Source organism: Ruditapes philippinarum, unplaced genomic scaffold (genome assembly GCF_026571515.1).
Source record: "Ruditapes philippinarum isolate M1 unplaced genomic scaffold, ASM2657151v2 ctg1896_1_1_1_1, whole genome shotgun sequence".
Taxonomy (NCBI): Eukaryota; Metazoa; Mollusca; class Bivalvia; order Venerida; family Veneridae; genus Ruditapes; species Ruditapes philippinarum.
Genome location: NW_026865882.1, coordinates 3,506 through 75,594, shown reverse-complemented (window position 1 = coordinate 75,594; position 72,089 = coordinate 3,506). Strand labels below are relative to the sequence as shown.

At 31.7% G+C, this 72,089-nt stretch overlaps 5 protein-coding genes and 1 long non-coding RNA gene across 6 annotated transcripts in view; 5 read left to right on the top strand and 1 right to left on the bottom strand.

Moving 5' to 3' along the window:
• Window positions 1-802, bottom strand: part of LOC132730644 (xanthine dehydrogenase-like) — a 4,885-nt gene extending 4,083 nt beyond the window's left edge. The window contains exon 1 of the mRNA XM_060716617.1: window positions 108-802. Coding sequence (XP_060572600.1) covers window positions 108-224 — 117 coding nt within the window. The 5' untranslated portion in view covers window positions 225-802. The remainder of the gene's footprint in view (window positions 1-107) is intronic.
• A 5,633-nt stretch (window positions 803-6,435) lies between these two features.
• LOC132730650 (xanthine dehydrogenase/oxidase-like) lies at window positions 6,436-17,054 on the top strand. The gene is made up of 13 exons (XM_060716624.1): window positions 6,436-6,474; window positions 6,712-6,756; window positions 7,240-7,431; window positions 7,829-7,974; window positions 8,585-8,666; window positions 9,352-9,447; window positions 13,115-13,243; window positions 14,345-14,419; window positions 14,895-14,947; window positions 15,343-15,439; window positions 15,859-15,945; window positions 16,082-16,249; window positions 16,516-17,054. Exons 1-13 carry the CDS (start codon window positions 6,436-6,438, stop codon window positions 16,681-16,683), a joined length of 1,377 nt encoding a protein of 458 aa, XP_060572607.1. The 3' UTR covers window positions 16,684-17,054.
• Window positions 17,055-22,020: 4,966 nt separating this feature from the next.
• LOC132730643 (uncharacterized) lies at window positions 22,021-31,103 on the top strand. The gene is made up of 3 exons (XR_009625784.1): window positions 22,021-22,112; window positions 29,551-29,608; window positions 31,007-31,103. It is a non-coding gene; the product is annotated as an uncharacterized LOC132730643 (long non-coding RNA).
• A 992-nt stretch (window positions 31,104-32,095) lies between these two features.
• LOC132730649 (xanthine dehydrogenase-like) lies at window positions 32,096-54,377 on the top strand (the record flags this gene model as incomplete). Its single annotated transcript, XM_060716623.1, has 19 exons — window positions 32,096-32,221; window positions 32,653-32,779; window positions 33,135-33,196; window positions 33,639-33,713; window positions 34,749-34,805; window positions 35,195-35,336; window positions 38,643-38,719; window positions 40,849-40,964; window positions 42,288-42,356; window positions 43,974-44,124; window positions 44,500-44,692; window positions 45,201-45,379; window positions 45,824-45,943; window positions 47,424-47,543; window positions 49,237-49,396; window positions 50,667-50,736; window positions 51,312-51,399; window positions 51,606-51,692; window positions 54,177-54,377. Coding segments are annotated over 19 exons (2,220 nt in total), but the record flags the coding sequence as incomplete, so codon positions are not given.
• A 1,253-nt stretch (window positions 54,378-55,630) lies between these two features.
• LOC132730647 (xanthine dehydrogenase-like) lies at window positions 55,631-58,586 on the top strand. Its single transcript, XM_060716622.1, has 5 exons — window positions 55,631-55,669; window positions 56,031-56,126; window positions 56,500-56,628; window positions 57,757-57,831; window positions 58,307-58,586. Exons 1-5 carry the CDS (start codon window positions 55,631-55,633, stop codon window positions 58,415-58,417), a joined length of 450 nt encoding a protein of 149 aa, XP_060572605.1. The 3' UTR covers window positions 58,418-58,586.
• Window positions 58,587-58,597: 11 nt separating this feature from the next.
• On the top strand, window positions 58,598-61,425 carry LOC132730642 (xanthine dehydrogenase/oxidase-like). The gene is made up of 4 exons (XM_060716616.1): window positions 58,598-58,885; window positions 60,354-60,440; window positions 60,602-60,769; window positions 61,074-61,425. Exons 1-4 carry the CDS (start codon window positions 58,766-58,768, stop codon window positions 61,239-61,241), a joined length of 543 nt encoding a protein of 180 aa, XP_060572599.1. The 5' UTR covers window positions 58,598-58,765; the 3' UTR covers window positions 61,242-61,425.
• The last annotated feature ends 10,664 nt before the right edge of the window (window positions 61,426-72,089 follow it).

The window sequence follows — 72,089 nt, the reverse complement described above, 5'->3', positions numbered from 1 at the left end:
ATTGTACCTGTTTTTGTACAGAAAGAAAAACAATATCATGACACTAAATTCTTTATTTGAATACTTAGAGCGAATTTTTTTCTGGTTTCCATTTCCAGTACATGTACCTGTATAAGTTTTGTATTAAGACCTTGTCCCATCTCTATACCTCCATGAGCCACCAACACAGATCCGTCAGAGTAAATATTCACAAGTGCGGCACCCTTTACATAAAAATATTGCATTGCATTTCAACATTGAATGTCTGCTTTATTATATTTATAATTAAAGCCAAGGCTTTTTCCCTTCTATAACAGAGGCCGATATAAGGACCCTTCACAATTTAAAATTGCATTTTTTTCACAAAGTGGCGGGAAAAAAATTCACAATTATCAAAAAGATTTCACGAATAATTGGGACTTTGTCTTCGGAATACATTGTTTACCTTCCGGTAAAACTAGATTTACGCAAATTGCAATAACACGGACATAGGTTTAATCAAGTTAAATGGTTTTAGCGCATGTAAACCGGGTTAAAGAACTTACTTGAAGCAGATTTTACAATGTCAGAAATTATAATCAAGCGTTTATAGCAAACTGATGTTGCGGAATGCCAAATAATTTGATTTTTTTTCACAATTTTATTACATATAGCGCTTTTTCACAAAATGAACAGGCCCAGGCTCCTTCTCAATTTTGACAAAAATGCCCTGAAAGCTTAAAGCTATATTTGGATTTGTAAAGAAGCTAAGTACACAGCAGAAAATCATGCGTACGGATAAAATCACGTGAGCGAGCAAACGCCATTGTCATAACAGTCAAATGACATTACACTATCACGTGAGAAGCATAACGAAATGGCTTCTTTAAACAAAAACAAAAACAGATAACGTACATAACACAGAATAACGAAATTAGATGTATTTTATGCAATAATAGCGCTAATGTACCTAATTTTTAATATCTGCAAACATTGCAAAAGCCCACGACTTATTAACTGTTCTAATTAAATCACTCGCAAAACGGTCTCGGCTTAAATTGTGCCATCGTGCTTCTTAGTATGTTAATGCACAAAAGCCAAGACAAAATGCATTTGACCCCTCTAAATGTTTTTCATTCCGATTGAAGGATATGCAAGAACACAATTTTGTACAAGAAGATGAGATACTTATAACATTAGCCATTATTTCTTTAGAACAATAGTAAAACTTGTTTTACAGTACAAATTAATTCCTATATAATAATCTATTACTCTTTGGTATAAATATCCATTACGTTATTTTTGTTCATGACATTGTACTTTGTATATTTGATATTTGATATTTTCTAATGCCCCTTATGAATTGATCTCATATTACAAGGATATCTTATATATCTACGGTTCATAAAGACACAGCAAAGCCAATTCCATATTTAGAAAGCCGTCATTGCAATGCCTCTTTATCTTCCATTTATTATCCCTATTTTGACAAAAATACAATTAAAGATACAATTAAAACATGTTCTAAGAAAGAGACAATGAAATTAATTTGGAATAGTAAACACTTATACCGTAAAACACAATTAATATATGTACCATGTCACGGTTTAGAACTGTTTGCTATTAAGGGGAGAAGGAGCTTGGATAACTAAGTCGGAAGTCGTGGAATAGTATGCGAGGTCCAGTCTTCGAGCTCGGTCGGCGCACATTTTTTTCACCCTGTGGCATTTGGCCCATGCGGCCGTGAATGTATGAGCTTAGAGTTTAATTTACATGCCTCATAAACTGATAAATTCAAGCCGATTTCAATAATTGCGGCGATTAAGTCACGGTTTAGGAACTTTTGTACTATTTAGGCAGACCTTTCGTAGAGCCGCAGAACAGTATTCGAGGTGGTCCCGGTTCGAGTCTCGTCAGCTGCCCACATTTGCTACCCTATGATATTTACCTTCCCGATCCAGTCTTTTTAGGTTTTTTATTAAAGCTTAATACCAATCACGGCTTAATGCGACCATTACAAAAATAGCGGACATCATTACTAAATAACCCTTTATCTAATTAGGAACTTAGAAATACATACTTGTTGAACTGTTCAATGTCTTAAGTCGATTTTCATAAGCACTACAGATTTAATTCTCCATCAGCTCAGTCATAGTGCATTTCACAAGTTTCATTCCATATGGTGTAAGTTTCCCTCTTGACATAGGCTTCTATTTCAGCGAACCTGTGACCATTAATGAAACCTCCTATAGTTACTACTTTATCAACACATTAATGCGATATACCAAAATCGGTAACACTCACTCATTTGAAAGATGTTTCCAATGTTAAGTGTTCAAATGTTAGTATTTTTATGGGCTTATCTACCACCTTAAAGTTGATTCGAAATCTTAATGGTGACAATTACTTTCCAGATGCGACACTTTAAATCTAATAAAATAATTTAATAAAAATGCTGATTAATTACATGTTTGAAGAACTTATAAAACAAAATATTAAGAGACACATATACATGAGACCACATGTTATCGCCCGACGTTTCATTATTTTTTATATTGAATTATGTTTTTTGAAAAAAAAACTGATTGTAAAGCAACTTTGATAAAACTATTATGTATATCAAATCACCTTTTTAACTATGTTTAACTATTTGCAATTTGAATACGAATCTTCCATGATGGCGACAGCTTGGAATGACCAAGCCCCTGAACGCTGTGTTTTAGAACAATAGTTTCTGCACACAAATACCCTTTTCTATTTTTAATATTTCTTAACTCATATAGCTGATTCAGTTAGACTTTATTGGCACATCCATAACCTGAAGAAGAAGATTATATACATTTAAAGCATTAAAATATTACCCGGCTGTATTATTACGTTACAAGATTGCACTCGTCTCCTTTGGACGTCTAAAGTCATTTAAAACGTTTACCTACATTATTTGTTTTCTAAATGGAATTAGTTCAGTTCTATTTTACAAAACTGTTTATTTATGTAAATTTTGGAGACAATAAACAAAAAGTAGAATCTGTCTGAGTTAGTCTGCATCTGATTCAATAGACTTAGATTATTTATACATGTATGCTACGTGGAATATATTTATTACACAGTTTTAATAATAAATAATAAAGGGACTACGTCAGAATTTAAACTGAATCCACTGTACGAGCACTAACGTTGAAATATCAACAGGCTTATATAACATGTTTATGCCTCATAATTTTCTCGATTTGAAATAACATGGCACTGAAAAATGAGCAAAATATGTCTTTATTTAAACTTGGAGGTACAAAATTCCTTACCAGGCTAGAAACATCTAAACTATACCCAGCATTGCTGTAAAACTTTATATCAATGCATTGATGATCCCTTCTTGCTAAGACCAACTATAATTATAGCAAATCCAAAAACACGTCGATTAAAAAATTACACTTTAAAGTTTCTGTAAATGATGTCGACCTTAAATATATAAAAATTGCATTCATATTGATCTATGATGCCGAAGATCAAATGAGAAAAAGTCACTCGGTCCGAGGATCCAGAACGACTCACTAAGCAATGCTCTCCCTATAAGTGAAGCGAATGGAGATGTATACCTCTATAGTCTCCTCGTAGGAATGGGTTCTTTTCCAGAACCATCATGTCTTGTCCCCAGGTAAGACACACCGACAGTCGTTTCTATTCGGGAAAATAAACAGAAAGGTGCAAAAGTAAAGACATATAGCAAATTATCATACTGCGTCTTATAAATTGCACGTTCAGGAAAATATAAAATTTTTCAAAGAAAATCAAAACTGTTTACATATACGTTTGCAGTTTGATTGTGTGTGTAAACACAAATACATGCGCAAATCGCGTATCAAAGTTCATGACGATTACACACTCTACGTGCTCAAATCTTACCATATTCTCAATATCATTCACTGTATTGAGGGCTGGTTACTCAGAGACACATGCGGAAAATACAAGAAAAGAAAAGAATAATTCGTGTAAAACCATAATATAGAATCCGCATAGTCCTATGATTCCAAGTGTGACGTAGTTCTAACGTTAAAGTGATACAGAACAATCTCATCAGAGCATGTTCTGTAGATCCATCAAGTGCCATCAACTAACTGACCAGACGCTGCTCTCGTACACCTTATCTATCTGAGAGCGCCATATCTAGTGAGCGAGATACACACGTCACCATCGCATTACCTTCTTCTTAAACCGTCGATTCTTCGCTTAGACTGATTTCTCAATCATGCAGAGTTTTTGTACTTGCACAATTCCGTGTCTTATCAATATTAAATATGATCTAAATGATATATAGCGATTCATATTCTTGTCATTTTAATGCAGTTTAAATTTAATGAATGATAAATATAGTTTCAGTTTCTTCTAATTAAAAGAGCTTTACAAGAAGCAAATAAATTATAGCCCGTATCTTACATATGCGCACCCACAGCTGCTGCACCTGCTGCCATCATAACTTGGGCTTCTTTACCTCCGAAAGCACCACCTGCAATGCAAATTGAAGGTTTTAGATTTTTCAAATAACGGGATAATCATGCGAGAGCAAAACTCGGTTTCATTATGTCTTTTCATATATAATTAAATAATGAAATGTAAAATCCCATACACGCTTCCCCACTAGCCATGTCTTAAGCAGTTTTCAATCTTTAAAACTAAAAATAGTTAATTAATGCATGATATAACGCAACTAAAACGAAGCACCGGCAACTTTGTAACATAGCATCGCGCACTTACTGGTGTAATTTATAAATCTGTACAAAGGGAGCTCAATCAGGTGTAACAAAAACAAAAGAAAGGTAACACTCGATCCAACTGAGAGTGTTCATAAGATACACTAACAATTGGTGGGAAGAACTCATGCTAAAATATCTTAAATAGATAACTATTTACGTACTGTTATACAAATCAGTTTCATTGATTGCTATAGTACAAGCTCCATATAGCAGAGTGAGTGAGTTTTTCTACTGGAGCTCTGACGCTGTAAAGGGTGATTAGCGATGAAAATCACCTTATACATCGCGTTATCTTGTTATAGGATATCTTAATCGGCCTTTTGTTACTAGACTTCTCCTTTACCAGCCACACACACTTTTATCAATAGCTTGACGGATATCTAAACCAGTTCGTCCGCGATACAATTTACAATCGTATTTATCCAGTCTATTTTCGCCCCTCAACGTATCGAAACTATATAGTCTTAAGTGGATGTCGATTCTCGCTTATCCTCTTTGGTAGTAATCACGTCCAATGAGTTTAACTATACTCTTGTGATTTAGCACCTCATAATTGAGTCATTCGTCCCACCCAATTGTTTAGTCTCTCTGTCTTCTCCATGAGACCAAGTTTGGATTCATAATACTTTGTTCCTAACTATTTCTACCTCACTCTCGATGACTCTGATGCTCCCTTCCGATCAGCCATTTATAAAATCAGTGTTCGCATTCACTTGTGTGTAACATGATGCGCGAGTGCTTCGTGAGATATCTAGACAATGAGTCCAACTACTTTTTAGATTTTAAAGATTCTGAATAAGCGTTGTGCTTATAATAGCTGGATGTCGTTGCAATCTTTACATTTCATTATTTAATTAATAGAAAGACATAAGAAACCGAGTTTGCTCTCGCATGATGGTATCCCGTTATTTGAAAAATCTAAAACCTGTCCAATTGTCATTGGCAGGTTTGCTTTCGGATATGGTAAAGTTAAGCCTCTAATTATTGATGGCATGCAGTGTGCATGCAGCTTGGTTCGCGCCATATTGTAAGATACGGCGTTATAAATTTTATTATGCCTCTTCCTTTTGTAAAGCCTCTTAGTTAAGATTCAGTTAGAGATTAAACCTAGTACGACTTGAGTAGCTTCCTTTTCTACTCATTCATAACTCAACTAATGACAGAACATGGTAATCATGACTATTTATGAATTACAAGACAGCGACATTCGCAACGATTTATTCAAAAACATCCTGCTGATGATTCTGAACAATACCATAACGCCTTGTCTCGTGCTAGTGAAAGTACTGGCCGCGTGCCGTTGATTTTCGTCCATTGAACATGCTCAAATATTTTGAAACATCAGCGTTTCTTAATTTTGTCTTGTCGACAAATCTGTAATGTTTTCATTATTAAATACGTTTCAATGTATATAAAAGCTTCGGTTTAGTTTTCGAATGTGTTCTTGGAGCTATATAACCACCGCTCACCTACTACTGCTCTATCCAGTTATCGTGGTCCTTGGTATGAAATTATTTTTCTGCGTCTTAAAAATACACAAGACAATCCGTACCTGATGTAAACAGATATATTTACTTTTCTTGAATTTTATATGTTTCCTGAAACGATGCCAATTTATAAGACGCCAGTATGATAATTGCTATAGTCTTTACTTTTGCGACCTTTCTGTTTATTTCCAGAATGAAACCGACCTGTCCGGTGTGTCTTACCTTAGGCGAAAGACATTATGGTTACTGGAAAGACACCATTCCTGAGGGAAGATAAGGTATAATTTCATTCGCTCACTTATAGTAAGAGCATTAGCCTTAGTGATCGTTTGATCTGACCGATGGACTTTGTTTCAATGATCTCGGTCATGAATTCAATATGAATCAATTTATACTATTTAAGTCGATCATCTTTAAGACTGTAAAGTGTGAATTTTTTAATCGACTGTTTTTTGAATTTGCTATAATTATAGTTGGTCTTCAGCAACAGAAGGGCATCATCAATGTGCATTTAGATATTCTACAGCAATGCTGGTTATAGTTTAGATGTTTCTAGCCTGGTAAGGAATTTTGTACTCCAAAGTTAACATAAAGACATATTTCTTTCATTTTTTCAGTGCCATGTTAATTTCAAAATGAGAAAATTATGAGGGCATAAAACATGTTATATAAGCCTGTTGATATTTCAACAGTTGCTCTACAGTGATTCATTTAAATTCTGACGTAGTGCCCAATTTTTATTATTTATTATTAAAACTGTGTAATAAAATATTCCACGTAGCATACATGTATAATAATCCCTAGTCTACTTGAATGCAGAGCAGACTAACTCAGACTAGATTCCTACTTTTTGGTTTATTGTCTCCAAAATAATAAATAAACAGTTTGTAAAATAGAAACTGAACTAATCCATTTTAGAAAACAAATAATGTAGGTAACGTTTTTAAATGACTTAAGTCCAAAAGGAGACGAGTGCAATCTGTAACGTAATAATAAACTGGGTAATAGTTTATGCTTGATATGTATACACTGTTCTTCTTCAGGTTATGGACGTGGCAATAAAATCTACCGAATCAGGCTATAGAGTTAGAAATATAAAAATAGAAGGATATTTGTGCAAAACTAATTGTCCATCAAACACAGCGTTCAGGGGCTTTGGTCATCCGCAAGCTGTCGCCATCATGGAAGATGTCGTATTCAAAATTGCAAATAAGTTAAACATACGTTCAGAAAAGGTGATTTGATATACTTATTAGTTTTATCTTAGTTGCTTTACAAAAAGTATTAATTTCAAAAAACATAATTCAACATAAAAAATAATGAAACGACAGGCGATCGCATGTGGTCTCATATTTATGTGTATATTAATATTTTGTTTTATAAGCTCTTCAAACATGTAATTTATCAGTATATATACTAAAATAAAAGTGTAATAACCTCAGGAAAGTAATTCTCACCATTACATATTTCGAATCGAATTTAAGGTTTGTAGATGAGCCCGTAAACAACTAACATTTGACCACTTAACATTTGAAACTTTTTTCAAATGAGTGAAGTGTTACCGATTTGTACACGCATTAAAATGTGTTTATTAAGTCGTTAAATACAAGGATGATTACATTAATGTCACAGGTTCGTGAAATAAGCCTATGTCAAGAGGGAAACGTTACACCATATGGAATGAAACTTGTGAAATGCACTATACCTGAGCTATGGGAGAAATGTAAATCTGATAGTGCTTATGAAAATCGACTTAAAGACATTGAACAGTTCAACAAGTATGTATTTAAAGTTCCTAACTTAGATAAAAGGTATTTGTAATGATTCGCTATTTTTGTATGTCGCATTAAGCCGTAGTTGGGTATAAAAGCTTTAATAAAAAACTAAAAAGACTGGATCCGGGCAAGGTAAATATCATAGGGTGAGCAAAATGTGCAGCCTGACCGAGACTCGAACCCGGGACCCTCGGAATACTGTTCTGCGGCTCTACCGACAAGGTCTGCCCTAAATAGTCAATAGTTCTAAACCGTGACTTAATCCCCCGCAATATTGAAAATCGGCTTTGAATTTATCAGGTTTATGAAGCAATGTAAATTAAACTCTAAGCTATACCTTCACGGCCCATTGGCGCCAAATGCCACAGGGTGAGAAAAATGTGCAGCCTGACCGAGACTCGAACACTGGACCCTCGGAATACTATTCCACGACTTCCGACTTAGTTATCCAACCGCTCCTTCTCCCCTTAATAGCAAACAGTTCTAAACCGTGACATGAACATAATTATTGTGTTCTTTCGTATAAGTGTTTAACCTATTCCAAATTGTTTCAATTTGTCTCTTTCCTAGAACATGTTTTAATTGTATCTTTAATTGTATTTTTGTCATATAGGAACAATAAATGGAAGAAAAGAGGCATTGCAATGACGGCTTCTAAATATGGAATTGGCTTTGCTGTGTCTTTTATGAACCAGGTAAGATATATAAGATATCCTTGTAATAATCAAATTCATAAGGGTAATTAGAATAATATCAAATATCAAAATAACAAAGTACAATGTCAGAAACAATAATAACGTAATGGTTTTTTACCAAGAGTATAGATTATTATTAGGAATTTAATTTGTACTGTAAAACAAGTTTTACTATTGTTTAAAGAAATCATGGTAATGTTATAGCTATCTCAATTTCTCTGTACAGAAATTGTGTTCTTGCATATCCTTTCAAATCCGGAATGAAAACATTAGAGGGTCAATGCACTTTTTTTCTTGCATTTTGTGCATTAACATCTAAAGAAGCACGATGGCACAATTTAAGCCCGAGACCGTTTGTCGAGTGATTTAATTAGACAGTTAATAAGTCTGTGGGCTTTTGCAGATGTTTGCAGATATTAACAATTAGGTACATTAGCGCTATTATTGCATAAAATACGTCTAATTTCGTACATTCTGTACGTAACCTGTTGTTGTTTTTTTTTGTTTTACGTAACCATTTTGGTATGCTTCTCACGTGATAGTGTTATGTCATTTGACTGTTATGACAACGATTTCTGCTGTGTACTTAGTTTCTGTACAAATCCAAATATAACTTTAAGCTTTAATTCTAGTTATAATAAAGCAGACATTCAATGTTGAAATGTAATGCACTTTTTATATAAAGGGTGCCGCGCTTGTGAATATTTACTCCGACGGATCGGTGTTGGTGGCTCATGGAGGTATAGAGATGGGACAAGGTCTTAATACGAAACTTATACAGGTATTGTAAATGGAATCCAGACAAAATTTGCTCTAAGTATTCAAAGAAAGAATTCAGTTTAATGATACTTTATTGTTTTTCTTTCTGTGCATAAACAGGTACACTTTAAGACAAAATATTGTCAAATAAATGTACAGTATTTACACGGATGCTGTCGTTGTTCATAAAAGCAAAAGGTTGAACCATAAGTTTTAACAACACTACACAATTGACCCTTCCCACATTATCTCGATAATAAAAAAAGATGTGCATAAATTATTTTGCACTTGAAATACAATAAATGGTACATGCACTATACAAGCAGTAAATATGATATCATTTGATAAAAATAACATTTTATAATTAAAATATCGCATACTGATAAAACTTGAATAACACAAAGAAAAATCAAAGCACTGAATGTACTGATGGGGAGGCTATGACAGAATGTTTCAGACTTATAGTTTTTTTTTCTTTTTGCTTAAAATGTGCTGTTAAATAAGAAGATATACACATTGTGCCATTTATCGTTTCAGCCATTCATATAAATGGTTAATATGGTTGACTATTCATTTTGTTAATATTCCAGAATATTTCATTGAGGTCTACATTCGGATTGTTAATCATGCAAATTTTGAAAAACCAAAAAAACATTTATAAATGACAAGCCAGCAGGTATGACGACTGTTCATTATAAGATCATAATACCATTTTACAACTGACGGTTCCTTATCAAAATATTCTAGGGCTGTTCATCATAAATACTTTATGTCATTTTAATATCATTGAATGATAATAACAACTGCAAGTTAAGCAACATTTTAATTGAACATAAAAAGTATACATATTTACATGTACCATAATTGAGATCAATGAGACACTGTCTTGTGATGAGTATTAATATCCATGCTCTACGGACAGAAAGTTGTCTTCTCCCTAAGCAAATCTCGAATAAAATCACGTTTCAGAAAATTATTCCCATTTCATTACTCGTCTCTGACTTTGACGGCTTCGGATAATATTAAAGCTAAATATTTCTTGAAAAAATACATATCTGCAAAGCTTATTCAAAATTGAATCAACCTAAGTGAAAATTGATCAGGAAGTTATATCTTCTTTTTTTACCGCCAACACTCAACAAACTTATGGTAGTTAATCGATAGATTTCAAACCTCACTAGCTTGAAATATATACTGCGGAAAATCTGTTGTTAACAGGGTGTGCGGTTATTACGTAGGTTTTCCTTGTCGACCATTTCCCGCAAATAGATGAGAACATCGAAGCGTCAGTGCTATGAATGGTGTTATAAATAGCGTGTTTCGGAGGCTTTTGTTGAAACTTCTCCAAATCCCTCCAGAGGTATGCACGTCGCGGAGAAGACACACGGCAGGTCAAGGTCAAGTCATCTCAAGTACCAGAGGTGATTGGTTGACCTGTCGTAACTTACTCTGGGGGATTGGCGCTAATTAATGCCGTTTTTGTTATCGTCAGTCAGGAAGTTGATGCCTTGACAGTACTGCCGTCTCCTTTACCACTAACGAACGAAGATGTGCTACCAGGAAGATTCTGCTTGAAAAAGACGATGCTATAATCTCGGACATATGGTTATTCCGGTGCCGAGAATAAATGAACTTAAAACACACATTCTTGTTAAAAACAAAACAAAATAAACAACAACATATTTTCTGTAGTAATTTTCAAGTGTTGTAAAATGAAAACAAAATTCGTCTTATGCCGCCAATTTTTAGAACACAAACATATAACTTCTTTTTATTTGATTTATTCAAATAAACATTAATCACTTCAGCGCGCGCAAATATCGTTCAAAATTTCGTAAGATATGTTGATGAATTTCCGATGCTCGACTGTAAGTCATTCGTATATATATGCGTTTTTTTGTTTTGTTTTTAAAGCTTCTTATTCTTTAATATTTTTATGTATCTCATAATCTGTATTGAAAATTTTATTACACATGGACTATCAAGTTATGATTCGTTGCCCTTGAATTGAATAAACTTTCTAATTACACAATTCGGGGCCATTCATTTGATTGAAGACTGATCTTTGTGTCTTTCTCTGAAATAATTATTTCTTTGTTAAAACATATTTCTGTCATTTAACTGTTCACTTTACTTCCGATTTTTGTTGTACCGAAACACATGTTTCTATTTGTGTTTTCTATTCGAATCTATAATCAGTTTAATGGGGACAACACCGGGTAAACGACTACTAGGTACTTTGGTCATGTTTTTTTTACCCCGAATGTTTCTATTGGGATTAAAATGAGCGTAGATAACTAAACTACTGGTTGTATAAATCCCTGACCTGTCTAATTCTAATTATGAGATTAGTGGATATATTAAGACTTTCACTACAAAATATTCCTAAACAAAAGAGCACATGTTTAAATTTATTCCTTTCAAATAAAAGATCAGATTAGGGATCTGTCAATTGCCAGACATATTTTTAAAAGATACTTTTATGTTAAAAGTTTGATTAATGAATTATGTAAAATGAAAATATAAGTATTGCTTTTTTATTTTGTTAACATTAAATGTAATCTTGTGGTGAAATGTTGTCGGAGGGTCCTTACGGGTTTTGTAGTTAAATAGTTTTTTTTTTCGGCAATACATGGTTTAAGAATATAATGTTTTCAAACTATGTGGTCATCACCATTAGTGAATGTTTAGTTAAATGTATACAAAATATTTACTAACAGCTATATGATATACCGGTTTATGAGCGCATTCCGCGTACAGCCTCCTAAGGTGTACTAATAAGTTAGTTTTCTTTAGTTATCATGCAAGCATGATCCATGTCTCTGATGTAAGCGACAGTTTACCATTATTTGTCTTTAAAAAAATATTAAGGACTATTAATGGTTTATAACAACAAAAGAACATGCATTATATTGAGACAACGGTGTTGCAACGTTCTAGTTAATGACCCGTCATAAACAGTTGGTCACTGCGTAGTAATTGGAAAATTGTTATCACAAAAAATAAAGAATATTTGCCACCTAATTAAAGCATTTATCTTAAAATTTCCATTAATGCTTTTTGTTTAAAAAATATTGATAAAGTTATTATATAGAAAGGTTTTCATACCAGAACTAATTATTACAATCGTGCGTATGCTTAAACCTGATTACCGCGGCAGTATGACGTAACGGAGTAGTGATTTTGAAAAAATAACAAACAAAAATCAAGAATTTTTCAGGGAAATATTATCTTTACAAGTTGCAGATATGAAATAAAAGAATGAAAATATTTTCATATTGTAATTGTCTGTGATGAGTGATCAGTCATAGCCTCCCCATGACATATTTGGATTTTGTATCATAATTAAATTGAAAGTAGTTGCGTTCTTGTTTCCATCTTAACAAATGACCAAATTAAAAGATGTGTTTTATGCAATTCCATTTAGCATTGACAAAGACATAAATTAACCGTTGTTTTTTTTATGAATTTGTAAAAATAATTATGCAATAAACTAGCATTAACCGTTGTTTGTTTTTTATGAATATGTAAATATACTTATGCGATACACTAGCATTAACCGTTGTTTATTTTTAATGAATATGTAAATATAATTATGCAATGAACTATCATTAAAAATATTTTAGTTATGATTAGAATTTTACGACAAACAAAAAAGCATTTATAAAGCCACGACAATTTGTATTAAGATTGCATCAAGAGTGCTGGGAATACCTAAAGAAAAGATTCATACGATCGGTAGCAGTACAAGGGAAATTCCGAATACCATGGTTACCGCTGCGAGCATGGGCACAGACCTTTATGGACCTGCTGTAAAGGTAAAACAAATTTGCTTATGTTATGAGTTTGATGAGCTCTGCCTTCCCTTCGGTCCTGTTTTTGTTTGGGGTCCTCCTTGGCTCCTTACCACTGGTTCTTGTTGCTAGGTCGCTTGGCGTTGCATTCATTAAACGCCGCCTTTCCTTGTTGATCTTGTTAGTCATATATTGAGTATTATAGAAAATCGTGCAAAAAATGACGATTGTGATGAATCTCCAACGTATATAGGTGTTAGATGTAATCAATATCAAATAATGATGTCTTTATATTTGAATTATAATTAACTTTTTTGAAGTATTTAAGTATTATAATATGATTTGTTTTCGATTACTTTTATTCATTTGCTGCGTGGTAACCAAGTGAACATTACTCCACAAAGAAATCTTAGAAACTGAGGAAGCTTAATAAAGCGAAACATGTTTTGATACTTAATTTGTGTTGGTTTTTGATCCAATTATCCTATTTATTATATTAATATAATAAAACAGCTTATAAGTATAAATAGTATGTTAATTGAAATTTGAACTAACTAAAGATTTTCATGGAAAGTCTTTTTTATTCTTACACTGAAAACTATCAAAAATGTTTGCTTTTGTCTGTCTAACCAATTTATAGTTCGAAATCCACCTACTCTTTACGCTAAATAATAAATTGCAAATTCAAAGATTTGTACCAGTCAAATAAGCAGTGTATGGGGTTTTTTTTATTAAAAAACGAATATTTGCTTTATAATAGGTAATCAATTCTTTCGGCCGATATATTTTCTTTAAAAGAAAGATAATTGAGTGTATGTAATACTTTCTATCAATTTGTTAGATATAAACCGTCAGTCATTACTTCAATTAAGTTTAAACGATGAAGATAGCACGAGCTTATATACTCCAGTTTTAAGGGTGTATTTTGAGACTTGCAATGAGCTGAGGCATGTGACATCGGCGAATGAAATATCTTAATTATTATTTTATATTATAAACTGACTGGTTTAAACGTATTTTATATTTTTTTTTACGTTTCAGTTTTCAATAACACATTATGCAAACATTGCATTAGATCACGTTGCATTCATACACGTTTCATAAATAGCTTTTTGAATTATATAGGATGCTTGTGAAAACTTGAACAAACGACTAATCCCATTGAAAAGTGAGATGCCTGACGCAACATGGGAGAAACTGGTTCGTTTTGGGTTTTTTTAATATTTTTCATTAGTATACCTATGTTCAATTTTATTAATAGGACATGTCAAGGAAAACAATAGGTCAATATTTGTAGACATAGTAGCAGCTGTCAAAATATAAGAAGTATAAGCTCGATAGAATAATGTTTAGAGCAATTAATTTGGTTGTATTCATAAGTTAATTGTTTCAATTTAATTATACTATCACACATACATGTAAGATATAAATGCCAAAATGAGTAAAGCTGCTAAGATAAATCAAATCAAAATCACAGCTGCAACTGTTACATACTTTTTTATGCTATTCTGATGCTTTCGACGTTTAGCAAACAGCATGTATAATGTTTTTTCATGCAAGGTTTTTGTCCAGCTATTTACATAACGTTTTATTTTCGCTTGCTGCTTACTAAATGAAAGAGTATTTAAAACTAACTGTTATCAAATAGCGTTGTTTTATTATTCTTAAATTTCAGATTTTCAAAGCATTTTTCTCACGAGTTCAATTGTCGGCAACTGGATTTAACTGGTAACTCTGTGATTTTATTAACAATTTAAAAGACGAGAGTGATGAATAATTTATATTACGTTTAGGAATATGAAGCATGAAGGAATTCCATTTCTTTAACATTAGTTTATCTTCACAAACATGGCAAATACTGCCAAGTCAAAATCAATATTAAATATACCTTTGGTCAGGGTAGTAGAGTCACTATAGTGTTATCATATATAAATAATCACTTGTTTTGATGGATTGTAAACATCACTAACACTGTAAATGTCATAAGTTGTCATGTCTGGTTGAGGAAGCCCGTAGGTGCCCCAACTACCGCTTTCTTGCATTATTTCAGACGACTGTTTGTTAAACAGCTATTTCGTACATTTTGATCTACAACTATCCTATGCCAATATGTTTTATTTCAGTCCACAAAAACAGAACACTGATGGTGCTTATGATTATTTTACTTATGGAGTTGCTTGTTCTGAGGTAGAGATTGATGTGCTTACAGGAGAAAGCCAAGTGAGTTACATCAATGATAAACTCTTTTACACAAACATCTTTGAACACTTATTTTAGCTGTATCAGTAACATAATTGTATCGTAGAGGAACACTTTGTTCTGAAAAATAAGCAGAAACATTAATAATGACAATTATGATTTTTTTATCACAAGTGGCAAAAGAGGATTTAATGGAAAAAAACACATTTGAAGTAGAAGTTACAAGTGACGAGGGGAAGCTCTTTTTTTATTTGTTGTCAAAATGTAGATTATCCCTCTATTGGTCTTTAATGACTATATTGAGGAAATTGCAAGTTTCTTATTCATCATAGTCACATGGAGGCATTTATCATTTGTCAGGTCAATTGTCATGTTGATCAAAAGTGATACTGATTGCCTTTATTTTAAATAAAGTAAAACAAAACATCTCATATTTTTAGGTTCTTCAATCGAACTTGTATGTTGATTGCGGTAAAAGCTTAAACCCTGCAGTTGACATCGGACAGATTGAAGGCGCATTTGTGCAGGTATGAACTGTACACTTTTTTGTCCTGAACTTCGCATGAAGCACTAGTTAAAATGCAAATCCTTGTCTTTGTAATTGCAAAATTGAACTCGATCATTTTAACATTGTGAGATAACAATTCTTTTTCCTTGTTGTAGGGATTAGGTATGGTTACCTCGGAGAATATGGAAATAGATGAAAAGGGTCGTCTGAACACGTGTAGTCCACTCGGCTACAAAATACCTAATATAAAAAGTATTCCAAGAAAGTTTATAGTGAAATTGCTGAAAAATCACGATATCGTTACAAATATCTATTCTTCAAAGGTGTGTACATATATAATATATATTACCCAAAATAATAAAATAGCTTGTATTCAAAGCATTGTTAAAGGAGTAAAAAGCACAGAAATATTAAAAGGAATAAATATTTTTTGATGACATTAAGTTAAGCTTTTGGTTATTTAATTCATGTTTTGGTTTATCTTTAATATATCAGTTTTTACACTAGTACTTTATTTTTTTTTTCAAAGTAAAATACGATTTCAATCTTACATAAACTGGAATATACAATGTTTTTATTCAATTTTCAGTCCGTTGGAGAACCGCCATTGATATTGTCATTGTCAGTCCTAGCAGCAATAAAAGAAGCCATACAATCTGCGCGTGCGCAGATCGGTATAACTGGATACTTCAGACTTGATTGCCCAGCAACAGTACAGAGAATTCAGGAAGCTTGCGGTCAACAAATCAAATTATAACTGAAGCGAAATAGTTTGTTGGATTTATGAATTGATTCATTTGGTTATATGTTTGAATGATGGTATGAGTGAGAATGTAACAATATTATACTCCCGAAAATAGTCTAACAGATATCTTATAATATTGTCATGTGTAAAATTATAATTTTAATGATCAGCCAGAATGTTCAGTTTCATTTTCTCTACCTCACGTTTCTCTGTAGATATATATCCAAGAAACCTCTTAAGATTATTTGTATTTTTTTGCTCTATGACAAGGATGTTAGAAGCAGGCATTGTTATAATTAACCTTTTCCATCTTTTTTGTTTCTATTGTTATGAAAAAAGATCCCTGCATGTATTAGTAATTGACCGACTATCTGTATCTGAATAGCATCAGAATTACAAATGTAACATTAAAATGTAATCTTATTTGTTTTTGCTTTTTTACTTTATCGTTTTATGCTGCAAATCATTTACCATACTTACATTCAGTCAATTTTGTTCATATTAACTTAATCAACAAAACCCTTTCATCAGATAGCAACTTACGATTAGCAAATAAAAATGTTTAGGCACTGCCACAGAAGCTTAAATCTCATAGAAGTCTTCAATGATTTATATTCTCAGAAATGTTTTCATATCTAAGTTCATTTTAAATATGTTCATCAGACGTTCGAATGCATTCGAAATATTAAAGAGTAAGTAATAGGAAGAGCATTGAAACACGAGGCTATCTGATTTGTACGAGGGGGTGTAGCCCCCCGAGTATTAATCTGATTGCCGAGTGTTTTGATGTGCTTTCTCTTTTCTATCATAGTCAAACATAAAAACACGTTACCTGTTGTCATAATATGAAACCAAAGAAAAAATTAACCAATGAACGAGCAAACGAATACGGTATTTCCATCGCTTTCCCTTTCTGGAGTGGGAGCAACTAATACCTGCACCCCAGTTAAGGCACTGTTCATGTTTGTGTATGCGATTTAACTCGGCCAAATTTTTAACAGAACGGTACAATATAATTTTATTAAATTCGTTCAATAATTATTATGTTTAACTTATACTCATTCAATATTCTCAATTTAGTCTGACACATTTTCAACAGAAAGTTCCCCAAACTATGATACAACTTAATCGTATAGACCTAATAATTCGGAGTTTGGAACGTAGTGGCATGTGTAATCTTAATGTCGTGGCCCCGCCTTTCTAGAATGACGTGACATTGGTAACAAATATACTAGGTAACAACACAAATAGATAACAAATACTTTTTAGGGGTGGCAAAATAAACTGCGGGAAAAAGCTATGAGAAATCATAAAGGCACACAGGAATCGCTGCTGGAACGCTCAGCAAAAAACTTGTGCTGTGCCATTGAATTAAGATTTGATAGGCAGATGACATATTGAATGAGGCGATGGTAAATGGCTCACTAGTCAATAATTGTTTTATTAAATAAACGGGCTTAAGAATTTACAAAAATCACAAAAGTACAACCTCGTACAATATTTGTCTGCTTCGTTGAAGCGAGTGGAAATGGGCGTGCAACGACTACACGAACGCTGCGCATACACAATTAATTAAAGTTTCTACTCATCATTGCGGTGAAATCTTTAAGTAAAATAGTAAAGAAATGCTATTTTAATCGAAAATATGTCATAAAGAACAAAACGCAACAGTTTAGTTTTAATGCGCACGGGTAATTAACAGTCTTCGGCGTGGGATCATTCAATATGAGTCTCAATTTATTACTAGACTGGAAAAATCAAAATCAGCCAGCGAATATGATACTACATACAGCGAGAATGATTATATAAAAAAGTTGTGTTGACTACTGTTTGGACCAATAAGGTTGCAGCTATATTTATATCATATAAAAATAAAAATATAATTATTCTGTTAATTGTACTTGGAATAGACAGTCGTTTTATATTTGTGGTCGCTCGTGATGAATTTGAGACTTAAACACAATTTACGTGTGAACAGTACACAAACAGCTGATGGTCTAATTATTATTATTTAAGATTACCGTTTAACACATCCTGTACCGATATAAATTATATATGAATTATAAATTAATCTGGTAAGGGTTCAGTTATATAATCTTAAGGATTAAAGTGTTTAAATAAACCCAGAATTATCAAGAATTGTCATAATCTCTAACATGTACTCGCGCGAATATTACTAGTCAAGGCTATCACGAAGAAAGATCCGTTCTAATAAATCGAGACTGTGATAAAATCCGAGAAATCCAAATACAAGTCCTAGATCTATATATTCCTCAAAAATATATTTTTAAAAATGTATAAGGCGTGACTGTTTATAAATTTTATTATCTACCTATAAATTTTCTCTCTAAATAACACGCAATTACGCTTTAACAGAATATTTGTGTAAGTGACAAATACAGTTTCATATATAAGTATGGTACTAGTTTTCACGTTTTTCACGTTCCCATCTAAGCTGTAGATAACGTTTGAAAACGGGAACTAAAACTATAGAAGACGCGTCCGTCCTCTTTTGCAAAATAGTGCGTATTCATCCGTCATTCGTTAATTTTATTTCTTGACAGCTATAAAAAAAACTAATAATATAACTATTTATATATTAAACATTTTTGTCTGAGAAACGTGAAGCTATATAATGAAAGGTTACTTACGTTATAAGTGTCGTGAGTCATATATTTTGCTTAGCAATATGTTCTCAATATGATGGACACTGTCCTTGAAAATAACACTTTTTCATTTGATGAAGAAAATTCACACAGACAGAAGGAACAGCGATATGTTCCCAATTAGGGATGAATTACGCATCTACATATCTTGGATCATGGGAATAACAACTGATGGAGATATCAGATAAACTTCCGCTTGAGTAATTCCGGTATGTTGATGACGTTATGGGCCTTTGGACTCACGGTATCGAGTTGAAGCAGAATCAGAATTAAATAAAGTAGATAGTAAGAAAAGGGGTGACTTATTAGAATATAAAGAAGATAAAGAAAACACTGAAAGAGTCCCCGCTCCCAAATATAGGACAAATAGTTAACACCTACCTGAATTACACACCTCAGACAGAATGCAGGAATTATTCCCGAATCCTCCCATTACAGCATTTAGAAGAGATAATAATCTACAGCACATTCGTGTTCATAAGAAACACAATAAACTATGTTTTCAACAGCCGAATCCTGCGCTCCTTGCAGATCCCAAAAGTGTGCGATTTGTCCATATGTCATTGAAGCAGACACATTTATTGGTGTGAACGGGGCCTCGTACGAGATACGAAATCAGATCACGTACAAATCGAATGTGGTTTATGCAGTTTATTGTAAGCTTTGCGAACATTAATGTTGGAAAAACAGGGGATACGTTGTACCAAAGACCCCTTCTGAATTTATCCAGAATAAATTCACTCGACCAAATTACGAGAACAGTTAGTATGTATTCCGTAAATAAAGGAGATTGGAACAAGGATCTCACAATGTTTGTTCCATTCAACAAGTAGAAATTTAGAAATATCATTTAAAACTTCTGCAACGCCTTTCTACCTTTACAATAAAGTGGCGACGCTGCCATTGATTGATTGGAAATCCCACGCAGAATCATCGTCATTGTTGGCGTACTAAATGCCATTGGGAAGACTTCATATGATTTTGTCAAAAAAAACTCTCTTTTTCCTCTGACCCGTTCTTACCTGACCATTTAGACAAAAATGTATTCTGTATTGATTACACATTATTTGTTTTGCAGCCGAAATTTAAAGCAATTATCGGAGTACTACTATTTTTGTGTGAAAAAATAATTTCCCTGATAATCTTCTACAGAAGCGCATTACGATGCATGTTTAAGCACCCATGTCAAATTTTAATTATATCTCTGTTCTTTCTTTCAAACTAAACTTTTACTTTAATTGTAAGTATTGTAGCGTGGAAAATATTAATACGCCCACGAGACACTGTGAACAACGCCCAGTGTGAGAAACAACGCTTTACGGGTAAACCACGTTATCTTATAAGATCGACAAGGTTCTGTGGAGGACATTACTGACATTCTTGGTTTCAGTCACGGAGTCGTACATAATATTTGGATAAAAAAATGTATGCCTTGTTGGTTAAACGGCTGTTGACACGTGATGAAAACGTTTATTGAATATACTTAATTGGTCCCTTGGATATCTTCATTGCATTTATTCACAACAAACGAATATTTGTTTAAGTTTAATGAGATAAAAGTGATTTGAAGGTTCAGGGACACTTCAGAAAGAATGGGCTACAAAGATCCTAGAAAGTGACACACACTTTAAATTATTGTACTTTTCATTCTTATCTACGAAGTCAAATAACGTTCCAAAGTGTAAAATAGTTTATATGTATTTCAATAGTTAAAATGTAATGTTTAAGGCATTTAAAAGAGTGTAATTTCTACCTTTATAGTCGTAAATGTTTTACCAAATAGTGTGCTGTCATTGTGAAACTATCGCCTTATTCCAGAAACTTTTTTAAGAAACCTCGTGTAATGAAAAATATCAAAATAATGTCCGTAAGATTACGTATTGATAGAAAAAAAGTTACAAAGGGAGAAAACTGTTACAATGCGCAATCATAATACAAAAAGGTTTTTATCCCCCTTTGCCTTATACGTCATAGTAATTTGATAAAACATGTCTCGGATGCAGCTTTTCACATTTTTGTAAAATTGGTTTTGATATCATCAAAACGGTTTTATTATCATTTAAAAGTGCAATATTCACAATAATACGATATCAAATTTGTCTCGTTTCCTTATATAAGTTTCCGTTTTCAATCGTAGCCCTGGGACTAAAAGTGGACAGACCCGGCGATTAACGTTTTTTACACTGGCCACAAACAGGAAACATTAAAAAAAATATTTTCTATAACTGTGTGACCCGTAGCCTAGATATTGGATGTTAAACATTATTTAGCAAAGCACCGCTAATTTACAAGTACATGTATTCTGCTCAAAACACATTAAAAAATAAAACCAAGTGCTTAGATATTTGTTTTGTAACCTTTTATTATACTTTGTTTGGTTTTCTGTAAATGATCAAAATTAGCCGCGCCTAAACAACGGTCGTATTGGCTAACACTTATTTGTTTTAATTTACAAACTGAAAAAGTACACAATGTTGACCTCATCTTACATTTCATTTTGAGATTAAATCAATACAATGAATAAATAACTAAATTGACATATCTGGCTTAAATAAATATTGTTTCTGCAGCTTTGGTGTTATAATTATATACACACGACTTTGAAGGTTGAAATACATTTACTTGTTTTAATATCAGCTACACAGCTATACAGACTGGATTATAAACAGTGACTAAAAAAATTTGATACGGATATTTCTCACACTTACATAGATTTATAGTTCAACTATGTCACGTTCTGGAACCTGCCTTACGTTTTTCGTGAATGGAAAGAAGGTATTATTTTGTCAGAATCAATATCTGGATACAGTAGGGTAACGTTTAAGTTGTAAAAAAATAGCGTTTTTCGTGCGTGCTTTTATCGTTTATCGTGCGTGCGTATATCGTGCTACGTGCGTTTGTTGAAACGCTTTATCGTTTACAAGAGTTAACGTGTACTGATTTTTGTGTATCGTTTTTCGTTTATCGTGCGTTTGAAAGCGTGCGTTTGTTATTCCCAGAAACGTTTTGCGTGCGTCTGCGTTCGTTTTAACGTTTAAGTACCGTGTTTTGCGTCTGTTACTATTTAGAAGTAAAAATCATATCTTCGATAGATATATTATGTAAATTTCTGTTTTCTTAAACATGTAAAAGATGTTCAGTGTCCCTGTCAAAGAATAGAAATATTATATAAAGAAATATCATTGTGATATTTACATTAAAGTTTTAAAGTTTATGACCTCGTGGTGAATACTAGATTTCTACATGCTTTACGCCGAAGATTAGTTTTAATCGTATTTTACGATTAATATTTAATTACTATTTAATTACAACAGTTGTGATATTCAATTCAGCAAACAGCTGTTTATATGCGTACATGTACCAAAATTAAATATATCCGATATAAGGTTCGTCAGACATCATATATGATGGTAATCAAACTAGCACCGCCCCTTCACCAGGTCATCTTCTGACGTTTCATTAAAGACTGTCCGAATTCTATTTAGGGTGATATCTATTTTAGACAGTTCCTTAACATTTTTCTTAACAGATTTATATTAATATGTAACAGCCTGGCAGGGCATCGAACCCCTAACACTCGGAATACCATTCCGCGGCTTTTCCCTCTGAGCTATTTGACCGCTTACACATTTTATGTGTTTATAAATACTGGTCAGTTATAAACCTACTGTATATGCAAATATTTCTTCGACTTTCCCAGGGTTACCTAGCAATGTGAATTAGTTTCTACCTGGGCTATATTTCAGTCACAGGGTGAGAAAAATGTGCAGCCTGACATGGACTCGAACGCATGACCCTCAGAATACCGTACTGCGGCTGTTCCGACTGAGCTGTCCGGTCACTTACACATTGTATGTGCTTAATAGTGAACACCTCTAAATCGTGATAAATACGGTTACATAGTTTTAAAAAAAACAGTTTAATAGATTCTAAATTAACACAAATTGAAAAACAAAACAAAGCACACACACACATTTTTTCGACAAAAAATACAATAATAGTATATAACGAGTTTTATAATTATTTTGTACCGAAATGGGATGAGACATTTATTAATAGTTTCATTATTTATGCATGTATAGTAAAAAATTTACTAATAATACATTGTACTATATATTTTTGTACAAAGAAAAAAAGCTAGCTAGCCTTTTTCTAGATAAAAAAATTCTATGGTGGCTTATATGTACTATGTTGTACTTTTGCTTCCCTAGGCACCAGGCAAAAACTCGAAAACTTAAAAATTCGACTAAGAAATGTTGTTGTATTTTTGCCCGGCGCCCATGGCATTTTGTCGATTTTCCAGGTCTTCGTAAAAATAATGATATATATGTACATAACAAAAATTATATTTTAATCTAGTCCGATACATCCCATGCATAAATATAAATTAAGTGTCTAAAAGTTTGGTCCAAGTGTCAAATGTATTGGCCAAAGTGTCCAAATATCTAGTTCGAAATGTCCAATAATCTGATCCGAAGTGTCCCAAAATCTCGTTTGACTGGTAGAAAATGTTAGGGGTTAAGCCACCCTTTACAATATTTCCTTAACTGTCAGCTTACAATTAGGGCATAGACTGCTATTTTTGTATCTGGCATGGACTTTTAAGGACCTTTATTTCGTTTCAAGACCTGTCTGACAGCCATATTGATGTAGTGTAATTACTTGTGATATTTAATAAATATATGTTTTGTTAAATAATGATACCTTGATTAGGTATTCCCTTTGTAATTCTGTGTTTCTATAAAATGTGTAATAATCAAAATATTAATATAATCCAGTTTAATTTATCCATCCGTTAACAAATATTATTCTTATTTTATATTAAATTCACTCAGCTAGTTTTCTATGAATTTCAACCAGATCAATCACAAACAAAAAGAATACAATGATATAGCAATATTCCTATAATGTACAATAAAGAAACATTTACAACTATTATTTTAGGTGTTAATTCTTCGTTCCCCATCGCGTTCGGTGTTTACATGTTGAAAGTTAACCCACTTTGGTCTCTCTTGATTTTTATTCTGTATATAATCTCAAATAACTTTTAAGGTTAATCGATCCGTTATCATTACTTAACATAATACCCCTTTGAGATACCAGAGATGAGCCCGTGCCGCCCTTTGCTTACTTACAAATATATAACCTATCCATATATAGCCATATAACTCTTTTAAGATTTTTCTCAGCTAGGAAGCTACACTGTAGGTATGCTGTAGTCCCAAGTCACTTGTTTAACTACCCTCAAGTAAGTTTTTAACCTCATAACTGATAAAGTTCTATAATATCACTTACTTAAATATCACCTAATAATCTATGTATTTATATAAATTTATTAAAACAGGTTAATTGGTACCCATTTTGCATACTTATAGCTTTTGCGACCTGATTTTAATTTTAATTTTCTTACAATATCAAGTTATGCCTCATAGGTATGTCAATTCATTAATATGTGTCCTCTATGAAAAGTAATGTAATTGATAACTCAATTCAAATAAGCTTTATTAATTAAAAGCTTTAATTACATGACTTAAAAAAAGAATTTCCAATAATTTTCCATTAAAAATACAAATGTTTTAGCTTATTCCATGTGAACCCCAACTATTACATGTATTAAAGAAAGCGCATAAAATGTCGATACACCGGGTAATTTTACCTTAAACTTAACCTCTTAAAAAATGATACAGAGTTTTTTCATATAACATAAATCTATTATATTAATTAACAAACATTTTTAATTGGCTAAAATGAGGTAGTCCTAACAAATTTCATTACAAAACATAAGAATTATGGCAAATCCCCTAAGATGCCTAACTGTCCAAGATAATACACTAAATCACTACAAAATATGAAAATTTTACCTAATTATAACATTCAACCTTAAAAATTAAACAAAAACATAAATATATTATATTAATTAACAAACATATCTAATTGACTAAACTAAGGAATTCCGATCTAATATCATTACAAAATATAAGAATTATGGCAAATTCCGTAAGATGCCTTACTGTCTTAAGATAGTAAAAAATGGGGAATTTTACATTATTATGTTAGTTAAGGAAATGAAACAGAGTTATAAGTGCAACATAAATCTATTTTACAAATTAACAAGCATATATATTTGATTAAAAAAAGAATATCTCAATAAATTACATTGAATATTTAAAAAATTATGGCTAAGTTCCCATGATGTATGATTATCCAAGCTAAAACACTTATTCATTAAAAATGGGAGTAATTTTACCTGATTATAAGCTCATGGTAAATTAATCAAATTTAGTAAAGCAACATAGTATTAAGTAGAGTGCTTTATTACACAGTTTAAGCTTAGGCTTAAAGACATTTATATAGGACAATGGAGAGAGGCAGTTAACATTTCAACGGCATTGACTCTATATAAAGAAATTAAACAAACATTTGGAATGTCTGAATGCTTGACAATACTTAATAATAACAAATTCAGAAATGTCTTGGCTAAATTTAGACTTTCTTCGCACTGTTTATCCATAGAGCAGGGTCGCCATAGAAACCAGTTAAGAAGTGAACGAAAGTGTGTTATATGTACCAAAGACGATATTGAAAACGAATTTCATTTTGTCTGTATATGTGAGAAGTATAAGTACTTGAGAAAATTATATATTCCGTACTATTTCAGAAATCGCCCAAACATGTTTAAGTTTATTGAACTGTTAGACTGTAATAATCTCAAAATATTGTGTAGACTGTCAATATTTATTTCAAAAGCTCTGAAAGTAAGAAACAATCACATAAATCTTGAAGTTTAATTATATCAAATGTTGACATGTGTGTTATATATATTTGCTAATTTGATTTAGTAGATCAGTATGCTTACTGATTACATTGTATATTATCTTCCTTCTATGCAACTGACAACTTGTTTTGCCATTTTCATTTGCATGCGATTGAATGTACATGTATTATATTTTCATGATTGATGATAGGCTGTATATGCTTAAGTCAAAATAAATATTCTGTTCTGTTCTATTATATTTTATAATATCAAGTTTTACCTACATCAAGCGGACTGACAGCTTAGTCGGTAGTCAGCTGCGGCACAGAATTCCAGGGGTCCCTGACTCAAGTCCCAGTCAGGGTGCACATTTTTTCTCACCCTTTAACATTTGACTCCCAACAGTTAGTAATAAAACAATGTGAAATTGGCCTTGAAGTTTCATACAATCACATATTCCAAAGGGGACTGTGATGGATGGTATAAAACTCCAAGTCCTATTTCACATTGTTCACTGTACCAATTTAAGGACGAATTTCAATAAAGCAGGGGAATATGTCATTCTTCAGTTCAGTCGGTTGAGCGGCAAAATGGTATTTCAAGGGTTTGGGTTCAAGTCCTGGTAAGGCAGCACCTTTTTTAACTTGAGACAGTAACAAAAAATGAAGGTATAAGGCATTTAATTTTCCTAAATAATAATATAGCATATAAAAAATATAGTGTATATAATGTCAATTAATTTCAATTGCTATAAAACATATTTTCTGATGCACCGCTCTATTGGTAAATCAATATACTTTACAGTTTACACATGATTCACAAATTATTGGAGTCCCACACTCCTCCAGTCCTGGCATTTATGGAGTTGTATGAGGTCGACAGGTTTCTTCAATTTCATTTTTTTCTTACTTACAGCTTCGGGTCCACAATAAAATTTTATTTTTAATATTATTCTCTTATTCATTAAATTTCATAAGCCTTGTGTTCACACATCACCGATGTAAATACAACCTACTATAAGTTACACACTTATAAGATAAAGGTTCTAATTAATAAACCAGTGTTAATAACATTTAAAATAAATTAGCTTGATTCAATGTTTTTCATAGTTCTAATTGTTCTTATCTGTAATGTAAAACATATTTAAATCAATGTTTTAATATTATGGTATTTAATTTTTTGATAACAAAAAAAATGAATAAATATATACATGTAGATTGATAGCTGATAGCTGAACTAAAATATCATATCAATTTAATATCTATTTTCCCAGGGAAATTTCATTATCTTTATCATCGAAAAATTGCAAGTATGTGTTATATTATATATAATACTATAACCCATATTGCATGGTATTTATTTTATATATTTATCAAATTTTAAAAATGTGCCGAAAAGACCAGGGTTTTTAGGCCGAAACGTTCAGGGCCGAAACGTCCAGGAGGTGTAAAGTCCTGAAACATATAGATTTAGCCCTTGTCTTGAAAATATGCTGGGCTGCCGGTCTGCAACGTATGTTTTCCTTTTGTTTAAAAATGTCATATTTATTTCATTTGCTTCTATGTTACAGTAAATGAAATGATAATTTGATCGCTGATTTGCTTAAGTTTCTACCATTCGTTTTATTTGTTTACGCCAGAAACGGTGTCGACATAATTAACGTCAATCTAAGAGATTCCTGGACTAAAGCAAAGTTTTTTTTTCATTAACCCGTTAATTTTCTTTTGATATTAGCGCATGATAGCTTATAATTTCAAAACTCATTTGTTGAGGCTGCACGACAAAAAATAATGTTGTGACAGGTTGAGGGCGTTACAGCTTTAACATAAACCCGTTTAAAATACATGATCTAGCTAAAGTTGTTAAAAATTTATATGATAAGGATATCTTATTAATGTTATTTAAACGTTTAGAAACGTTGTCCTTTTTTGCGTGCGTTTATGCGTTTGTATATCGTTAAGCGTATTTATATCGTTTTGCGTGCGTCAGCGTATTTCGTTTCGTAAAGCGTGCGTGTAACGTTCGTTCGTATAGCGTGTAACGTGCGTGCAATTTTTCCGGAACGTGCATGTTGCGTGTAAACTGAAACGTTCACCCTACTGTAATAATATTTGTATTTCCTTTGTGATTAATACATAATAACAACGAGTAATCAACAGTTTTTTGCAAAACTTTTTTTAATTTTAAAAGACAGAAAAATGAAATAAGTTACAAAAAAGATTTAGTTTGATAACAATTCGTAGGTTATGAAATTTTCTCGGTGCTTTTCCTTAAATTTCTAATATTTATATTGTACTTGAAGAAAAGCATCTTCTTTGAGGGTATACTTATGATTCAGTCTTACCTTAACAAACTATATTTTTTCAATCAGTTTAATTGACTTGAAATTTATTCAAAAGTTATTTGTGTCATTCGGTATGAACAATAAGACATTTTTAACAATCGGTCGGCCGTACCATCCAAATGCGAAAACAATGATTTACTTTTGACTTAACTTGCAAAATATCTGATACAAATATGGAGTAAATACAACAAAAAAATCTAAAATAATAAAGCAAAACAGTTCTTTAGCAATATGTTTTATAACTTATCATAATCCAAACAAAATATTGACATTGTTATGGTGGAGGACATACGCATTCATTTCTACATTATGTTGTATAACAATACCTCAACTTTCAGATATCTATAAAGGGTTTAAAGTACACGTATAACAATATTTACCGGTCATTATCTAACTATGTTTAACTGACTTGCTTCGACAGAATTAGGTCACTCTGTACACGTATTGCATTTGTAATTATTATATTACCAAGAGTCATTATTTAACAAAAACATTTTATCCCTCAAGTAGGATATGCAATTTTAAACTATTTTCTTCAGGAACGACGGCCCTTATATTATATAGTATTTATAACATAGCGTGTTCTTCGCTATTATAAATATACCATTTTAAGCAAAATTATGTGGATCAACAAGAATGTTTGTTTAAATAAATTAAAATTTAAGTTTAAATTGGTACTTTCTTTATGTTAGACCAGTGGGTTAGGTTAATCATGTCATCATTGTCTAGTATGTCGTGTTAGTGTGCTGTGCCGTGTTGTGATAAAAAAATCGTCGCTTTCTTATTAGAAAGTTAATATCTATTTTATTTTGTGTGTTTGATAAAGTATAATGTTCTATTTTGATATATTCTCACAATATTTTTCAATAATAACATCAAAACATGACTTATTGAATACTATCTTGAAACCTTGTTGACATTTATATATTATGTATTGTTTAGCTAAGATGACTATGATGTACCATATTCATATGCTTGTTCCAAAGTTATAATTATGAATCGATTAATAAAAGGGCCGATATGTCTCTAAGCCTCGAGAAAGACCTTGATGTGACCCTAGGCTAAGCAAATTCTTTCGTGAAATATACTATACTTACTTTTTTGTTCTTTTTTAGATTTGTGAAACAAGTCCAGATCCAAAGTGTACACTTCTGCAGTATCTCCGGCGAACACGTATGAAATATTTAATTGTATCAGGGCTTTTATAAAATAAATTTTAAATAAATAAAGGATGATATTGGCATGATTCAATATTTGCTAAAATGAAATATGAAATATACTATTATATATATTTTTTGCGATATGATAGGTATTTTCTTCAAATTATGCCCATTTTTGAAGAGATTCACATTAGATTTACTCAATAAAGCAAAACGGAATGTATGTCAGTTGTTTGAAAATTTCCAAAGCGATTGGATAAGTAACAAAGAATTATTTTAAATATTATCAGGCATCAGAAGGCTTGACTTTAAGTTATCTGTCGTTAAATAAATGACCTAAAATAGAAAGCAACTAAAGGCAAGTAACTTATTGATGACCAAACTTTTTCCAATACAATTGTTTTCATATCATTATTTAATTTTACCACTCAAAGTTAACGAAAATCATGTTCACTCGTTTAAATATTTTTCTTGCCTGTTTTAAATTTAAAGCTAAAGAAGCATATGAAAGAAATATTTAAACTAATCAATACATTTTAGAAACAATACAATAATATTTAAATATAATCAGAAGATGCTGCTTAAAATAGGTGCTTTGTATGAATTTGTATTTGTTATATAATTGAAACTTTTGGCGTCTGTCTCGGATAAAACTGATTCAATACAGACCTTACCAATGTCTGTCACCGTTATTTTACTGTGATATTTTTGTTATAATAAAAAATGATTTTTTTCTGTTGATATGAACATTGGCTGTCAATTTTATGCATAAGTCAATTTAAACAATGTTTCACATTGTAATTCAATTAAAAGCTACATGAGTCAAAATATTTCAAGATAATCAAACTTGAGAAAAATGTACTAAGATGTATGGAAAAGTAAAAGTTTCACGATTCAAGTAATATTTTACATAATTATTATGTGCGATTAATGACTATTTTTTTTACAGTATTTACAACTACATTTAAACTGCGTAACTAACGCAGTAAGGGCTATTAATTCATATTTTGACCACTTTTTGGTGATTTACGTGGTTCATAAGTGCCACCACTGATAATGACTGTACATTGCTTCCTTTTGGTTAAATCACAATATTACAAATTCAAATACATTTTTCAAAATGTTCATGAAAGTTAGCATGAATCTGGAGGCGTTTTATAACAATAAAACTATAAATTTCAAAAGATACAAACAAATAAAGGGTCATTTTGATATATCCCATTGAATGCTTTAGGAGGATGTATAGAAATTATATAGAGGTGTTATTTACTGGAAAGGAGCATGTTTAAATACATCAACAATTATAAAAAAAAAAAATCTGGTTAAAATTTAAGAAAACTATTGTGGGAAGTGACCAAAACACAGCATTTATGAAAATATAAGAAATATTTTGACTCTATTGTTGTTTCAGTTTTTTTACCAGGCACAAAAGAAGGATGTGGTCATGGAGGATGTGGATCATGCACTGTGATGGTGTCCAGATATGATTTTACTAGCAAGCGTATTAAGTATCCTAAGCTTGCCACCTGTTTCTCATAAGCAGGTTAATTTGGTACACTTTTACATAGAATTCGGCAATTTTCTGGTGCATGCATATCAGTTGCGTTCGGTTTGCGATATCTAATTTAAATAGATTATTCAATATTTTTGAAATGTACATTGTACTTATATAGCAAACACATGGTGTTTACGCTTGTTGCTTTTTCCTGCCCGTGTTTTTTTCCGCAAGTTTTACAACTTGTTTATTTGGAATAATCTTTTATTTTGACAGTATATGCAGCTCAATATCACACATATCATATGGTGTTTAAGCAAGCGTGTTACGCATTTTTATGTTATCACCTGTTAATGTTCTCATTACATTGTGCATTCGATTTAATTTTATAAACATTCAGCATGTTTCTTGATATCCTGGCATATAATACGGAATTGGTGCATGTATAATCGAAATATACAACATAAAAAATAATTATTATGATTACAAAAGTGCACCGTATAAACTAACAAATGTTACTTAAGCTTCCATGCCCTCGAATTTTAATGTTTTATTTAACTTTCAAGTGTTGCATGTTTACTATGTGCAGATTAAGTCACAGTAACATATGGCGACATTCACTTTTATTCAAAATAATTATAATAATGATATTCAGTATTTCGTGATAGTTATTATTTATTATCAATTCTTCTTTTATTTTGCATAAATGTAGTTAATTTTTTATCACAAATTCATTACGGTTTTCTCTTCTAGTCTGTACCATAAATGCATTTAAATTTCATTATGATGACTCTTATTGAATGTATCATAAATGCAATCATATAATATTATGATTCTTCTTGTATATTTTATAAATGCAAACAAATAAAATTGTGATTCTTCTTGTATGTAACATGAATGCAAAGGAATTTCATTACGATGATTCTCATTGTATGTTTTATAATGTAATTTGAAAACTTTAAAAATCATGGTTCTTCTTGTATGTCACATGAATGCAATTAAATTTTCCTGAACGACTTTATACACTATGCTGTCAATGCATGTTTGTTTCCGCTATGTGCGGCACATGGCCTGGCTATCACAACTGTGGAAGGAGTTGGAAACCCTGCCACTGGGTTGCACGCCGTTCAGGTAAATATTCCCGAGACCAACTATATGATTACTAGCAATAGAGTTTTCCTAAATATCATAACATTTAATAATATATTAAAACGTTTCACATGATTCAATATTTCGTTCTTGTTCACTCCTCTGACATTCATGCATGTAGATCTAGGTTCTTTTATTATAGTATCAAATTGTTTTGTTGTTTATGCTTATCATTTTTGTTGTTTATGTTTATCACAAAGTTTATGTCTAACTATCTCATTTAACTCCACAATGGCCAATGACATGATTCACTACATGAGACTCTAATTCAATTAACATTGTTTTTACAACATACTGCATAAAAGTATACCATTGAAAGACAGTGTATAATTATAAAGCCCCGTTTTGAACAAGTTAAGCTTAAGATAAATAGATGCCATTTATTATTCTTTATAATATATTATTTTATTAAGCAACGTTTGATTGAATCTCATGGACTACAGTGCGGTTTCTGCACTCCTGGTTTTATAATGTCAGCGTTTGCCTTGCTGCGAAACAATCCAAATCCGACACGTGACCAAGTTGAAAGCGCCATTGAAGGTATTGTGTAACGTGACTATAATTTATTGTTTCTCTGGGAAATGTTTTATTAACCTTATTTATTAGTATTACCATCATAATTACTATTTCTATTTTTTAATTACTTACAGAAATGCGTTAAAACTGCGTTATTTCAGTAACAAATAATTTAATGGTTTTCATTTTGTTTATAACTCAGAAACAATATATTCATCCTTTGCCATGAGATTATGATTAAAGATCATTAATGCTAAACTTATTAACATGTTCATAAAAGCGATGGGCGATTTTATTAGATCCGTTCATTTATAAGTGAAAGGATATTATAATTTATTCCTATATTCTTTTGTTTATATCTTTTGATGTATATTTTTAGGAAACCTTTGTCGATGCACAGGATACCGTCCTATTCTAGACGCACTTCTAACATTTACCGAGGTATAATACTATAAAACATTCTTATATAGTCTGAGCAAACTCTTCTTATTTTTAAAACGTTATCAATACTTTACACCATGACATCAAATGAGGAGATATCTAAATATTTTTCTATCGTCGAAATTGTATGATTATACACAAAATGCGCAGAAATTTACAATTTTGAATTAAAAAAAAAGAAAATTGTAAACAATGCATTAGAAATTGTAAATAACATTTTGTTTTCACAGGTAATTTTAATTTGTAATTACACTGTATTTGCGATTATAGGGGTAAAGTAAGGTGTAAAGCTTTAGAAAATACCATGCAATTAATTAAAAGCATAAAGATTTGCGTAATAATGTTAGTATATATGTATATAGAATACGTCTATATAGCAATGTAAAAAGATATAAATCATATTTGCTGTTGAGATTATTTTTATTTTCATCTTTGTCATTAGGAAGGATGTCCAATGGGTAAGGCATGCTGTAAAAATACAGGCTCAGTAGATACTAACCAAGACAAAAGTAAAAAGGTACTGTTTGATAAGAATAAAATCTTTATTATATCCTATAAGCATAGGGCTCGAATTCCTTATTTCCAGTTTAAATTTTTGTTGCTAAGTATTTACTTTAATCGTTAAACATTTTTCAAACTTAACATGCACAAAATTAGCAGAACATGACATGACAACATTGTATTCTTCTTTTTCTTAATTTTATATGGCATATTCATTGAAATGAGGAAAATAATGTTAAAACATACTGCTTGAAAAGAGGGCATAAACATTTTCAAAAGGAACATAATGTAGTGGCGTTGAAAAGACAATTGAATATTCACTAAAAATAAGGAAGATGATGTTAAGTTATCTTCGATGAAATAAAAATAATTTAGCAAGCAGATTTTTCTTTTTGGATTTATTTAGATATTATCCAAATACAATAAAATTATTATAAGAATAACATGATTGTACATTCCGTATTGATATGCCAAACATATAGAGGAAATGTGTTTAGGTCATTGTAAGATCGGAATATATTTCACGTTGTGAGCACAAAATGGTATATTTCACGAGTGGCGCAGCCACAAGTGAAATATGAACTTTTGGTGCTCACACAGTGAAATATATTTCGATATATCATTAAACTTTACAAATTTTCATTTTATTATATGCAAAGAAACGTTTAAAAAGACTTGTTAACCTATTACTAAATGGTAAAAGCGCCTAATTATAATACATCGCGACGTCATTTACGACGTCACGTCTTAAGTTGGTTTCCAGTACTGTGAACGCTTGTATTTCACTGAAACAACGTACCAGGATCAAATATTTAAAACAATGAAATTATCAAATTGATAATTTCACTGTTTAAAACAGTGAATTTATCAGTTTTTATTTCACTGATATATTTCTATAAACCACCGAAAAGCGATGATAAAATGAAATAATGCAAAATGTTTTTCTTCCAAAAATACAGTTATTTTGATACAATTATTCAAGTTTTGAAAGACATTTTAAACTATAAATTGTATTTATGCATATAACAACTTCATTATTATCATATTCTAGCAACTGGTCATTGATGATGATGATAAACAGGTTGCAATATTTCCGCCCGAACTTCAGGTTTGTTTGCAGATTTTCTTGAAATATGTTTAAAGTTTTGTTAATGGTTCTTCGCATTTGCAACTAATTTTAACAGCATCTCGAATTTACATTATGTATTCAAGTCATAAACAGTTTCCCCTTCTTTTACGTATATGTGAAGTCAATTAATAAATCAATTAAATATGCAATCATGAACCCATAGCTGCAACAAAGTGCTTCTTACAGGTGAATGTTACTGGTAATTTGAGGGTTTGTTATGAAAATGTCCATTATTGTAATAAAAGGACGGTCATTTGACGAAGAAGTGCCAACATCTATAACTCTTAACATTGTATATTGATAATATTTTCGAAATAAAGTCCGTATTGTTGTTTGGTATAAATTGCTTGTATTTTAAAATTGCTTAGTTACGTGAACAATATTTCGACAAAGAGGAACAGTTTACGAATGGGGGACACACATGGTACCGTCCAGTTAACTTGCAACAGCTTTTGGCCCTTAAAGAAAAATATCCACGGTCTCCTATTATTATGGGCAACACAACAACAGGTAAAGAAATTCTACATGTAATGGTATGGAACATCATAACTGTTATAGCATGAACACAAGTTACCATTATGTGCTGCTTGTAGAAGGTACATGTGTGTTAAGATGAACCAAATTTAACGTATCTCTAAACTTTGCAAACTGCACTATTTAATCACAAGTGAACTAAACGAGGAATGTGAGTGTTGTGACCCCCTATTTCACTTGTGTTGTGATAGTGAATGAGGATGATAACATGATATGATAATACTGTATAAAGTATCAGTATCGTATAGCAATAAGGCATGTTTAAATAAAATATTGATACCGATTATAATAATGATTGACCACACAAAACAAAAAAAAAAGAAAACATATATATTTGGAAATGATACAGAGATAATGACGTGATAAGCATCCTTCGTATTAAGCTCAGGTGTCATCGTATTGATAATATAATGATAAACAAGAGCCATGTCAACATGGCCATCCCCCGCCGAATGTGTTTGCTCATTGAGAGAATGTATATGTAGTAGAGCGGAATAATTCCATTTTAAGAGGTCTTTTGGTAATGAAAACTGATGGCTATAGTGATTACAGATTTGAAACCTATGTGAATACTGATGGCTGAAAATAACAAAGGGCAATTACTGAAAAATAATGCAGGGTAGGTTTCCTTGTGTGCTGCATCCCTCCTCAGTAAAATCTATCCACCTATGAAGTTTCAAGTTGATACCTCAAACACTTTTTGAGAAAAAAATTGAATTGAAAAATTAAGTATGAAAAGGAACAAAGGGCAATAACACAACATATAAAAGGTAGAGTTATCATTCTTGTGCAGTGCACACCTCCTGAGTGAGATCTATGCACCTATGAGGTTTCATTTTGATATCTCAAAGGCTTTTTGAGTTATGCTCAGGACAAAAATTAATTTTGAAAAATAACAAAGGGCAATAACTCAAAAATAATGCAGGGCAGAGTTATCATTCTTAAGCACTGCACTCCTCCTCAATGAGATACATCCATCTTTGAAGTTTCAAGTTGATACCTCAAATACTTTTTCAGATAAGCTCTGGACAAAAAATAGTAAAATAAAAAAGGGCAATAACTCAAAAATTGTATAGGGAAGAGTTATCATTCTTGCACACAACATCCTCCTCAATAAGATCTATCCACCTATGACATTTCATGTTGATATCTCAAACATTTTTTGAATTATGCTCAACTCAGGTGAAAAATTAGGTTTGAAAAATAACAAAGGGCAATAACTCAAAAATTATGAAAGGTATAGTTATCATTCTTGTGCACTGCACTCCTCCTCAATGAGATCCATCCACCTATGAAGTTTCAAGTTGATACCTCAAATACTTTTTGAGGTAAAGTCTGGACAAAATAGAATGAAAAATAACAAAGGGCAATAACTCAAAAATTATGCAGGGTAGAGATATCATTCTTGTGCACTGCACTCCTCCTCGATGAGATCAATCCACCTATGAAGTTTCAAATCGATACCTCAAATACTTTTTCAGATAAGCTCTGGACAAAATAGCATGAAAAAAAACAAAGGGCAATAACTCAAAAATTGTATAGGAAAGAGTTATCATTCTTGCGCACAACATTCCTCCTCAATAAGATCTATCCACCTATGACATTTCATGTTGATATCTCAAACACGTTTTGAGTTATGCTCCACTCAGGTGAAATATTAGGTATGAAAAATAACAAAGGGCAATAACTAAAAAATTATAAAAGGTAGAGTTATCATTCTTGTGCACTGCACACCTCCTGAGTGAGATCTATGTATCAAGTTTCATGTTAATATCTCATAGGCTTTTGGAGTTATGCTCTGGACAAAAATCAATTTTGAAAAATAACAAAGGGCAATTACTCAAAAATCATGCAAGGTAGAGTTATCATTCTTGTGCACTGCACTCCTCCTCAATGAGGTCTATCCACCTATGAAGTTTCAAGTTGATAACTCAAATATTTTTAGAGATATGCTCCGGACAAAAATATCGGACGGAAGGACGGACGGACGGAAGGACGGACGGAAGGTCGAACGGACGGAGACTATTTCTATATCCTCCGCCGAAATTTTTCGGCGGGGATAATAAGCATAAAAAAAGCAAAAAAGACATGGTTTTATCAAAATAATCGGTGGTAGATGATTACATATGATAAAAATATACAGGTTAAATAGCATCGTATATAAATGAATAAGAAATAACAAATATTTGATATCTTTTATGTACGTTTGACGTATTTACAGGACAGAAAATTTTTGTGGTCATATTAAGACAGTCATGGCATCCATTTTTCGCTTGCTTGAATTTTTAACATGGCTATTTCTACAACATCCAACCAAACCTTCCGTTTTAATAAAAACAGAAAGAAATAGAGGCCCCTTACAACACTTAAACATCAAAATGACACTTATCGCGTTGCATATATAAGATTGAAACGTTTAACGATAACATATTCATTTGTAAGAATTCATAGACTACTTAAAATGAGACATATATTGTTTTTTCCCTATATTACATACGACTATCGTTACAATGATGTATATCATATATTTGTATGTACAAAGCATGGTCTTATTTTAAGCATGTTATGTGACAAATGGCGCGTTAGATGATGAAAAGGTTCTTCTTTATGGAGGGGATGTTGCCGATATTAAAGGCGTTACCAAAACATATGATAGCATTATAGTAGGCGGGGCCTGCACTATATCGAAAGTTGCTGAGCATCTCCAGAATACAATGAAAAACATCAAAGGTGATTTTTGTTACGCAGTCTCGTTGTATTTTTTTTCGTCTTCTTCCTTAATTTTACAATTACAAGTATATTTATGAAGAGAAATAAATGTATTATTAAAATAAGGTTATTGACAAGGTTTTTAAATTATCTCTTCCTAAACACAATCCTAACTTCTTAAGTAAAATACTAGTATATATTATTCTTCAAGATTTATTAATGAAAAGAAATTTTCTTTACAATGTAAAACTATATTTGTTGTTTGTTGTTTTTTTTTAATTTAAAAAGTGTGCATTTGCTAGCAACCATTATGGGTTTTATGTCGCCTCTTTGAAGAACAGAAAATACATTCCTATCTTCTTTTTTAAGTACCGTGTAAAAGATATACAGTTCCTCGAGATTAAGGAAAACCATTTAAAGTTGTCTATTGTTTTAAAATAAGTTGGCCTTTTGCCAGTACCTTTTTTCCCTTTGGTATGAACGTTTACGCGAATGTAACTGTATTAATATTTTTCATTATTACTCAAGTGATATACATTCTTAAATAATTGATTTAAATTATCGTTTTTACAGATGAACAGAGCATGCACGTGACAGTTATTCTGGAAATGATATCTAGATATGGATCTGAACAAATCAGAAATGTTGCGGTATGATCATTGTTTATTGCTTCTTTCATTTAAGTTGTCGTAGCATATCTTTACTTAAAGACAAATACACTAGTACGATAATGAAACATTACTTTACTAGTGTCTACCACGATTGCTTATGATGACATGCTGAAGTCATTTAGTTGTTTGTTCTATTAAGTACAGTTTCCTTTCTCGAGCATTTCTATTCTGTTGTTTTATTTTTCTTTTTTATTCAGACTCTCGCTGGTAGTTTGATGTGTGGGCGTAACGATTCTGATATCAAGACTTTGTTTAAGGCAATCGGCGCCAGAGTACAAATCGTTTCTTGTAAGTGTTCATATTTTACGGAATTAAGTGGTTTACAAACCTAGAAATTACTGTAATCATAAAAGACAATAACGTTGTTTTACCAGCTGGAATGACATTTTGATATAAAATGGAATGAAGTAGTGTGACTCATACAAAAAGGATGAGGAGTCTTTTTTAAGTATTTGTGTCTCTGTGTTTTTATCAGAGATACTAAATGTTACAGATGGATTTTGGTAAAGTAAGAATCAATAAGTCTATTATGACTGCCAATTTCTATTAGCTGTGATTGACTGTCAGTACGAAGGGATATAAGCATGTTGATATTGTTCAAAGCAAACGATGTCATACCAAATGACGAATTGAAATGTAATCATATAACAAAACATTTATTGTATGATAATGTTTGTAAATGTTCAAAACTACGGACTTGCCTAATGTGATATTCACTTGCATTATCATACAATATGTGTAGGTGCAATAGTATATTCAGGCGGCAACAGATAAATAGGTTTTTAATACAAAGAAAATGTAATGTGATCAATAATTGCCATGCTCTGGTATAGATTTGTAAAACTTTAATCTGTCACCACTGACCATATGAAACGGATATTGTAATCAAGACTGAGTAAAGGAAAATTAAATCAATTGTAAAAAATGTCCTCCTTAAATTAATATGCGAAAGAATTTGATACATGTAAATGAATACGAAATGAACCTGTTGTTTGTCGAGATCAAGCCTCGATGCATATTAAAAGTCTTGTTGCGACATGAACCAATCAATCCGGAACATTTTATTATTTGTGAACATTGCTTTAGTAGCTAGCATAATATTAGCTGAAAGTTTACTTTTTCTTCAAGATATATTTAAACTCTAAACACCGTATATTTCAAGAAGTTGTTAAGTTAACTATATGTATATTTCCATTGAACATGTTGAAGTAAAACGGTCACGGGTTGTGCCTTTGAACGATCTCAGTATACAGGATGTTGAAGTCATTACTGAAATCCACATACCATTGGCTTCAAAGGTAAACGTAAATTATTTTTTTGCAATTTAGGCAATGTTTGATCAGTGATAATGTGACACAGGTGTATGTGGTAGCATTAAATACGTTTAACAATATCTATCTATGAATTAATCAATAATTTTGAATAGCGAAAGTATTCTTTTATATAAGGGTTTATCAAACATCCGTGCTGTTTTTGCGACTCCGTAGATATGTTATTGCACGGCCGTGCATATATTTTGACTTGACGTCATTAGCGTTATACAAACATTGTGTAAAGACGTTAGTGTTATACTATAGGTGCGTCAATGAAAAATGACTCTAAATTCACTTTATTTTGAGTATGTGATAAATAGAATATTAAACTCGTGTAAGTTCATCACTTAATTTATTGCACTCGTTGAAAAATAATGTCATTTCATTCAACTCGTGCAATAAATACAATATTGAACTTACACTCATTCAATATCCTCTATATATTGGATTTTCAATAACAGTGTTATAATTGTATGTATCAGCAACGAAACGTCAAAACTTGATTGTAATCGGATTTTTTTTTACAAAATTCTGTTTAAGTAGGCTGATGAGAAAGAGAGAAAGACAGTGATTGTCACTGAACACCTGTTTAATGATTTTTCTAACTTTACAGACACTGGTGAAATTCAACTTTTAACTCCTCTAAAGATGCGTAAATTGATGATATATATACATTTACAGATACATTTAATATTTTATCAAGGCTTTCTTAAAGATAACTTTGCTTAGACAATGTAATGCAATTCATATAATCGATACAAATATGATATTGATATAAATACGTAAATTCTGCAGGATGAAATTAGTGCTTTCTACAAGCAGTCGGAAAGGAGATCTTTCTCCCTGGCAATTGTCAATGCTGGGATGTTTGTAAAGATGGGTCCAAAGAATGATACGATCGAAACTCTAAGGTAAACATTGTATATCATCTGTATAAAAAAAACTGTTTGAATATGTTATCATTATTTCGTTCTTCAAAGTTAAGTACTTTAAGAAGATAAGAGTTACGGACTTGGTTTGATTGAGCCTGTTTATGACCGGTACTGTAGATTGCAAACTACCGTCCATGTCCACTAGCACCTTATGAAGTAGGTTAAATTTGTCGGGCTGGTATGATTTCATTATGAAATTGCTAGTGATCTTTACATGGAAAATTAAAAATAAAACTATTATTCAATCCTAATCTGTCCAAGGACAAACATAACAAAACGTTTCTTATCATTGATAAATTGTTATCAAATTAACAAATATTTTTAAGTAAAATATAATATTATGTACAATGTATCAACTGACATAATGACAACAGCAATTTTGAATAAGATAATGACATATTTATATTATAATATAACTTTATGCAATCATTTTTTATCGCTACATATCTAAAATGGCAAAATACATGTGATAATTTATATCAATACGTGTTATTATTCCATCTTTTATAACAATATTTGTTTCTAAGATAATATTCTGACTGTAGAAAATTCTCTAAACAACATTTCTTGAAGATCCTGTAACTCATTCCTCTTATGGTTTTAAATCATTAATATAATGTTCATATGAAGATTTATCAATATTGTATGTTCCCTAAAAAATTATTTGTAAAGACTCGTATTAACGAATTTACATTTCATGTAAATAAAAGGAGGTAGATTCCAATTAGAAATTAATTTTCGATAAGGTCTTAGCCAATTTTTTCAATAAAATTTTAAAAATTAAATATAATGCGTATAAACATTTGCGGTAGATATTAAACATATTTTTTGGAAGTTTTGAAATTGTTTTAGAAGAATAATAATATACAAAAATATATAGTATCACTTAACAGTTGTAACAACCTTAATGACACCATACAGGATCTTTAACAAAAACGGTTCTCCTTGGTATAGTCTGCTGATGATTCTTAATTCCAATTGTTATATTTCATGCTAAAGCGTAGACGGTGGCTAGCACTTTCCAGTACCGACCATTTACAGGCTCAGTCAGACAAAACCTGTAACATTTTAAATTTTACCATTGTGGTCGTTCTTTGAGGTTACTTATTTTTTCTATTCTTTAAGCTATGATCACGAGGACTCGTTAAACATATGCTTCAGTAAAAACAAAGCTGGCAATATTTAGCCATATATATGATAAATCAACTTAAAAATATGATATTTTTATTTTATTTGGAAGCAACGACAGATTTGTAAATAAACTGTCTCATTCGTTATCAATCAATTATCGTTTTTATTTAGGTTATGCTATGGTGGAATTTTCAAAGAAGAACTGGTTATAGACAAAGTAACTTCAGTTGCAACTGGAAGGTTTGTATTTGTACTTATCTTGTTCTTGCTATGCTGTTTAATAGAATATTTAACATTTATTTTGAATCTATCAAAACATATTTTATATGTTTTCTACAGTTGTACAATAGCTCCTTCTTAGCAATCAAGTCTATTAATAATAAATATGATTAAAATACAGTGAAATAAGAATGGCTTAAGAAAGCCCATCGCGGCAAAATTAAAAATGTTGCAGGCAGGCTTAGTTTGATTCAGCCTGTTCATGGACGGTACTGTCAAGTGCAAACTACCGTCCAAGCCCCCTAAATGCGTATGCCCTAAACGAGAAAACAGTGGGCAGAACTAAATAAAATGGAATTTTGAAAGGGGATCTAAGGTTATGAAGCCTGCATATCACAGATATAACGTCAAAAGACAAATTCAAAAAGCAGGCAACATATCCTAATGGTGATTCAGCAGTATTCAAGTGAGGAATACTAGAACCACCCAACAAGAAAAAGCCGCATAGAAAGAACTAAAATACCACAAACACAACAATAATGTCGTGCCTAACGATCTTTAAGGATCGGAAATATAACATCCCGGATTGAATGTACGGGGCGACTTTTTACAGCCTCCACAAAGCTCAAACAACGTTAATGTTGCTATAAAATAGAGTGAAATAAGAATGCCTATAGAAAGCCCAACGCGGCAAAATTGAAAATGTTGCAGGTCGGTTTTTTGAGCTTATTCGTGGACGGTGCAATCATCTGCAAACTACCGCCCACGCCCCCTAGCACCGGCTTAAGCAGTATTCAACATTTAACATGAACTAGTAAAATTTAGAATTTTGAAGCATACGCAGATGTGTTTATATAGCGGTTATCATCGAACCTTCAATGTGACACGTTAGTGCCATTCCATGAAAAGCGGCATATGGTCCCCAGAAATAAAATGCGTGTGCCCTAAACAAGAAAACAATGAGCGCAACTAAATAAAATGGAATTTTGAAATGGGATCTGATGTTATGAAGCCTGCTTATCACATATATAAAGTCAAAAAACAAATTCAAAAAGCAGGCCACATATCCTAATGGTGATTCAACAGTATTCAAGTGAGGAATACTGGAACAACCCAACAAGAAAAAGCCGAATAGAAAGAACTAAAATACCACAAACACAGCAATTATGTCGTGCTTAACGATCTTTACGGAAGGATCGTAAAAATGACATCCCTGATTGAATGTACGGGGCAACTTTTTACAGCCTCAACACGGCACAAACAACCTTACCCAAAGCTTGACTCAATACTTTGAAAAATTGGAAAAAAAAATGTTTCCATGAGGAACTTTTTAGCAAGTGCTTATACACTTTAAGCTGACAAAAGTCATCATTAATAACAAATCTATTTAACGGCCACCTAAATACAATAGCCCATAGTAGGTTTAACATTTGGGGAAGACTACAAGGTTTCCGAGATCAGTGACACAAGTTGTTTTTTCTTTTTCTTTATATTTATATTTCTTCTTCTGTCATAACTAAGATCATGCAAAGATAAAATAAATTGTGTCACGTAGGTTTTTGCTACATGTCTGTATGTAATCTATTTGCCTTTTACTCTGAAAAGAAATTAACTCAAAACAAAGATTTCATGTTGTAGAAAATTTGATGACAGCTTACTTCATGAAATTCTGGCTGTAATAAGCGAAGACCTTAGCATTGACAACGGTCGTACAATAGATACATACAAGATTTCGGTGGCATCAGCCTTATGGTTTAAATTTTTTAGCTTAGTACAAGCTAAATTACAGGTGAGTCGTTAACAAAAGGAATGAAGATTCAGACATCTGATGTTTTGTGCGGGTTATTATACATACTATAAATGTCATCAAATTACCACTGAGTATCATAAGATATTAAAACATATAGACATGTTGAAATATTTATCAATCAGGAAATTGCACGACTGAAGTGAACATGTTTGTAACACATTTAAAGATAATATTATTTTATTGCGTATCGTATAAATATTTGCATTTTGAATGAAAGATGAACGAACTTTGGCATTTTATAGAATGCATTTACGTCAGTTTCGTCAAAGCAATATCCATTATAACTATTTATCTGTTCACCTTATTTTATCATATGATTATATTCTATACGTAAAGTTATTGTTTTCTTAACAGCTGCACGAACAAGACTATAGTTTAAGCCGTCCAGTTTCCCTACCACCATACAGTAGTACTCAGGTGTTCGACCCATGCACTGGTGAAGATCAAGTAGAAAGCGATGCTTTAGGGAGAACTGTAGCTAATGTCCATTCGGAAGCTGCCGTGTCAGGGGAAGCCATCTATGTTGATGACCTACCAGTGCATCAAAGTATAGTTTTTGCTTAATTATTTTATTCCTTAACATGGTTTACTGCATGGATAACGAGAACACATTCACATTAATAAAATTGAAATTTTTTTTGTAAATGTCATGGAGTTACGTTCGAAAATAAGGTTTAAATACAATGTGGTATACAATAAAAAAAATCGTTGCAAACGTAACTTGTATTCAGCTAGCTTGTCAGGGCTTCTAACCAGGTATCCACTCGATCAAGAAATAAAACCCGAAAGGGCAAATAGGTCTTTCTCCGCCAGTAGAGTATGGAAGTCGCTGTTTACGATTAACGCAGGTACACTTAAGATAACAAAAGTAAAAGTAGATTTATTTAAAGGGTTTGACATTTCTTTATTGATACAAGTTCAGTTTTTGTATTATATTTTGTCTAACTGGTATGATATTGCTAAATAGTAGTTACAAACCTAAAAATAGCACAGAATAATCACATGAAATACTAAAGGAGTTTCAAATGAAATCATCAATATAACGCTATATTTAGATGAGCTATTTGCCGCCCTTGTCCTAAGTAAAGTAGCACATGCGAGGATTACAACGGTTGACACGACACAAGCCTTAAAGCTTAAAGGTGTTCATGGATATATTGATCACACAGACATCCCTGGAAGGAACAAGTTTGGTGTTTTACTACCAGATCATGAGGTTTTCAGCTCAGAAGAAGTACATATTGTTCCTAATGTTTATAAATAATAAGTAAACCAGTCACTCTGATACTATGAAGATAATATGTCGGCTCATGTGTCAATGCTTACGGCGCTGGTAGTAGTATTAGACGGTAAATTTTACTTCCATGTACCGTCCATGAACAGGCTCAATAAAACCGATCTTTCAACATTGTCAATTTTGTAGTTCTGGGCGTTATTTATCAGTTCCGGTTCGTCTTTTTTATTTCAACTCTCAATCATTTATTTTTTTATGAACCGTTTTTTTTTGTCGAACTAACAAACGTATTAGATAGTCATGTTTATTAATTTGAATTTTACTTTGTATTTTTGTTTAACCAAGTAAGTAAATAGTTTGAAATTTCTTGCTGGTCGGTATTAAGATCGTTTTTTATTATGTATTATTGTATTTCTATTATTTCTGAGGTTTTTCTGTCATAAGATTTTAGCATTTGGTCAGCCAATCGGAGCAATCATTGCCGACACCAGAGAAGTTGCACAACGAGCTGTGTCCTTGGTGAATGTACTGTACGAGGAGATGAAGCCAATACTAACAATAGAGGTACAATGTTAATAGTATAATATTATTTAACTAAAACGTTCAGTACTAAGTGACAGACTTAGATTGTATTCATGGTTACAATCAAAACATTTGTCCTTAATAGAAGTGTTTACGATGTAACTATAGGCTTTTGAAATTTGTAATGCTTTCTTATTTTTTGGGAAAGGGTTAAAGGGGCATAAATTTATATTACCCGTCTAAAAAATAAAAAATATGTTTTTTGTTTAAAATACCCAAAAAAAAAAAACATGTCATAGTAAACCCAAAATTTGAAAGGGCCCGGAAGGGGGACATTTCAACTAAAAATTTATGAATTCCCAACTTTCCCGCTTTTATTAATTCTCGATTTAAAATTCATGAATTCACGGGTTTTTAATTCAACTTTTTTCACCCAAATTTTAAATTCATGAAGTTGAAATCAAAAAATTCGTGAATTTTAAATCATGAATTTTGTTTAAGGGCAAATCGGAAAAATTATTCATGAAAATTTTAAATTTGGGCCCCACTTTGGGGTTCGTTCCGCATCAGTTTTAAATTTTACTTAATTTTAAAAGGGTGTTTGTCCGACCAGCGGGAAAAAAAATCATATTTTTAAAAATTAAAAGACATCAGCATTAAACGTATTACTAAGATACAAGACTGTTATATGAGTTCGAGAGCAGTTATTATTGCCTGACCAACTATGTCTGTAAGTTAATCCTTTCCCTCATGAGCATATTGTGAAAAATGGCCGATTTGACTGTATGAAAAGCCTCCTCTTACAAGTTCAAACTGCTATGAAACTATGGAAATACTTCCCAATCACTAATCAAACTTTGGTCACAAATGTTTGGAACTGGCCATTGACTTTGTGAACAACATTCTCAGTCTGAAATTTCCTGTTACCAATTGCAACGACTCAGGGGACATTCTTCACAATTAGGGGGAAAAAAAATCACTATTTTGCCTTGTTTTTTTCATCAAAATATATTTCAATGTGCTGCAACTTCTCAAGGGATTAAGATAGAGTCAAAGGCTTTTCAGCGTTGGTTACACGTTACCTTACGATCGACCTGTGGTCATTTTTAGCCTCTCACAAGTCCAAAATTTTCTTTGCGATGAGGGGGACTCCGCCCCCCCTTCAAACCCCTCAAACAGAAGGGGGAACATCTCCCTTCTGACAACCCCCTGATGTATCTTTTGGATAGGAGGCAGCACCAAAAAAGTGCTCACTTTTTTTAACAACATTTCTCAAACGAAAACTCGTGTTTGGGGTCCAAATAGGACATTTTTTAAACTAATTTGGGCCTTAAAAAGGGAGGGTGTCGAAAGTGCGTTGTTTAGCGTATATATGAGGTAAAGGGTTAATACAAAGCACATGACTTTTTTATTATTACTACTTATGGTTATTTATTTCAACTGATAAACAGATATGTCAATGTTAAAGAACCATTTTCTTATGATTTACGCTATTGACAATTCGGATTGAATATTTAAACAGGATGCTATAGAGAACAATTCTTTCTATGGCGAACCACAAGTACTGGTAAATGGAGACGTGGAAAAGGGGTTCACTGAATCTGACATTGTAATTTCAGGCGAATATCAAACTGGATTACAGGTACGCTCTTTTTGTTAAAAACTAAGATTGTAATGAAATATAAAAAAAAGAAGATAAAAATATTAGCGATCGATATTGCAATAGAAGCAACCGTAAAATAACAAAAGTTCAAAATCAATATTACTTCAAATTAACTAATTAAAGATCTAATATGTTCATTTTTGGGTAAAAAACTTTTAAGTGAGGATTTGTATGAAAATCTAATAGATTTTTCTTGAATATATTTCTCGAATATTAAGAGGATATTTTTTCGTTTGAGTGCAATATGGAATATATTTTCACGAAACATGATAAAATGACACATATTTTCACGAGCCGGGACGGTGAGTGAAAATATGTGGCATTTAATCATGTTCAGTGAAAATATACCATATTTCACGAAAATCGAAAATATATCCTCTTGATATTCGAAAAATATATTTTATTTAATTTCATTATCAATGAAAAATGGTTACAAACCCCTTGCTTACTACGCAACTCCAATAGAACAGCGCGCAGTAAATTAAAAATAATTATTGTCTTTTATTGTACGCGATATTTAGCCCTACATGTTGACATCAAGTAAACAACTGTTTAATTTTTTACAGTGTTAATGACTGAATTAAAGATATTAATGTTCGGATTTATTTTCTTAGACCATTTTCCATCATTCTAGAAAAGTTTTCAAGACAAAATTCAACAAAAAGTTGTTTTGTATTTATTGGATTTCTCAAACAAAATGGCGATAGAAGTCCCTTAAAGTAGCACGCCTCCAGATTCATCCTAATTTTCATTAAAAATATGAAAATGTATTTAAAGGTAAAATAGTGTGAAATGAACAAAGAAAGTACTTGACACATAACAATCGGCACTTGAAATCCACGTAAATTACCAAAAAGAGGTAAAAATATACATAAATAGCCCCTACGGCGTTAGAAATATGGTGATAAATACTACAAAATACAGTCATTAATTGCACATAAGATATAGATTATCACATGCATCTTTTATTTGTTCACTTTTCTCAAAGTTTTAGCTTGGTTGTTTAAGTTTAATTTTCTCGAAATATTTTGGGTCATCTGGAGGCATGCAGCTTAAATATGAGTTTTGACTCCGCCCACTTTCATATTTATATTTCATATTTATTTTCTTAAAAATATATGAAATATATTTAGCTGATATAGCACTATATTACATGGGTAAAATTAAATAATGAATAGAAATCATGTTTGGGAAGTTGCATTTCCTTTTTCTTTTCAAATTGATTTTGTATATTCTTATAAAAAACTGACATCTAAAAAAATGAAATTTTGTAATCATATTGTAATTACAAAATGTACCTCAAGCGTATTGTTTTTAATATACATGCATATACATATTTTGTCTGTATGTATTCAAAAGATTATTTTACCTGTATAGTAATTATCAGTTGCTTTTATTTCAAATATCAAATTTATGCATGACATATCTTTAAGACTATTTATTTAAAAAAAGAGAGAAATGATTGTAAAATCAGACCCCGGTATACTTTTTGATATGTGTATAGCATTATTATTATAGTAGTGACAAATTTGATCTTACGAGCGTATTATATCATTGTTTAAAATAAATTAAACCTTACACCCGGACTTTTGTGTTTGGCAAATGTGTAATTCAAATAAGTTATTATATTATTTCTTTTTCTTAAAAAATTATGTTTGAACATGTTCACGAGCATTTGTACCTTGAGCCAATCGCTGCACTGGTCATACCAAAAGAAAACCAGGAAATGGACGTCGATTTAACAACTCAAAATCTTAGAGCATTGCAAGCCTATATAGCTGAACTTTTGAATGTTGCTCATCATAAAATAACATGCAGAGTAAAGCGTCTTGGTAAGGACATCTTATTGATAAATTGGCAATGAACACGAGAAATGACCTATCAGTCTAAAATTACAGTGCGTTGAAGTAAAATGTATATGTACAGTCATCAATATAAATGTACTTATTTATTCTGTATTCTGTATCTTTCACAAGTAAAAGTGACTCTTAAAATATAATAGAAGATTTTCAATATAAAATGAAGGAAAAGTCGAAAATCTTGTTTATTCTTTATCATGGTAAAAAAACAAAAATACTGAGTTTGAAAGCAAAATGTGATATTTTTTTTATGAGAAATTAAGAAAGGGAGTAAAACTAAAACTAAAATTTTGCAAATGATTTACAAATTCCAAAAAGTACGCTGTCGGATTTTGTGTCTAACAAAGAAGTCATTTCAAAACTTTTCTGAATCAAATGCTCTTCAAAATGGATGATGATGGTAAACAATCAGTTCGTTATAATTATGTAAATCTGTTTGATATAAAAAACCCAGCTACAAGGAACTAATTCGCTATATGCTTACAAGGAACTCATGATATAAGGAACACATTTTAAATATCCCAATGAGTTCGACATAGGCGGAGTTTACTGAATATCTAATTGTACCTGCATTATTTAAGCTCTTATTTTGCTGTCAAACATTGAACCTAGCCTTGCACACTGATTTACCAACAAATCTTGTTACTGTAAAAATAATTTAATAATGCAACGCATTTAAAATCTTTTGCTGAGCTTTGAGCTCAGACAAATAACGATTTCCAAATTAATCCAATTCTGACTTTGATTTTATTATATATTTTTTTAATTTATTATATGTTGCATATTTTCGTTCGTTTAAAGTTCCCTAGTTGATCTATGTAAAAATCTTAAACCAATGAAGATCCATTTACTTGGTTAACGCTTAATTATTAAATATGACATGGCTTTCAGGTTTGAAAGATGCTTATGGACCATCTCAATGGGATCGAGTGTTACCTTTCTTTTGTTTCTGTTGTTCTTGATTGAGCCCCCTTTTTACAGGTTTATAAATCTCACTAGTAAGTGTGCAATGTTACAAAGTTGACCCGTGCTTCGTTTTAGTTGTGTTTTTTTTTTTTGTTACATTAATTCCACTATTTTTAGTGTTGAAGATTGAAAACTGCTTAAGCCATGGCTTGTGGAGAAGCGTGTATGGGATTTTACATTTAATTATTTCTTTTGAAAAGACATAATGAAACCAATTTTTACTCTCGCATGATTACCCCGTTATTTGAAAAATCTAATACGTTAAAATGCATTCCAGGTGGTGCTTTCGGAGGTAAAGAAGCCCAAGTTATGATGACAGCAGGTGCAGCGGCTGTTGGTGCTCATAAGTAAGATACGAACTTTAATTTATTAATTTATTTGTTTTAAGTTCAACTCTTGAATTCAACTGAATTTATATTTATCATTTATAAAATTCAAACTGCATTAAAATGACAAGAACATGAATCGCTGGATATTATAAAGATCATATTTAATATTGATTAGACACGGAAATGTGCAAGTACAAAACCATCAGCATGACTGAAAATACATAACGCCGGTGCTAGGAAGGTACTGGACGGTGCTTTTAAATCGTCCATGAACATGCTTAAATATTTTGAGACTGTAACATTTTCAATTCTGTCTCGTCGGCTGATCTGTAATGTTTTCATTATTAAATACGTTGCAATTTATATAAAGATTCGGTTTGGTTATTTCAAATGTGTTTTGATAACCAGCGTTCACCTACATTTTATTTAATATGTTCCAGTAAAATGGTGTTTCATGAATACTATTTTATTAAAAATACAACTACAAACGTATATTATTATATAAAACGTTATCCTTAACGTGCAATATATAAGGCTCAGAATGATAATATGCTATATGTCTTAACTTTTGCACCTTTTTGTGTATTTGCCAGAATGAAACGACCAGTCCGGTGTGTCTTACCTAGGGCGACAGACATGATGGTTACTGGGAAAAGACACCCGTTCCTAGGGAAGTATAAGGTAAAATTTCCTTCGCTTCACTTAAAGGGAGAGCATTGGTTTAGTAATCCAAAGGTTGACGGTTTGATCCTCGGGGGAATGGATTTTTTTAGATTTGATCTCGGATCATGTTTTCAATATGCATCAATTTACATATTTCTAGTCGATTATTTAACATACTTTAATATGTTGATATTTTTTATTTGTTTAATTTGTTATAACTATAGGTTGGTTTCAGCAAAGAAGGGATCATCAATGCATTAGATATCAAGTTTTACAGCAATGCTGGATATAGTTTAGATGTTTCTAGCCTGGTAAGGATTTTTTTAATTCCAAAGATAAACATAAAGACAGATTTATTTTATATTTTCAGTGTCATGTTTATTTCAAAATGAGGAAATTATATCAATTTAAGTACCTTTTTATTATGCATTACAGATCTATTACTTATTATTAAACTTTTTCTCTTGAACCATTCAAATAGAGCATATAATGGCTAAACTTTGGTTTAACATTTCTTTTTCTATCTGTTACTAAGTTATGCATGTAACTACAATGTGTCCTCAAGCCTAAATTATACACAATCTGAAATGCTAGGACTAGACATTTACCTTCCTTAATTTTAGAAACAAACTACTGCATGGAAGTGAAGACGAACATGTTATATAAACCTATTAATTTTACAGCAATTGCCCAAGAAATTAGGTATACAGTGGTGTATTCAAATTGCTACGTAGTGCCTAATTTGTATTATTTATAATTAAAACTAAAAAAAGAGTAAGTGTTGAAGTCTGCGAGATGATCAAAGAAGATCATATGAGGTCAAATGTACTGACAGCGGAGATGGAAAAACTGCGAGCAGATCTAGAAAAGGGCTTAGATAATGAACAATTGAATAACCTTGACAAAGAAATAAGTGATTCGATCGAGAAATCCAGAACGAAAATAGAAAAAAGACATGCAAATAAATTGAATTTTTTTAATGAAAATGTTTCAATTACTCAGCCGTTGAATACTGAGAAAACCCAAAGCGACGACTGGCAAATCAAGACTTCCAAAAAGAAGGAAAAAGCTAAGAAAACACAAAAAAATCACAATGAACAACGCCCATAGAACAATATTCCAAAACAACAAACTGGCAATACACAAAAAAATGATGTGGATCTTACCGTTCCAGCCTCGCAACGAGAAACAACAACAGATTGTAATTCAAAAAACGTCCAAGCTTCGAGCGGCAAGAAAACCTATGCGGAAGTCGCAGCGAGCGAGGCAACAACAGACAGTATACACACGACCCTCAAAATCCTGACTCAAGCGGTGACCCAGCTCATCAAATCGCAAGAAATATAAAACGACAAAGGCGGTTTTTTCGCACAAAAAACAAAAATTCATAGAAGAAGACAAAGAAAATGCTCCAAAAAATAAACACAGGGAAAAGAAACGGTCTTGAACTTATCATCATGCAAATTAACTTACGATGATTACATATTCCTAGGTAAGGGACTTACGTTTTGCCCTAAAACAAAATCGCACGATAAAATTAAATTTGCAGAATATGTCTTCAAATTCTCACGGCGTCTTAGACTTAAGGAGTTTTTTGCCGATAAAGATACTGGCGATGACACTTATAAAGATTTACCTTTCTTTAACAAGAAACAATCATCATTCATTCCAAAATCAGGTCGGGATGTACATTTGGACTTTTATATTACCGCGGTCACAGAAGAAATTCTTCATTGCGAAAACAAAAATAAACGTTTCTCAAATACATCAAAATCGGAATTACAAAGTCTCCGAAATTTATCCCGTGACGAACATTATTATCAAAAAGGCAGATAAATCAAATACCATAGTAATAATAAATAGGAAAGACTATAAAATGAAGTTTTACGCCAACTTGGTAATGATGCATTTTACGAAAAATTGAGTTATAATCTAATGATCAACATTCAAGAAAATATAAGCAAATGTGTAGAGGAACTAACTGAGGGAAACAATGCTATTGACCACGAATTCGACGTTTTTCCTATTGAAAGTCGCACACCGTCATTTTACGTTCTTCCAAAAACGCATAAACAACCGAATGCTGATCTTCCGTTAAAATATCCGGGTCGACCTATAGTTTCTGCCTGTAATTCACCGACTGAGAATATTTTAAAATATATGGATAGCATATTAAAACCGTATTTGTTCCGACTCCAATCTTTCATTAAAGATACGACGGATTTTATTCAAAAAATTAAAAATGTGAAGTTGAAACGCAAAGCAAAGATTATTAGTTACAATGGATGTATCTTCACTATAAACATGTATTCCGCACTCTGACGGCATAAAAGCATGTGAATATTTTCTAAATGAAGGAAAAAGTGATCATAACTTACAAAAACCAGTGCTTCTAAATCTTATACGGATAGTTCTTGAAAATAACTTTTTCGAAGAAATTGACAATGCTTTTCAGAAAGTTAATTCTATGAGTCAAAATGAGGCACTGCAACTCACAGAATGAAGCCAATCTAATTTTGTTATACCATTTGTTGTTACTTATAATCCTCATCTTCCTAACATTGGTCACGTTTTAAACAAATATTGGAACTTACTAAAGTTGTCAAATAGTGAAACTTCAAAATATGTTTATGAGACTTACAAACCTATTGTTGCGTTTAAGAGACCAAAAAATATCCGTGATCATATTGTAGGTTACGTTTTAATATGACCTAAGTCCAAACGGAGATCAATGAATTCTGTAACTTAATAATAAACAGGTTTATGCTGAAAATGTATACACGGTCATTCTTCAGGTTTTGGACATGGCAATAAAGTCTACTGAATCAGGCTATAGAGTTAGAAATATTAAAATAGAAGGATATTTGTGCAAAACTAATTGCCCATCAAACACAGCGTTCAGGGGCTTTGGTCATCCGCAAGCAGTCACCATCATGGAAGACGTCGTATTCAAAATTGCAAACCAGCTAAACATACGTTCAGAAAAGGTGATTTGATATACTTAATAGTTTATCAAAGTTGTTTTACAAAAAGTTTTAATTTTTTTCAGAAAACATAATTCAAAAAAAGAATAATGAAACTTCGGGCAATCATGTAATTAATCAGTATATATACTAAATTAAAAGTGTAACAACCTCAGGAAAGTGATTGTCACCATTACACATTTCAAATCAATTTCAAGCTGTTAGATGAGCCAATAAAATACTAACATTTGAGCACTTATCATTTGAAACTGCCTTCAAATGAGTAAAGTGTTGCCGATTTTTACACATATTAAAATGTGTTTCTCAAGTCGTTAACTGTATTTTTAAAGGATGATTACATATAAATGTCACAGGTTCGTGAAATAAGCCTTTGTCAAGAGGGAACCGTTACGTCATATGGAATGAAACTTGTGAAATGCACTATACCTGAGCTATGGGAAAAATGTAAATCTGATAGTGCTTATGAAAAACGACTTAAAGACATTGAGCAGTTCAACAAGTATGTATTTAAATTTTCTAGCTGTGATAAAAGATATTTGTTAGGATTCGCTTTTGTGTATATCGCATTAAGTATAAAAGCTTTAATAAAAACTAAAAAGACTGGTATCCGGGCAAGGTGAATATCATAGGGTGAGAAAAATGTGCAGCTTGGCCGAGACTCGAACCAAGGACCCTCGGAATATTGTTCCGCTGTCCTACCGACATAGTCTGCCCTAAATAGTGCATAGTTCTAAACAGTGACTTACTCCCACGTAATATTGAAAATCGGCTTTGAATTAATCAAGCTTATGTAGCCATGTAAATTAATTTCTAAGCTATATCTTCACGGCCCACCGTTAGGCGTGAAATGTCACTGGGTGAGGAAATGTGCAGCCTGACTGAGACTTGAACATGGGATCCTCGGAAGACCATTTTGCGACTACCAACTGAGCTTTCCGACCGCTTCTTCTCCCCTAAATAGCAAACAGTTCTAAACCGTGACATGAACATAATTAATGGGTCCTTTCACATAAGTTTTTAACCTATTCCAAGTTGTTTCAATTTGTCTCTTTTCTAGAACAACATGTTTCGATTGTATCTTTAATTGTTTTTTATCATAAAGGAACAATAAGTGGAAGAAAAGAGGCATTGCAATGACGGCTTCTAAATATGGAATTGGCTTTGCCGAGTCTTTTATTAATCAGGTAACATAAAATATATAAGATATCCTTGTAAAAATCATATTGTAATTAGAAAAATATATAATATCAAAATAACAAAGTACAATGTCAGAAACAACAAAAGCATTATGGTTTTTAATCAGAGTATAGATTATTATCAGTAATTCAATTGTTATAGTAAAAAAGTTTTACTTTTGTTAAAAGAATTCATGGTAATGTTATACTTCTCTCTTTTTCTTTGTTCAGAAAATGTGTACTGGCATATTTTCAAATCCGGAATGAAAACAGAAGATGGTCTTTGCACTTTTATTTTTGCATTTTGTGCCATTAACATCTACGTTTTGACAATGGCGTTTGCTCGCTCACGTGGTTTTATCAGTACACGCATAATTTTTGCTTTGACATAGTTTCTGTACAAATCAAAATACAACTTTAAGCTTTAATTCTAGTAATGATAAAGCAGACATCCAATGTTAAAATGTAATGCACTATTTTTTATGTAAAGGGTGCAGCCCTTGTGAATATTTACTCTGACGGATCGGTGCTGGTGGCTCATGGTGGAATAGAGATGGGACAAGGTCTTAACACGAAACTTATACAGGTATTTAAAAAGAAACCGGACGAAATTCGCTCTAAGTATTCAAAGAAAGAGTTAAGTTTAATTTTTTTCTTTCTGTACAAAACATGCAAACATAAAACAAAATATTGTCAAATAAATGACATTTTCAGATTTTATATCATAATTGAATTGAAAATAATAGCGTTCATGTTTCAATCTTTACAAATTGCTCAACTAAAAGATGATTTTAATGCAATTTTATTTAACATTGAAAAAGAAATAAATTAATCGTTATTTATTGTTTATGATTATGATTAATTATGCAATAAACTAGCTTTAAAAGTATTTTGTTTATGATTAGAAATTTTACAACAAACAAAAATGCGTTTATGAAGCCACGACTTTTTGTATTTAGATGGCATCAAGAGTGCTGGGAATACCCAAAGAAAAGATTCATACAATCGGAAGCAGTACAAGGGAAATTCCGAATACCATGGTTACAGCTGCGAGCATGGGCACAGACCTGTATGGACCTGCCGTAAAGGTAACAAGTTTGCTTATGTTATGAGATTGAGGAGCTCTGCTTTGCACCCAGGCCTGTTTTTGTTGGGGTCCTCCTTGACTCCTTGCCTCTAGTTTTTGTTGCTGGGTCGCTTGGGGATTGCGTTCATGAAACGCCGTTTTTCTTTGTTGATCATGTTTATCATATATTGAGTATTATAGAAAATCGTGGAAAACAAATGTAGATTGTGATAAATCTCCAACGTATATAAGTGCCAGATGTAAAAAACATCAAATAATGATTTCTTTATATTTGAATTATAATTAACTTTTTAAATATATTTTAGTATTGTAACATTATTTGTTTTCAATTACTTTTATCTATTTGTTGATTGGTAAACAAGTGAACAATATTCCACAAACATTGTATAATAAAACAGCTTATAAGTATAAAAAGTATGTAAATTAAAATTGAACTAACTAAAGATTAACATGAAAAGTATTTTTTTATTCTTACACTGAAAACTATTAGGAATTAGAAATGTTTGCTGTCGTCTGTCTTTAAAATTTGATATAAAAATATATATATATCGAAATCCAGCTACTCATTACTCTAAACAAAAATAACATGCTTTTTCTTACTGTGAAAATTCAAAATCGTGTACCAGGCAATTAAGCAGTTTATGGATTTTATTTAATAAAGAAAGAATGTTTTTTTTAATTAAAATAAATCATAACATTCTATTTCAGTTGATATATTTTCTTTGAAAGAAATTATAATTAAGTGTATGTAATACTTTCTACAAATTTATTAGATTTAAACCTTCAGACATTACTTCAGTTTAGTTTAAACATTGAAGGTAGCACGTGCTTAAATACTCAATATTTAAGGATGTATTTTTGAGCCTTGCAATTGTTTAAGCAAAGGAGAGGACTACCATGAGTGATCTATTGTAGCTCTTGGTCGAACGAAATAACTTAGCTCTTGGTCGAACGAAATAACTTAATTATCATTTCATATTATAAACTGACTGGTTTAAACGTATTTTATCTTTTTATTTACGTTTCATGGACATTCTTGTAGTTTTCAATAACTCTTTATGCAAACATTGAAAAAGAGATCACGTTACATTTATACTCGTTTTAATAAATAGATTTTCGAATTATATAGGATGCTTGTGAAAACTTGAACAAACGACTTATCCCATTGAAGACTGTGATGCCTGATGCAACATGGGAGAAACTGGTTCGGTTTTTTTTCTATTTTTCATTTGTATACCTACGTTCCATTTTATTAATGGGACATGCCAACGAAAACAGTAGGTCAATATTTGTAGAAATAGAAGCAGCTGTCAAAAGATTGGAAGCATAAGCTCGAAAGCATACTTTTAACAGCAATCAATTTGATTTGTTTTTTTTTCATAAGTTAAATGTTTCAATTTTATAACACTATAACACATATGATATCAATGTTAATAAAACTAGCAATCTTTAAACTGCTAAGATAAATCAATTAAATTCACATCTGCAACTTTTACATAATCGTTGATGTTATTCTGATGTTTTTGACGTTTTCCAAACGGCATTTTATAATGTTTTTTTGCAAGAGTTTGTCTAGCTCTTAACCTAACGTTTTATTTTTGCTCACTGCTTGCTAATGAGACAATATCTAAAACTTATCTGTTTTCAAATAGCGTTTTTTCCTTATTCTTAAATTCCAGATTTTCAAAGCATTTTTCTCACGAGTTCAATTGTCGGCAACTGGATTTTACTGGTATCTCTACGATTTTATTAACAGTTTAAACGACGACAGTGATGAAAAATTTGTATGACATTTAGGAATATAATATTCGACAGAATTTCATTTTTTCTTTTACAAAATTATATCTTCACAAACATGGCGAATACTGCCAAGACGAGATCAGTAATTTTGGTAAGGTCAGTAGCGTCACTATAGTGTTATCAAATACATATAATCTTTTGTTTTGATTGATTGTAAATAACACCGACAATGTTTATGTAATTAGGCGTCTTGTCTATAAAGATTTAATGGTGGAGGAAGGCCGTAGGTGCCTTCACCAACACCGTCATACATTATTTCAGACACGATCAGCATCTGATTAGGACCACCGACTGCTTGTTCATCAGCTGTTTCGTAAGATTTCATTTACAAACTTCCTATGCCAATATGTTTTTACTTCAGTCCACAAAGACAGAAAACTAATGGTGTATATGATTATTTTACCTATGGAGTGGCATGTTCGGAGGTAGAGATTGATGTGCTTACAGGAGAAAGCCAAGTGAGTCATATAGATATAAACTCAATTGCAAAAACATATATCAACACATATCTTATAAAAACTGTACCATTAATATAATTATCAGTTATGACAATTATAATATTTTTCCCCACAAGAAGCAAACGTTTATTTAATGACAAAATGTTTGATGTAGAAGTTACATGTGACGAGGGGGAAAAATTTGTTAAAGTAGCACACCTCCAGATTCATCATAATTTTCATGAAAATTTCGAAAATGTTTTTGAGTGTGTAATATTGTGAAGTAACCAAAAGGAAGCAATTTACACATTATCAATAGCATTTACAAACCAAGTATATAACCAAGAAGTGGTAAAAATCCTTTACTGCGTTAGTAATGCAGTAGAAATATAGTTGTAAATACTAAAAAAATCAGTAATTAATCGCAAAATATGTAAATTATTATTTGAATCTTGAAACTTTTTACTTTTTCTTACATCTTAGTACATTTTTCTCCATTTTGATTTTATTGAAATATTTGACTCATCTGGATGCATGTAGCTTTAAACAGTGGATTGACGGCACATATATCCTTAATAACTATATAGAGTAAATTGTAATTTTCTTATGTTTTCTTTCATTTCATTCAGCCAAACATAAATAATTTATCATTTAACTCCATAATTAATATTCTACATGGATAAAATATAAATAAGGAAGACAATGTAGGAGTGGCTACTACAGGTTCTCTTTAATTTATCAATTTAATAAATATACATTCATACAGATCGACGACACTTAAAAAAATCACTTTAAACTAGTGAGGAGTGTCTCTGCACTTAACAATAATAACATATACTCGTATAAATGTCCCATGACGTCGATCCGAACATTCCAAATATTGTGGTTCCGTGTAATTCCAGTGCACCGTAAGGAATAACATGTCTTAATACACACAAATGTGTTACCTCAAAGTCAGAACCACAAAACTCACTCAAACTAAGCATCCTTCCTTGCAACGTTATCAAAAGACAACAAAAATTTGTCTACTCTGAAAAAGACAAAACAAAGATAATTTCCATATTAAATATACATTAATCAATACCGTTGATTAACCTTAAAGTATACATTTTTTTAAACATGATTGTGACATTACAAAGTCCAGCATGACATATACAATCTTAAGTATAATCTCAAAACGAGGGCGGGGTGAGTGGGCGTCTGTGTGTAGTGAACCTATAGTACGTCGAATGGTCAAATACCTTTGTACATACACCCTCTATATTGACCAGTCTTAAGTATCGATACGCTTGGTGGACAGCTGAAATACAGCTGCACTGTCCACAGTGACCGAAAAATCATATTATATTAAAGACAAATGATAAAAGAATTTATTTACCATATTCATATGGAGGAATTTGTCATTTTTGATCATTATATGTACGAAATTAAACTGATACTGACTGCCTTTATTTTAGATAAAGTAAAAGAAAACATCTCATTTTTTTAGGTACTTCAATCGAATTTGTATGTTGATTGCGGTAAAAGTTTAAACCCTGCAGTTGACATCGGACAGATTGAAGGCGCGTTTGTGCAGGTATTAACTGTAAAATTTTTTGTCTTAAAGTTCACATGAAGCACACTTGTTAAAATGCACATCATTGTCTTTGTAATTGTTATATTGCTGATTTAGAAGAAACTTTTGTGTTACTGAATCATTCGTACATTGTAAGACAACAATTTTTTTCTTTGTTGTAGGGATTAGGTATGGTTACCTCGGAGAATATGGAGATAGATGAAAAGGGTCGTCTGAACACCTGCAGTCCACTCGGGTACAAAATACCTAATATAAAAAGTATTCCAAGAAAGTTTGTTGTCAAATTGCTGAAAAATCACGATATAGTTACAAATATCTATTCTTCAAAGGTTTGTACTTACAACAAATGTTAAAAAAAAACTTGATTTCAAAGCATTGTACATGAGTTAAAAAGCAGCTCAATAATACAAAAATATTAAGAGGAATGTTTTTTTGATAAAAATAAAGTGAAACTTATTTTATTTATTTCTTGGTTTATTTTTGATATATCAGTTTTTACACTATGTTTTCTTTTCCAAAGGTTCCTAATTGTTGTGATAGTAAAATTCGATTTCAATCTTACCATAAACTGGAATACACATATAACGTTTTTATTCAATATTTTTTAATTGAAGGGAAATGTTACTTTTTCAGTCAGTTGGAGAGCCGCCATTTATATTGTCATTGTCAGTCCTTGCTGCAATAAAGGCAGCAATACAATCTGCGCGTGCGCAGATCGGTATAACTGGATACTTCAGGCTTGATTGCCCAGCAACAGTACAGAGAATTCAGGAAGCTTGCGGTCAACAAATTAAGTTATAACTGAAGAGAAACATGTTGTTGGATTTATGAATTGATTCATTTGGATATATGTTTGAATGACGATATGAATGAGATAGTAACAATATTATATTCACGAAAATAGTCTAACAGATATCTTATAATATTGTCATGTGTACAATTATAATTTTAATGATCAGCCAGAATATTTCAGTTTCATTTTCTCTACCTCAATTTTCTATATTTAACGAATTATGTTTGTATAATGTCTCATAAAGATGCATGCCTCCAGAGAAGGCAAAATTTAAGAATATTTAACTTGAGAACAATGTTCTCAGATTTTAAGGAAAGTAAATATATTTAAGATAAAAGTAATAATTTCCATATTATGCGCAATGAATGACCGATTTTAGTACTTTTTCATCATATTTCTACTTCGTTACTAACGCCGTAAGAGCTAGTTTTGCATATTTTGATAATTTTATAGTTATTTACATTGGTTGTCAGTGTCGTATGCAATTTGTAAATTATTTTCTTTGTTTACTTAAAAAAAACATTGTATTTTACTTATAAATACCTTTTAAAAACTTTCATGAAAATTAATAAAGAATCTGGACACAAAACTTCATACCCGATATAAAAAATTTGCAATATAATTTGTTTCGGAAAATTTAACGGGCAATATTTATTTAAAAACTGCTTTTTTGATAGAGAAGGTAAAATTCCAAGGTAAATACAAAAAGAAAATCAAACATCTTGACGTGTTTTTCTTTTTTTATATAAAATTGTGTTATTATACCAAATGCATTTATAATATATAATATAATATACAAAAACTTGAAACATAAATTATTATTTATTTTGATGGAATGTGAAATAAATAGTACTGAACATGTTTTACACCAAGTCTCCCTTTTTGTTTCTTCACTCGACCAAATTACGAGAACAGTTAGTATGTATTCCGTAAATAAAGGAGATTGGAACAATGATCTCATAATTTTTGTTCCATTCAACAAGTAGAAATTTAGAAATATCATATTAAACTTCTTCCCTTTACAATAAAGTAGCGACGCTGCCATTGACTGATAGGAAATCCCACGCGGAATCATCATCAATCATGTCAATGTTGGCGTGCTAAATGCCATTGGGAAAACTCCATCTGCTGTTGTCAAAAAAAAACACTCTTATTCTTCTGACCAGTTCTTCTCCTTACCATTTAGACAAAAATGTCCGAAATTTTAAGCAATAATCCGAGTATTACTCAACTTGTTTTGTGAAAAGTTAATATCCCTGATTGTCTACTACAGAAGCGCATTGCGAGGCATGTTTAAATGCCCATGTCAAATTTGAATTTATATATCTATTCTTTCTTTCAAACTTAACCTTTACTTTGTTTGTAAGTATTGTAGCGTGGAAAATATTAATACTCCCACGAGACACTGTTAACAAGTCTCAGTGTGAGAAACAACGTTTTACGGGTAAACCACGTTATCTTATAAGATCGACAAGGTTCTGTGGAGGACATTACTGACATTCTTGGTTTCAGTCACGGAGTCGTACAAAATATTTGGATAAAACAATGTGTGCCTTGTTGGTTTAACGGCTGTTGACACGTGATGAAGGCGTTTTTTGAATATACTTAATTGGTCCCTTGGATATCTTCATTACATTTATTCACAGGTTAAGTTTAATGTAATGAGATAAAAGTGATTTATAGGGACACCTCAGAAAGAATGTAACTGGTATAATATACGGTCCCGTACATCTCCTGTAACATGCAAACGCGGTATTCTAGCTTCTAAATTGTCGACACAACATGTAAATTTAACGTTTATATATGTCCTATACAAAATAGGCTATGCATAATATAATACATGTACTTGCATATGTTAAAAAAACAACAATGTTTCTCATTCATTCATTCATTCATTCATTCATTGAATCAATCAATCAGCCAATCATTCATTCATTTATTCATATATTCATTTATTCATTACTCATTTATTCAAATATTTCTTATTTATCATTTTTTATTTATTTATTTATTTAATCTTTTATTTCAGGAAACAAAGATTTGCGTTTCTGTACACAAGTTTTGAATAGAAATCTTATGAAGTTCCGAATTCCCCAATTTCGATTCTTTTTGCGCGGTCTCACTTATGACATAATATTGTGTAATAGCCACGTGCTGTATTGCCATAATCGAAGACAATACTGATTAAGCCGGATATTGATCCGGATATTTATCACAAACGCAGCAGGGTATATTGAGTGTCGATTTTCTCCGATTAGGTAAGTTAGCGCAATTGGTGTTGAATGTCTTAACGGTATTTTTTCTGACAATTTCTAATTTAATTCATGTACGAGATAAGGGAATTCATTGTGATCTCATAACCGAGTCTCTATGTGATTTTCTTCCAGATATAATAAAGACTCTACCCCGACATATTAAAATGAAACAGACATAACTGCTGCTGTATTCTTTCTAATGTTTTTGCAGCGTGGTGTTGTTGTTATCCTTTTATTTGGCGGAATTCGTCATTTAAACAAGACACAATTAAGATTTATCTTAAAGTAAACTTTTAAGTAGCCTGCCGCCAGAACAATTATATCTAAGTTAACAAGCTAGAATCAGATGGATGTGACTGGTGTGTACGCACATGTATTGTTGATAAATGATGTCAAATTATTCCAAATGGGAGACGGACAAAAGCCCTCTCGGACAAAAGCCCTCCCGTCCAAAAATGACAAGGACAACAAAAGCCCTCCCGTGAAAATGATAGGGTGGGCAAAAGCCCTCCCGTGAAAATGACAGATAGCATTTCTTGAAATATCATCATCATCTCCCGAGTCTCGTCTCCTATCAGCCGGGTTTCTGCATAATTCATGACTTGAACATTGTTCAGGACAGGGGAACATGGCCGTGCTATGTAAATTAACATTATTTTGTACCCTGGTTAAAATAAAATTATGCATCTTGAAAACAGACTTTGTAAAAGTAAATTTCTGTTTAAAAATAAAAATTGTCGTAGTTTGATTTAAAAACTCAAGTTTAGAACATACTAAATTCTATATTGATGGTAAAATCACTTTTTAAATTGGACTTTCGAATTTTTACCGATACTCCAAATATTCTTATACTGATAAAGTTTTATTTTAATTATGAAATCTGCAGATAATGTGAAAGGATCTTTATACTTCATGTGTGTGTATAAGTCAGTCAGTCAGTCAGTATAAGTAATTTATTTATTTTAATGGTGAAACGGACAAAAGCCCACCCCCGCAGACGAAAGCCCCCCCCCCCATCTAAAAATGACTAGGTGGACAAAAGCCCCCCTCCCCATGAAATTTACACGTAGGATAAAAGCCCCCCCCCCCCTGCCAATCAAAAATACAGGTAGTACAAAAGCCCCCCCCCCTCCAGTCCATCAAACAATTGTATTGTTATTGATAATCTCGTCAGTTTAAATCTGTAATTTGATGTATTTTAACAAATAAATGCAATTGTTTTAAAAAATAATTTACATTAAGATTTAAATTTAAAGGCACAAAAGTTTTAATTTGATTTATTGTTTAACTTGTACTTATAATTCATTGATGATATGAATGTTTTTATGTTTACTTTATTATATATTGTGCAGTACAAATGTAAATGAATATTTTCAGAGAATCGCTTTTCAAAGCTTATCAAGGAAATTAAAGTGAAAGGCGCATACTTGTTAAAATTTATTTGAAGTATAACCCAAGTTTCCGAAAACTGGGACACCGAATGAAAAATTACGACATTTAAACATCGAAATGTCAAGGTATTACAGCCCCTTGACATGGTAGTACAAAGGGATTAATCAGTGTGTGTGACACGACATATGTATGTTTATTTTGTTTTTGATGCGTTTATTCAAGGTCGCCGCCGGAAGGCCAATATGGGCGACCGTACACTCAAGTCAGGTCATCCTAGAGCGCCCGCCGAGATTTTTCGTCGATTTTTTTCCAGCTTTATTGGTGGAGGAAGACCCCACGTGCCCTTCCGGGCATTATTTCAGGCACGAGCGGGCACCTGGGTAGAACCACCGACCTTCCGAAAGCCAGCTGGATGGCTACCTCATATGAAAGATTTCGACCCGAGTGAGGATCGAACCTACAGTGGTGAGGGATCTGTGATCTCAGGTCAATGACTTTAACCACTCGGCCACGGAGGCCCCATATGCTTGATTGGTCCACTGACTGGACTTTATAATCTTGAGCGATCTCAATTATCACTTTAAATCAGGGGTGCGAATCAATGTGCAACCAAGCTGAAAGATCATATCGAAAAGAGACACTCAAATTCTATTTATTTTAATAGTAATTTATGAAATTGATAGCCGAAAAATAGATTATTTTTTATTTATTCGATATAATAACAAAAATTATCAGATTTATCAGATTAACATATTTTAAAAGAAAATTGCTAAGTACTTCTAAAAAATAGGTTAATAAATTTTTAGATAAAATTGTTTCTCAGTCTTGATAATTCAACGAGTATAAAACTTGTTTTAACTCGCAGTTTTTATTTTTATACAAATCCCCATTATTTGATGCAAACATTTAGTCAATTTAAAGACATTGCTCTTTTCAATTTTATTCACATCCGCGCAGTCTGATCAGGATCCATGCTGTTCCCTATCGGTTTCTCTACTTGTTATAGAGTTTGTAAGCGAACAGCATGGATCCTGATCTGACTGTGTGGATGCACAGGCTGGTCTGGATCCCTAATGGTCGCAAAACCATTATGTTGGTTTTGTCGCGACGCGGCTCATATGTTTAATTTTACATTGATACGTAGCTTACATCAGAAGCCTGTTGTCGGTGTAAGAATTTTAAAACTAGTGAATATAAAATATCGCAACGAATCAGAAGTTTTAAAACGTTTTGTTTGTATTGTTTTAGCATTAATGGTAACTAGCAAGTTGAAGTTTACTCGCAATTCAGGACAGACAACTCTTGGTTTTCATTTGATATTCTTGGTTATTTATCTACGTTATTCAGGATTATCCAAATTTTAAATTGTATATACATGAACTGAGTTTTCAACATTTACATTAGATTTTATATTCATTTGGACAAATTAAAATTTATATATTTTTTTCTTATGAAAATTAAAACTCTTTGTTTAGTTTATAAGATAAACTTTACGCATAAGGTGATATCGCATGGGTCAGTCACAAATCACGCCTGTTTGAGGAAACAGTTATTTATATTTCGTTATACATAAATTTAAACGCTTGAAAACTGTATTGAGCCTTTGTACATCACACATTTTTTGACATTCCATATTTTGACTTATATTTCACATAAAGCAACATGGTAACACACGCATGCACGCACGAACACACAAACAACAACAACATTTTACTTGCATAAATGTTATAACAACATTATAGCTATAAAGTATATATAATGTTAACAGTGATACAAGTTCAAATATAAAATGTACATAAAAGTTAGCACGGGAAGTATAAAAAAGAATTTAATTTCTCTGTTTATTACACGATGCAAAATAAACATATTTGCCTAAACCAATTAATTCTTTAGATGACTTTGTTAATAATAATTTTTCAAATTTTCTTAATGAAGGCCATCTAAAGTAATAATGTTTTAAATATTTATTCCTAATTTCTGTGTGTTTGGGACAAATCAAAAGAAAATGATATTCATTTTCGACCATTCGCATATTACAATTTGTACAAGTTCTATCTTGTCTAGGTGTATTTATGTACCGACCAGTTTCTATTTTTAAATCATGTGACGAGGTTTCTTAGTCTGCATAAGGTTATTCTAAATTTAGCTTTTAAATTTCATTTAAATATTTTTCACACACGAAATAATGTTTAAATAGAGAGTATGAGCATAGTTTTGGTGTGTTATTAATGCGTGAATACCACGACTGTGTAAAATTATCGTGTATACGCTGTTTAATTTGTGTCAAATTTATTACGTCAGTATTTTGGTTAAGCCACAAATCAGTCATGCCTAACTGGTTTAAAATTTCTCTAATTTTGAATGCCCAATTATTTCCATTATAGGATAAATTATTTTCAGTATCATTTCGGAGCATATTGTATATTAACTTTATGATATGGTTATCGAGTGATTATAGAATTTTTACCCAAAATTTAAGAATAATTGATTTTCGAATAACTTTCGTCGGTAATCTACCCAATTCTCCGCATATACAGTCTAAGTTAGTAGATTGTTTCACTCCTCTTATATTTTTCTACAAAATTTAGTATGAATTTTCTCAATATTTTGACCGTCATGAAAGCCCCATACTTCTGCAGAATAATTTAACACTGGCGCTACCATGCTATCGAATAATTTGCATTTATCTTTAATGGGTCAATCTATTTGATTAATAACAATGAATAAATTATGCATAGAGTAAGCTGCATGTTGTGCTAATCGTTTTTGAGTTCTATTCCAGTTGTTATTTTTAAACAGATGTGTTCCTATGTATTTAAATGATGTAATGATTTCAATTTCAGTGTTATTAAGATAGAATTTATTACTAGTATGGCGACCCTTTTCGAAAATCATTTCCTTTGGGTTTTTTTGAGTTAATCGTTAATCCCCATGTGTTACAGTAATTTTGTAAATCTTTGAGCATACTCTGCAGTGTTGCGGGATCTTGTGCGAACAGTACTGCATCGTCCGCGAACATGAGTAAAAAAGTTTGACATCTTCTATTGTAAATATACCATTTATGTTGGTAAGTGTTTTCGCAATTATTGAATATAATATAAATATGCAGTCAATTGTAGACTTCCCTTTTTGGAATGCAAACTGCGTTTCGTTTATTTTTCGTTTATTTCTGCCCACTTGGTTAATCTATTTATTAAAATATGTGAGTATATCTTACTCATAACATTGCTTAACGTTATACCTCTAAAGTTTTTAGGGTCATTTAAATCTCCCCCTTTAAATATAGGTGATATTATACTTTCATCCCAAAATCTTGGATATTCCGCATTATTAAGCATTCTATTAGATAATGTAAGTAAATACGGTGATATTAAATCATATGAATATTTAAAAACTTCTGCAATGAGCATATCATTACCGGGGCTTTTCCCATTGTTTTGTGAAAATACAGCATTTCTAATCTCTATTTCTGTGATATCATTAGCGAGAAAATCATCATGTTGATGGGGTATATACAAATTGAGTTCTCTGTTCGGTGAATCAAAAAGAGTACTAAAATGTTCATGCAAGTCGTTTGCAGTAAGATTATTTGATACTTGATTATTTTTATTATATTGTTTTTTTAATCACTTTCCAAAATTGTTTTGGTTCTGATTTAGCCATATTTGCTATCTTTCGATCCTCTCTTATAGCGTATAGCCTTTTGTGTTTGCGTTTTGTTTTATTATATTTTGATTTTGCCTCAACATAGTTCCGGTGTGATTGCGCATCATTTCTGCGCCGGAGGAAATTGTTTGCGCTTTAGAAAATTCTTTTCTTGAATTACGACATTCATCATTAAACCATTTTGCTTGATTGTGCCTATTATAAATACTCTTATAATCATTATCATTATTATAATATGTTTTGTGTTTACCCAATACGTCTATGGCACATTCTTTTATTATTTCAGTGAAAAAAATCATCGAGTCATCAATACCTGTATTCAATACATTTTTCACATAGTGTAGTAAATTCTCTACTATGCGAGCGTAGTAAATTTATGAATGATTCACGCTTATTTCGTCCTCCAACGCAATAAATACAAGGGATTTTTCCGAAACAATAACGTGACTTGTGGTTGTTATGTAAACAATTGCCTTTTAAAACAATTTTGATAGGTGAATGATCCGAAATTACATTTACATGTAGAATTTCAAAATCTGATATTTGTGGAATATTTTAAAATTAATGATAAAATAATCTACCAGACTATTTTCCGTTTTTAAAATTATGAAAAGTAAATTCCCCTATAGATTTATCTTTGTGTAGTCTGCCATTAACAATTTGTAAATTTGAAGCTTTACACAATTCTATCAATCTAGTACCATGATTAATCTAAGATATTGTCTTTACTTGCTCTGTTAAGAGATAGGGGTAAAATTTGTTCAAAATTTTCATTGTCAATATAATTATCATATAATATGAAGTCTCTCTCTCGTCTGCTGTACGACTATTAAAGTCACCATTTAATGCAATTATTCCTAATGAACTATATTTTTCTATACCTTGTTCTATCAGATCAATAATATCTATATCAAACTGTTTTAATATATTAGAATTCCTAGGTGGTAGGTAAACATTACATATGTAAAGATCATCATCAATTGACAGTAAACTTTTACTTGTTTTCAGCCAAATAATTCCATTACAGTACTATGTTTTTCCACAATTTTAATTTAATCTTTAAGAAAGGTTTTATAAAAAGTGGATATTCCTCCACTATAACGACCCTTGGTGGTGTTTCTACATTTAGATCCATATAAATGCTCACATTGAAACGATTTTATATCAAAATTAAATGAATGTATTCCGGATAACCATGTCTCTGATAAAATTATAATGTAGTACTTAGATATAATGTCTATAAAGTCTGGATCACTTATCTTTTTGCAAAGTCCATTAATATTCCATGAAATTATGCGAATATCATCCCGACGACTGTCCTAATGTGATGAATATGAGCTTTCTGCTCTAGTAGTGCGCCCTCCGGTCCTGTGTCCAAATCTTGGTGTTGTATCATTGTATTCTTCTCCATTAATATATAACTTCTTCCCGATGAAATATGTTCTTTTCCCTTTTGCTTCTTCAGTTTTCATGATGGGGTACAATGCTTTTCTAGCTTCTCTTATTTCTTTTGGTTGTTGTATACCGACACCATACCCAGCTCTTTTGATTGCTTCTCTATTTTCAAAGGCAATTTTTCTTATATTTTCTCTTTGTTTATAGTAATGAAACTTTGCTGAAATGGGTCTTGGCTTTCTCGCTGTATCTCTGCCCACTGTATATATATTGTCAATAGGTTCTCTTTTATATCTTGTTAGAATAAATTCTTAGGCGGAATGATGTCACACTTCATAAAATGATGTCAATTAAGGCATATATGATATAAGGATTTTGCCGCGCATTTAAAAATGCTAAAACATTCTTGCTTTTAATATGCAAAAATCGAATATATGAAATACAACAATACACACAATGGTTTGATATAGATTCACTGTGCATTCGACTTTATTTTATTACATTAGTTTTCTTTTCTTAAACATATTACTGTATAAAAAAATATGTATTTCTTTACAGTTTACTAAGTTTTAGCGTTCGTATTTTCTTTAGTTTTGTGTACTTACGACATCAATATCAAAGACTTTTTTTTTAAGATTAATAAGAGCAAACTGACTATTTTTATTGGCGCTAATTATTGCACTGCCTTGGTTCCCATATTTACTCGATTTTAATAAGTACTCTTGTTAACACAATCAAGTCCTAGTGAACTACAACGATCAAGTATGTATATGCGACATTTGCGACAGTAAATTGAGGACATATAATCCAGTTTTTTTTTCAAGTTTTTTAAATATTGTAAACAGATTTAATATGTCACTAACCTGGTTTTCTGTCTGTACTTACATCCATTTCACGAAATATTGGCCAGAAAAGAGCCGACGCATGTTTGTAATATATAGAACAGAGACAGGGTAAGAAATATTTGTTGGGATAAAAGTTCGTCGGATCTTAAATTCGTGGATTTACTTACCCACAAAAACTACGAAAATTCGTGCCCCACGAATAATAATGATTTTACAGTAATCATTTTTAAATATGTTAATGATAGTAATTTTTTAGTTACTACGTGTGTAAGCGATAAGTTGGCCGCTTTGATAATGTGAGAGTGACGTTACATTTTTATGCCCCCGCCATATAATGGCAGGGGCATATAGTGTTACCCTGTTCCGTCATTCCGTCATTCCGTCCTTCCGTCCTTCCGTCATCATCAGTTTCCGTTCATTATCTTAATAACCCTTGCACATATTGAACTCAAATTTGACATATGGATATGTCATGAGAAAATACAGGTCAAGTTCCAAATTGGTCATGGTTCAATGATTTTTGGCAGAGTTATGCCCCTTTTACATTGAAAATAATATGAAATTTTCAGTTTCCGTTCATTATCTCCCAAACGGTTCAAAACATTCAATTCAAAATTGACATATGGATATGTCATGAGAAAATACAGGTCAAGTTCGAAATTGGTCATGGTTCGATGATTTTTGGCAGAGTTATGCCCCTTTTACTTTGAAAATAATATTGAAATTTTCAGTTTCCGTTCATTATCTCCCCAACGGTACAACACATTCAACTCAAACTTGACATATTGATATGTCATGAGAAATTACAGGTCAAGTTAAATTTGGTCATGGTTCGATGATTTTTGGCAGAGTTATGCCCCTTTTACTTTGAAAATAATATGAAATTTTCAGTTTCCGTTCATTATCTCCCCAACGGTACAACACATTCAACTCAAACTTGACATATTGATATGTCATGAGAAAATACAGGTCAAGTTCAAATTTGGTCATGGTTCAATGATTTTTGGCAGAGTTATGCCCCTTTTACTTTGAAAATAATATGAAATTTTCAGTTTCCGTTCATTATCTCCCCAACGGTTCAACACATTCAACTCAAACTTGACATATTGATATGTCATGAGAAAATACAGGTCAAGTTCAAATTTGGTCATGGTTCAATGATTTTTGGCAGAGTTATGCCCCTTTCACTTTGAAAATAATATGAAATTTTCAGTTTCCGTTCATTATCTCCCCAATCGTACAACACATTTAGCTCAAACTTGACATATCGATACGTCAAAAGGAATGCGCAGGTCAAGTTCAA

Excerpts from the sequence above, each read along its gene's own strand:
- LOC132730650 (XM_060716624.1), top strand. The coding sequence starts at position 6,436 with ATGGTTACTGGAAAGACACCATTCCTGAGGGAAGATAAG. Across the intron at positions 13,244-14,344 it reads TTTATGGACCTGCTGTAAAG|GATGCTTGTGAAAACTTGAA; the intron begins GTAAAACAAATT and ends TGAATTATATAG. Across the intron at positions 14,948-15,342 it reads TCGGCAACTGGATTTAACTG|TCCACAAAAACAGAACACTG; the intron begins GTAACTCTGTGA and ends GTTTTATTTCAG.
- LOC132730647 (XM_060716622.1), top strand. The coding sequence starts at position 55,631 with ATGTCAGAAACAACAAAAGCATTATGGTTTTTAATCAGA. Across the intron at positions 55,670-56,030 it reads CATTATGGTTTTTAATCAGA|GGTGCAGCCCTTGTGAATAT; the intron begins GTATAGATTATT and ends TTTTATGTAAAG. Across the intron at positions 56,127-56,499 it reads TTAACACGAAACTTATACAG|ATGGCATCAAGAGTGCTGGG; the intron begins GTATTTAAAAAG and ends TTTTGTATTTAG.
- LOC132730642 (XM_060716616.1), top strand. The coding sequence starts at position 58,766 with ATGCCAATATGTTTTTACTTCAGTCCACAAAGACAGAAAACTAATGGT. Across the intron at positions 60,441-60,601 it reads TTGAAGGCGCGTTTGTGCAG|GGATTAGGTATGGTTACCTC; the intron begins GTATTAACTGTA and ends TCTTTGTTGTAG. Across the intron at positions 60,770-61,073 it reads CAAATATCTATTCTTCAAAG|TCAGTTGGAGAGCCGCCATT; the intron begins GTTTGTACTTAC and ends TTACTTTTTCAG.